Source organism: Salvelinus sp. IW2-2015, linkage group LG26 (assembly GCF_002910315.2).
Source record: "Salvelinus sp. IW2-2015 linkage group LG26, ASM291031v2, whole genome shotgun sequence".
NCBI classification, from domain to species: Eukaryota; Metazoa; Chordata; class Actinopteri; order Salmoniformes; family Salmonidae; genus Salvelinus; species Salvelinus sp. IW2-2015.
The window spans coordinates 18274006-18346094 of NC_036866.1; the positions used below are offsets into that span (position 1 = coordinate 18274006).

Sequence of the window (72089 nt, forward strand, 5' to 3'; positions counted from 1 at the left end):
TGCTATGCAATCCTGCGATTTCATTGAGGCAGTTCCCCCTCATAGCAAATAGCTGGCAAAACTTTCCAAGCAATGTTCGCACGGCCTATGCCCCCACAGAGGCGGAGCTGCTGCTGCTGGCAGTCAGCGACAGTCACTGAGGGGGCGCAGACACTGACCACTTCCTTCTGGTTCGGCTCACACGAAGACTCGAATCCAGGACCTCTGCCTTGCTAGCATACGTGACCGCCCTTCTGACACATCTTACCAGTCTGTGCCACGCGACAAGCTAGTGCAAGTGGTGACACTTCAGGTTGAGGAATAAGTTTCACACATCCACATGTGCTAAAGGAGCATACAGACAATGGTGGATTGTCTTGCTTCCCCACCTACTGTGTTGTTTATTTTGGTTTTTAAGATTACATCTGTTCTTACATAACACAAAGCCATGGTGTGTTAACATATTCTCAGATTTTAGTCTACACTATGCATCACTGTAAGATTCTATGATGATATTTTCCCTTACAAAAAAAGATTGCAGTTTTGAAACTGCAGTAAAAGTGCAGTAACTGCAGTCGACTGTGGTATTTTGGACGTAGTCTTTTTTTGTCATTTTGGTGTATTGTGTGTAAATGAATTAGCACTCTGTCTTTGGGTCACATATACAGTATGCACACAGGGGATGTTGTTGGGTTGTGTGTGCGCCTGTTGCTGGTAACCTCAGGTGCTCAGCTCTTGGGGACCATGGTAACAGCTGCCATTTCCTGAATCTGTATTAGGATTTTGACTCAAACACATGTAAGAGCATCAGGATAGGTAGTCAACACTGACTTTCATCATTTGAGATAACATTCATGCACATTCAAATACAAACTGTGTAAACTCGGTTATCCAGTTTTCATTCTAACTGTAACGCGTACGCTGGGCGTCGGGAAGCAAGTTCAGGGAGTGACTTTTAATAATAAATAACACAAGGAACAAAGCAAGAAACACAAAGCAAGAGTAGCGTACAGACATGAAACAACGGAACAGAAACAATAATGCCTAGGGAAAGAACCAAAGGGAGTGACATATATATATATATATATATATATATAGGGAAGGTAATCAGGCAGGTGATTGAGTCCAGGTGAGTCTGATGATATGCGTAACAATAGTGACAGGTGTGCGTAATAATGAGCAGCCTGATGACCTCGAGCACAGGAGATATATACGTGACAGCACCCTTCCCTGACGCACGGCTCTAGCTGCAGGACGCCGACCAGAGGACCAAAATCTCTGGCAAGTCTGGCAAATGGCTGTCTAGCAATGATCAACAACTAACATGAGCTTGAATCGTTTTTAAAATAATAATGTGCAAACATTGTACAATCCAGGTGTGCATAGCTCTTAGAGACTTACCCAGAAAGACTCACACCCTGTTATTGCTGCCAAAGGGGATTTTAACATGTATTGATTCACGGATATTGAATACTCATGTAAATGAGATATTTCTGTATTTAATTTTCAGTTTAGCAAATCCATTTTGAATTCAGGCTGCATATTCATTAAAACATTTGATGAATTACGTTCATAAATTATTTTTAAAAATCCACATTTGTATTCATAAAACATTCATGTGGTCCATATACTCAGGGGCGTCATGCACCCATTACTTTAGAGGGGAAACAAAGTACGTGAGGATGTACACTACCAGTCAAAAGTTTTATAACACCTACTCATTCAAGGGTTTTTCTTTATTTTGACTATTTCCTACATTGTAGAATAATAGTGAAGACATCAACACTATGAAATAACACATATGGAATCATGTAGTAACCAAAACATTGTTAAACAAATCAAAAGATATTTTATATTGGAGAATCTTCAAACAGCCCCACCCTTTGCCTTGATGACAGCTTTGCACACTCTTGGTATTCTCTCAGCAAGCATTAATGAGGTAGTCACCTGAAATGCATTTAAATTAACAGGTGTGCTTTCTTAAAAGCTAATTTGTGGAATTCCTTTCCTTCTTAATGTGTTTGAGCCAATCAGTTGTGTTGTGACAAGTTAGGGATGGTATAAAGAAGATAGCCCTATTTGGTAAAAGACCAAGTCCATATTATGGCAAGAACAGCTCTAATAATCAAAGAGAAACGACAGTCCCTCATTACTTTAACTTCTTATGGCTTGGGGGCAGTTTTTTACCCCTTTTTCTCCCCAATTTCRTGGTATCCAATTGTTAGTAGTTACTATCTTGTCTCATCGCTACAACTCCCGTACGGGCTCAGGAGAGACGAAGGTCGAAAGCGCATGCGTCCTCCAAAACACAACCCAACCAAGCAGCACTGCTTCTTAACACAGCGCGCATCCAACCCGGAAGCCAGCCGCACAATGTGTCGGAGGAAACACCGTGCACCTGGCGACCTTGGTTAGCGTGCACTGCGCCCGGCCCGCCACAGAAGCCGCTGGTGCGCGATGAGACAAGGATATCCCTACCGGCCAAACCCTCCCTAACCCGGACGACGCTAGGCCAATTGTGCGTCGCCCCACGGACCTCCCGGTCGCGGCCGGCTGCGACAGAGCCTGGGCGCGAACCCAGAATCTCTGGTGGCACAGCTAGCGCTGCGATGCAGCGGTATCTCCGGTATTGGAAACAGTGCCCTAGGCCACTGCACCACCCGGGAGGCCCTGGAGACAGGCCAGTACATCAGGAGACGTGGAGGAGGCCGTAGGAGGGCAACAACCCAGCAGCAGGACCGCTACCTCCGCCTTTGTGCAAGGAGGAGCAGGAGGAGCACTGCCAGAGCCCTGCAAAATGACCTCCAGCAGGCCACAAATGTGCATGTGTCTGCTTCCAAATGGTCAGAAACAGACTCCATGAGGGTGGTATGAGGGCCGACGTCCACAGGTGGGGTTGTGCTTACAGCCCAACACCGTGCAGGACGTTTGGCATTTGCCAGAGAACACCAAGATTGGCAAATTCGCCACTGGCGCCCTGTGCTCTTCACAGATGAAAGCAGGTTCACACTGAGCACATGTGACAGACGTGACAGAGTCTGGAGACGCCGTGAGAACGTTCTGCTGCCTGCAACATCCTCCAGCATGACCGGTTTGGCGGTGGGTCAGTCATGGTGTGGGGTGGCATTTCTTTGGGGCCGCACAGCCCTCCATGTTGCTCGCCAGAGGTAGCCTGACTGCCATTAGGTACCGAGATGAGATCCTCAGACCCCTTGTGAGACCATATGCTGGTGCGGTTGGCCCTGGGTTCCTCCTAATGCAAAACAATGCTAGACCTCATGTGCTGGAGTGTGTCAGCAGTTCCTGCAAGAGAAGGCATTGATGCTATGGACTGGCCCGCGCCGTTCCCCAGACCTGAATCCAATTGAGCACATCTGGGACATCATGTCTCGCTCCATTCACCAACGCCACGTTGCACCACAGACTTTCCAGGAGTTGGCGATGCTTTAGTCCAGGTCTGGGAGGAGATCCCTCAGGAGACCATCCGCCACCTCATCAAGGAGCATGCCCAGGCGTTGTAGGGAGGTCATACAGGCACGCTGAGGCCACACCACACTACTGAGCTTCATTTTGACTTGTTTTAAGGACATTACATCAAAGTTGGATCAGCCTGTAGTGTGGTTTTCCACTTTAATTTTGAGTGTGACTCCAAATCCAGACCTCCATGGGTTGATAAATTTGTTTCCATTTGATAATTTTTGTGTGATTTTGTTGTCAGCACATTCAACTATGTAAAGAAAAAAGTATTAATAAGAATATTTCATTCATTCAGATCTAGGATGTGTTATTTTAGTGTTCCCTTTATTTTTTTGAGCAGTGTATTTTATTTGTTAACACTTTTTCGTTACAACATGATTCCAGTATGTATTTCATATTTTGATGTCTTGACTATTACTACAATGTAGAAAATATAAAAAATAAAGAAAAAACCCTGGAATGAGTAGGTGGTCCAAAACTTTTGACTGTTCTGTATCCTCTGTAGTAATTTTGCTTACACTGTACATATTCTGTGTATATTATACTCTCCCTTCTCCCTTCCTGGTGGTGCTGTGTTTTCTATTATTATTAATCTTATAAGTATAGACAGATCTGGACAGAGATACCATTTAAATCATCATTATTCTGCCCTCTAAAATCCTTGACAGGTGGCACCATTGACTGATTACATCAATATGTGTTGTATAATAAATAAATATTATTTTGAAAGAATACCTGTGAAATAGTTGGCATTAAAGAAGGCCCAAGAAATCTGATCACAATGGAGACACAATTTAATACCATGTGCAGACACATTTCTGGAAATGTGGCACAATCAGAATATAGACAAGATCAGGACAAAGACCCATGTTAGCACCAGGTATAAACGGGGCTATAAGGATACATCATAAACAAGCTTCTTGTCATTATAGTGCACACAATTACATTCAAATCCAATTACATTTCAATTAGATTTAATTACAGTTTAGGTACAAGTATTGTATTTACTCATTCTAAACCTCTACGGACCCCCCATCCCGGATCCGGGATCATCTCAGATCCAAAAAAGGCTGACTAGCACCTAGCCTAGCGCCACAGGGATATCATATAATATAATTTCATGAAATCACAAGTCCAATACAGCAAATGAAAGATAAACATCTTGTGAATCCAGCCATCATTTCCGATTTTTAAAATGTTTTACAGCGAAAACACAATATATATTTATGTTAGCTCACCACAATAGCCAAACACACAACGCCATGTTTCCACCGCAAAGGTAGCTTTCACAAAACCCACAAATAGAGATAAAAATAATCACTAACCTTTGAACAACTTCATCAGATGACAGTCTTATAACATCATGTTATACAATAYATTTATGTTTTGTTCGAAAATGTGCATATTTATAGCTACAAATCCTGGTTTTACATTGTGAATATGTCGCCATAATGCACCAAATTGTCCGGAGAAATTTTGGACAGTCACGTAATCTAACCAAAAAACTCATCATAAACTTTACTAAAAAATACATGATGTACAGCAAATGAAAGATACACTGGTTCTTAATGCAACCGCTGTGTTAGATTAAATAAAATAACTTTAGTACAAAGTACAGCATGCAATATTGTGAGACAGCGCCCACCAATTCTCCGCCTTGTTGGAGCCAACATATACCACAAAAATACGAAATAACATCATAAATATTCTCTCACCTTTGATGATCTTCCATCAGAATGTAGTGCAAGGAGTCCTAGTTCCACAATAAATCGTTGTTTTGTTTTAGAATGTCCATTTCTTCTGTCGAATTAGCAACTTTGGCTAGCATAATGGTGCTCACGTGTCCATCATCTCTTGGCGCATGGAACGAAAAATTTCAAAAGTCACAATAAACGTTGAATAAACTAGTCAAACTCGGTTGAAAATCCAACTTTATGATGTTGTTCTCATATGTATCCAATAAACTCCGAGACGGAGCATTTCGTCGTGTATACCTAACGCATTTCAGAAGACAATGTGGGGTTCCCTGGTGCGCAGTTGAATACTGCCAATAGGGCAGACCTGTCACTCCAAAAGCTCTCATTCGGTCTCACATCAAGCTAGACACCCCATTCAACATTCTACTGCCTGTTGACATCTAGTGGAAGGCGTATGAAGTGCATACAGATCCATAAATATAAGGCAATTGAATAGGCAAGCCCTGACACAGAGCCCCACTTTCAGAATTTTCACTTCCTGTTTGGAAGTTTGCTGCCAAATGAGTTCTGTTTTACTCACAGATATAATTCAAACAGTTTTAGAAACTTCAGAGTGTTTTCTATCCAATAGCAATAATAATATGCATATTGTATGATCTAGAACAGAGTACGAGGCCGTTTAATTTGGGCATGATTTTTTCCCAAGGTGAAAACAGCGCCCCCTATTTCCAAGAGGTTTTAAGGGCTAGGGGTTATGGTTAGAGTTAAGGTTGAACAAGGATGTGACTATGAAGCTACGGTTAGGGTTAGGTTTAAACCAGGATGTGGATATAAAATTAGGTTTAGGGTTAGGGTTAAAGTTTAATTCCAGGCTACCTTTTAAAATATCCCTGTTGAGTGGAGTTATTGAGTTTACCTAACTCAAAATAACAATTTAATGTAACTCAAATTAATAATTAGATCCAACTCAAAAAAATAAGTTTACCCAACTCACAAATAGTAAAATCAAATAAAATCAACTTTTATTTGTCACATACATATGGTTAGCAGATGTTAATGCGAGTGTAGCGAAATGCTTGTGCTTCTAATTCCGACCCTGCAGTAATATCTAACAAGTAATCTAACCTAACAATTTCACAACAACTACCTTATACACACAAGTGTAAAGGAATGAATAAGAATATGTACAAATAATATATGAATGAGCGATGGCCGAACGGCATAGGCAAGATGCAGTAGCTGGTATAGAGTACAGTATATACATATGAGATGAGTAATGTAGGGTATGTAAACATTAAATAAAGTGGCATTGTTTAAAGTGGCTAGTGATACATTTATTACGTCAATCTTTCATTATTAAAGTGGCTAGAGATGAGTCAGTATGTTGGCAGCAGCCACTCAATGTTAGTGATGGCTGTTAAACAGTCTGATGGCCTTGAGATAGAAGCTGTTTTTCAGTCTCTCGGTCCCCACTTTGATGCACCTGTACTGACCTCGCCTTCTGGATGATAGCGAGCAATGGCTCGGGTGGTTGTTGTCCTTGATGATCTTTTTGGCCTTCCTGTGACATCGGGTGGTGTAGGTGTCCTGGAGGGCAGGTAGTTTGCCCCCGGTGATGCGTTGTGCAGACCTCACTACCCTCTGGAGAGCCTTATGGTTGTGGGCAGAGCAGTTGCCATACCAGGCGGTGATACAGCCCAACATCTGTGTTGGGCTGCATCTGTGTTTTTGGTGTTTTTGGTGACAAGCCGAATTTCTTCAGCCTCCTGAGGTTGAAGAGGCGCTGCTGTGCCTTCTTCACCACGCTGTATGTGTGGGTGGACCATTTCAGTTTGTCTGTGATGTGTAGGCCGAGGAACTTAAAACTTTCCACCTTCTCCACTACTGTGGATAGGGGGCTGCTCCCTCTGCTGCTTCCTGAAGTCCACGATCATCTCCTTTGTTTTGTTGACRTTGAGTGTGAGGTTATTTTCCTGACACCACACTCTGAGGGCCCTCACCTCCTCCCTGTAGGCCGCCTTGTCGTTGTTGGTAATCAAGCCTACCACTGTAGTGTCGTCTGCAAACTTGCATGGCCACGCAGTCATGGGTGAACAGGGAGTACAGGAGAGGGCTGAGAACGCACCCTTGTGGGGCCCCAGTGGTGAGGATCAGTGGGGTGGAGATGTTGTTACCTACGCTCACCACCTGGGGGCGGCCCGTCAGGAAGTCCAGGACCCAGTTGCACAGGGCGGGGTTGAGACCGAGGGTCTCGAGCTTAATGACGAGTTTGGAGGGTAGTATGGTGTTAAATGCTGAGCTGTAATCGATGAACAGCATTCTTACATAGGTATTCCACTTGTCCAGATAGGTTAGGGCAGTGTGCAGTGTGATTGCGATTGCGTCGTCTGTGGACCTGTTGGGGCGGTAAGCAAATTGGAGTGGGTCTAGGGTGTCAGGTAGGGTGGAGGTGATTTGGTCCTTGACTAGTCTCTCAAAGCACTTCATGATGATGGAAGTGAGTGCTACGGGGCGATAGTCATTTAGCTCAGTTACCTTCGCTTTCTTGGGAACAGGAACAATGGTGGCCCCCTTGAAGCATGTGGGAACAGCAGACTGGGATAAGGATTGATTGAATATGTCCGTAAACACACCAGTGAAAATGAAGTTAAGTCTTGCCTTTGTCTGACCATGGAAGCCTCCTAAACTTACATGACAATGACTTGACACTGGCACTACTCAGTCACTCAATCACAGATATTCTCAAAAGTATTAACACGATCATCTATGTGAGCATTCATGCTTTCAAAATGAGCTCAACTCCAAATAATAATTGTATATAACTCAAAACAATATTAATAATAACAATATTACCAATAAGCAATACTCAAGATGTAGCCTCACAAAGCCTTTATTTTAAGTCAATTGAAATAAATTCATGAGGCCCAAATCTATGGATTTCACATGACTGTGAACTGGGAATGTTGGTCACTGATACCAAAAGTATGGGTGTGGATCAGAAAACCAGTCAGTATCTGCTGTGACCACCATTTGCCTCATGCAGCGCGACACATAGAGTTGATCAGGCTGTTGATTGTGGCCTGTGGAATGTTGTATCCTCTTCAATGGCTGTGCGATGATGCTGGATATTTGCAGGAATTGGAAAACGCTGCAATACACGCCGATCCAGAATATCCCAACCATGCTCAATGGGTGACATGTCTGGTGAGTATGCAGGCCCTGGAAGAACTGGGACATTTTCAGCTTCCAGAAATTGTGCACAGATCCTTGCAACATGGGGCCATGCTTAATCATGCTGAAAGATGAGGTGATGGCAGATCAATGGCACAAATAACTACAATAGGCCTCAACATCTCGTTACGGTATCTCTGTGAATTCAATTTCAATTTGCCATCAATAAAAATTGTGTTTGTTGTCCATAGCTTACAGTATGCCTGCCCATACCATAACCCCACTGCCACCATGGGGCACTCTGTTCACAACGTTGACATCAGCTAACCGCTCGCCCACACGACACAATACACACTTTCTGCCATCTGCCTGGTACAGTTGAAACCAGGATTCATCTATGATGAGCACACTTCTCCAGTGGCCATCAAAGGTGAGCATTTGCCAACTGAAGTTGGTTATGATGCCAAACTAAGGTCAGTTCAAGACCTTGGTGAGGACGACGGGCATGCAGATGAGCTTCCCTGAGAAGGTTTCTGACAGTTTGTGCAGAAATTCTTTGTTTGTGCAAACCCCCAGTTTCATCAGTTGTCTGGGTGGCTGGTCTCAGACGATCCCGCAGGTGAAAAAAAACGGATGTGGAGGTCCTGGGCTGGCGTGGTTATATGTGGTCTGCGGTTGTGAGGCCGGTTGGACGGATTGCTAAATTCTCTAAAATTCTCTAATTGTAAAGAAATTAAAATGAAATTATCTGGCAACAGCTCTGGTGGACATTCCTGCAGTCAGCATGCCAATTGCACTCTCACTCAAAACTTGAGACATCTGTGGCATTGTGTTGTGTGACAAAACTGCACATTTTAGTAGGGCTGTCCCCGAATAAAAAACATCTTCTTTGTTCTTTCGACCAATTGACTGGTTGAAATGTTAAAATGTGTATTTTCCATATACAGTGCATTCGGAAAGTATTCAGACACCTTTTATTTTTCCACATTTTGTTACATGTCCAGCCTTATTCTAAAATGGATTCTCATTACCCCCATATCGCAAAGCGAAAATAGTTTTTTTGTGCAAATTTATATATTTTTTTATACAGAAATACCTTATTTACATAAGTATTCAGACCCTTGCTATGAGACTCAAAACTGAACTCAGGTGCATCCTGTTTCCATTGATCATCCTTGAGATGTTTCTACAACTTGATTGGAGTCCACCTGTGGTAAATTCAATTGATTGGACATGAGATGGAAAGGCACACATCTGTTTAAAAAAGATCCCACAGTTGATAGTGGAAGACAGAGAAAAAAAACAAGCTCCAAGATAGGATTGTGTAGAGCAGGGGTGTCAAACATACGGCCCGCGGGCCGGAACCGGCCCCCAAGGAGGTTCGATCAGGCCCGCAGGATAATTTGAAAGTGGAAAAAATGCATAAAAGACATGGAATTAATATTTTTAATTCGCTGCAATTCATGGATTATCCGCTAAGGGGCGCACTCTTTCCATCAGAGTAGAAGACAAGCCGCATCACTGAGACAGACTGAAAACAGCAGACGGTATCAATGCGCCATCTGCTGCTTGTTACGACGTTGTTAATACCTTGGTCTCTACCTCTCCGCTACACCCTCATTAGCCAAAATGTCGTNTCATTAGCCAAAATGTCGTTATCCAAACGGAGAAAAGTAGATAAGGAGTGTAGAATTTTCAAAGAAAAATGGACCACGTCCTATTTATTTACAGAGATGCACGGAAAACCTTCGTGCTTGGTGTGTTTGCAACAAGTTTCGGTATTGAAGGAATATAATATTCGACGCCACTACGAGACTCATCACAGCGAAAAATATGACGGCTTGCAAGGACAACTGAGAAGAGATAAGATTAACGAATTGCTGGCGGGTCTGAGGAAACAGCAGTCAACTTTCATCCAGAGCCGAGAAGTCAGTGAAGCAGCGGTAAAATCACTCTCCTTAGTTTGTAAGGTGTACGCAGGGATTACATTTAGATTTTATATGCGTATGTGTAAGTGGTTTAAAAATTCCTTTCTTTAAAAGTCTCATTTAATCTTAAAGTGCATTACTATATTTTTCAGTACCAATTAAAGTTTTGTGCCTTTGTACAATCAGTGGGATCAGTTGCAATGCATATTTGTGAATGATAAAAGTAAATTGCACATTTGTCTAAGGAAATATGAGGTGTTTCATGAAATGTTTTGTAAAAGGATAGTTCATTAAATTTCAATATTTTCCTAATGTTCTTGTGCTTCTTTACACCAAAACAAAGGAAAGACATGATATTTTGGTTATTTATAGCAGAGTATGGTATAATTTTAATGGTCCGGCCCACTTGACATCTCCCTAGGCCGTATGTGGCCCACGATGCGAAATGAGTTTGACACCCCTGGTGTAGAGGCACAGATCTGGGGAAGGGTACCAAAAAATTCTTGCAGCATTGAAGTTCCCCAAGAACACAGTGGCCTCCATCATTCTTAAATGGAAGAAGTTTGCAACCACGAAGACTCTTCCTGTAGCTGGCCGCCCGGCCTTACTGAGCAATCGGGGGAGAAGGACCTGGGTCAGGGAGGTGACCGAGAACCCAATGGTTACTCTGCCAGAGTTCCAGAGTTCCTCTGTGGAGATGGGAGAACCTTCTAGAAGGACAACCATCTCTGCAGCACTCCAGCACCCCACCCATCAGGCCTTTATGGTAGAGTGGCGGACAGAAACCACTCCTCAGTAAAAGGCACATGATAGCCCGCTTGGAGTTTGCCAAACGGCACCTAAAGGACTCTCAGACCATGAGAAACAAGATTCTCTGGTCTGATGAAACCAATACTGAACTCTTTAGCCTGAATGCCAAGCATCAAGTCTAGAGGAAATGTTACCATCCCTACGGTGAAGTATGGTGGTGGCAGCATCATGCTGTGGGGATGTTTTTCAGTGGCAAGGACAGAGAGACTAGTCAGGATTGAGGGAAAGATGAATGGAGCAAAGTACAGAGAGATCCTTGATGAAAATCTGCTCCAGAGCAGGACCTCAGACTGGGGCGAAGGGTCACCTTCCAACAGGACAACAACCCTAAGCACACAGCCAAGACAACACATGTCCTTGAGTGGCCCAGCCAGATCCCGGACTTGAACCCTATCGAACATCTCTGGAGAGACCTGAAAATAGCTGTGCAGCGACGCTTCCCATCCAACCTGACAGAGCTTTTTTTATTTTGCTTTTGTTATTTCACCTTTATTTAACCAGGTAGGCCAGTTGAGAACAAGTTCTCATTTACAACAGCTTGAGAGGATCAGCAGAGAAGAATGGGAGAAACTCTCAAATAGAGTTGAACCAAGCTTGCAGCATCATACAGTGCCTTGCAAAAGTATTCACCCCCCTTGGCGTTTTTCCTATTTTGTTACAACCTGTCATTTCAATGGATTTGTATTTTGATTTCATGTAATGGATATACACAAAATAGTCAAATTCTTGAGGTGAAATGAAAAAAATAACTTGTTTCAAAAAGTATATATTTTTTTAAATGGAAAAGTGGTGCATGCATATGTATTCACCCCCTTTGCTATGAAGCCCCTAAATAAGATCTGGTGCAACCAATTGCCTTCAGAAGTAACAGAATTAGTTAACCTCTCTGGGATATGTGGGACGGTGCAACCCACCTGGCCAACATCAAACTCAAATAAATTACTATAAAAATTTAACTTTCATGAAATCACAAATTCAATATACCAAATTAAAGCTACACTTGTTGTGAATCCAGCCAACGTCTCAGATTTCAAAAATGCTTTACGGCGAAAGCAAACAATGCTATTATCTGAGGATAGCACCATAGTAAACAAAGAGAGAAAAGCATATTTCAACCCTGCAGGCGCGACACAAACCGCTGAAATAAAAATATAATTCATGCCTTACCTTTGACGAGCTTCTTCTGTTGGCACTCCAATATGTCCCATAAACATCACAAATGGTCCTTTTGTTTGATTAATTCCGTCGATATATATCAACAAAATGTCAATTTATTTGGCGCGTTTGTCCAGAAAACACCGGTTCCAACTTGCACAACGTGACTACAAAATATCTCAAAAGTTACCTGTAAGCATTGTCCAAACATTTCAAAATACTTTTGTAATACAACTTTAGGTATTTTTTAACGTAAATAATCAATAAAATTGAAGACGGGATGATCTGTGTTCAATACTGGAGGAAAACAATGTGTTAGCATGCTTTCCGGTCACGCGCCTCTAACAAACAGTACACTTCACTGGAGCCTCATTCTGAACATGGCTACTTCTTCATTTCTCAAAGGAAAAACCTCAACCAATTTTGAAAGACTGTTGACATCCAGTGGAAGCGATAGGAACTGCAGGAGGTCCCTTAGAAATCTGGATTCCCAATGAAACCCCATTGAAAAGAGTAACCAAAAAAAAATAATCTGAATGGTTTGTCCTCGGGGTTTTGCCTGCAAATAAGTTTAATGTTAAAGTCACAGACATGATTCAAACAGTTTTAGAAACTTCAGAGTGTTTTCTATCCAATACCAATAATAATATGCATATATTAGCATCTGGACTAAGTAGGAGGCAGTTTACTCTGGGCACGCTTTTCATCCAAACGTGAAAATGCTGCCCCTATCCTAGAGAAGTTAAATAAAGTCCACCTGTGTGCAATCTAAGTGTCACATGATCTGTCACATGATCTCAGTATATACAGTGGGGAGAACAAGTATTTGATACACTGCCGATTTTGCAGGTTTTCCTACTTACAAAGCATGTAGAGGTCTGTCATTTTTATCATAGGTACACTTCAACTGTGAGAGACGGAATCTAAAACAAAAATCCAGAAAATCACATTGTATGATTTTTAAGTAATTAATTTGCATTTTATTGCATGACATAAGTATTTGATCACCTACCAACCAGTAAGAATTCGGCTCTCACAGACCTGTTAGTTTTTCTTTAAGAAGCCCTCTGTTTCCACTCATTACTGTATTAACTGCACCTGTTTGAACTCGTTACCTGTATAAAAGACACCTGTCACCACACTCAATCAAACAGACTCCAACCTCTCCACAATGGCCAGACCAGAGAGCTGTATAAGGACATCAGGGATAAAATTGTAGACATGCAACAGGCTGGGATGGGCTACAGGACAATAGGCAAGAGCAGCTTGATGAGAAGGCAACAACTGTTGCCGGCCCAAACCTCCCTTAACCGGACGCTCTGCCAATTGTGTGCCGTCCTATTTGAATAAGGCTGTAATGTAACAACATTTGGTAAAAGTCAAGGGCTCTGAATACTTTCCGAATGCACTGTATAGAAAACACTCTAGTGTTTTAATAAAATCAAATATATGTAGGCTATTGAGTTTGTCTGATGCTTTAAGCACAATGTGATTAAATAAAGAAAACAAATTACTTAAGAGGGCGCCAGATATCAGATAGCCTAACCAGAAGAAAAAAACCTGTTCCCGAACCACCTCCTCCTGCTGCTGCTGGCCTTCGCAGATTCTGCCATTATGCTCCCGAAGTTGCCGGTAATAGGTTACACAGGGGTCGGCAAGCTTTTCATTTGGAGTGTCAATTTATCTTACCACTTCCACCGATCTGCGTGCCAGTTATGATTTTCATATGCACATTTTCGTGGAACCGTTTAATTTATTTTATAAAGTCTTCGTATCTGAAAATCATTGTCATGTCTAAAAAATTTGATATGAATCTAAATGAAAATGATACAAATCTTTAAGTAACTTATATTATCATTGCCACCTATGTAAAAAATAACCTACCTAAAGACAACATATAAAAATATTGCAGCCTTCAAGTGGAAAATGTCAAAAATAAAATAAATCACATTGGCTACGCATGGCCTGTCTGACAAGGAACTTGAAACATTGTATCAACTATCACCTTGGACCAGCCTGAAACTTGCACAAACAACTTGAAACATTGTATAAAATATTCTGGAACTCAGAGTTTCCTGTGCTAGTGAGCTCCGGAGAGACACAGCTGTATTTGCGCAAGGGATAAGAAGCAATCAGGTCGGCTTATTTTATGAAGTTTACACTTGATCAGATAATTATTTTCATTTTTTTCAAGGAGAGTGGTTATCGAAAGGGAGCGAGCTGGAAAGATTGTTCAAATAGGCTACAATGAGGAACTATTGTCAATCTCAATGGATGTAAAAACTGAGTTTGTTTACTTGCTGTTTGAGGTGAAGAAAAAATTACCTTGAGAAGCTCCACAGCTCATTATTGTTGGTAAGTTAAGACAATCAGAAACACTATCAGATCCCCAAATGGGCACATTTATAAGCCTACATTTGCGTGCAGGCCAGGTGGTCTAGGCCTACTTTTATGCATAATCAGTTGGGTATCCTTACTCAACACGAGCGCTCCAAACAAAACACAATGAATACATTGACAACTCGGAAATGGAATGAAATAAAACAAAACTTGTTTCTCACAAGTGTAGCCTAGGTTGTGCGCTCTGCAAACAACATGTCCACTCTGACAATGAGAACTGTAAAAGACTGGAATAATAATATTTTGAATGCATTAACAGAAACACGGTAACCAAACAAACATTAGATTAGAAATAATTGGAATTAACGGTAAAGGTACTACTGGTGATACTGGTGTGCCATCCCTGTGGCTTCCGCAATGGATTAGTCCACTGAGACAGGCGTCAATCAAGATGTGCCATAAACATTTATTTTTTGTATCTCATTCGACCAGCAGCCTATTGACCAAACAATCGACCGGTCGACTAAATGGGGTCAGCCCTACATTTTAGAGTGCCATTTTATTGTCCCCAGCACAAGGTGCACCTGTGTAATGATGCTGTTTAATGCTGTTTAATCAGYTTCTTGATATGCCACACCTGTCAGTTTGATGGATTATCTTGGAAAAGGAGAAATGCTCATTAACAGTGATGTAAACAAATTTGTGCACTCTGAACATTTCTGGAATCTTTTATTTCAGCTCATGAAACATGGGACCAACACTTTACATGTTACGTTTAGATTTTAGTTCAGTATAGATGCAAAAGCCTTTTCAAATTTCTAACAGCAACCTCTCCTATCACTTCTTCCCTCATTTCATTGGTGTTGTTAAAAGGTAGGCAGGATATGAAAACTAAGACCATTGATTTCACATTGTTTGTACCAAATACTGTAGTTTCTCTCTAATGTGCAATGAAAACATTACAGATCTCCACTCCCTATCCATTCACAGGTTATGGAGCTGTTCTTCCCCCACATGGCCACAGCCATGGTAACAAGTTTAGGCTGCTGTCAATAATTCATAGGTACTCATTGAAAAAGTGAGTCTGCAAAACCATTAAACATTGGTCTAAGTTAGAGTGCTGAATCGTAGAGAAAAGGTTTGATCGGAGTCATGATGCTGGTGAAAGCGTTCTTCTTTTAGCTTTCAAGTTTTTTGTCTTCGTCAGAGTTTTTAATGTCACAGTGTTACCAGAGTTGCTCTTGCTGGAGGGCAGAGGACACAGAAAGCAAATACCCACTGGGCACAGACGTCAATTAAACGTCTATTACACGTTGGTTCAATGTAATTTCATTGAAATTACGTGGAAACAATGTTGATTCAACCAGTGTGTACCCAGTGGGCAGCTGTCTTGGTTCTGTCTTAAAGTTCAACACCTTGCTCCATCACCACACCACACTATGTTGTTCCTGTCATTGTGATGGATGACAGGCAAACTGCTACACTGACTGTGCTACCAACATGACAGAGCAAGAAGAAACAGGGAAAGATGTTTATCAGCACGTGCCGCAGACGTGTGTGTGTGTGTGTGTTGCTTTTACAACACAGCACTCATTTGATCACAGTCTGAATTTTCAGATATGAGCTTCCTGTCTGGTGTGTGGATGCTGGAGGTTCTGTCTGCTTTGCCTCCTGCTGAGTCTCCATTCAAAGGCCCGTCTGACTGATATCATACCACACTACATGTTCACTCAACAACCATCTACTACTGTCAATGGACAGGTAGGCTCCTGTAGGAAATAGACACAGTCAGACAGACCCACGAACACACACCAGTGGTGGTCGGTGGAGTTTAAGATGAGGGAGGACACTTTTTTTTACGAGCATGGCCTTATTTCTATTACAGCATACTGAATGACTGTCATTCATATTCCATTCACCCAGTTCAATGTAACATCGATATGTTTAGGCTACTGCATGATACCCAAATGTTCCCTATACCCATTATGAGGTTGATACAACCTAGCCTACAAATGAAAGTTTGCAACTTAATCAAGGTGACAGAGAGTGACACATTCAATACCGCCTTGCACACTATTGCCTACATCTAGCTGATCTAGGGTGTAATCATTAGTCCAACAATTGCAAACAAGAGTTTCTTTTGGACAAAATCAGGTATGTTTATCCCTGTTTCGTTCCGTTTGCTTCCGTTTAAGAAACATTTTTCAACAGATTAGGCAGAATGAATACACCCCTGATCACCCACAAACACAGTTCACTTTCATAGCAGCAACATACAAACAGCATGATCACTTTGCTCATTGTATAATTCCTTCTCACATCTACTCATTCTCCTCCTCTCACCTTTTCCATTCACTTTCCAAGCCAAAACTTTCCAAGCCAAACCTTCATACCATAAGCGCTAACCGCTACACACAGCCTACATCGTTGTCACCATATTAGCTAACGTCATAGTCACCATAAGCTACAGAACTAACGGGTTAGTAAACCCGCTACAATCATGTAGTACAGTGTACAGCAAGCAGTTTAACAGATACACTCTCTCTCTCCCTCTCTTTGTTCAAAACTGTTCAACTATTGTCTTTCTCTCTCTTTGAGTCAACTACTTAACACATTTTGTGCACTGCAGTGCTAGCTAGCTGTAGCGTATGCTGTCAGTACTAAGATTTTATCTGATTCTTTGTTTGGGTGGACAACATGTCAGTTCATGCTGCAAGAGCTCTGATAGGTTGGAGGACGTCCTCCGGAAGTTGTCATAATTACTGTGTACGTCTATGGAAGTGGGTGAGAACCATGAGCCTGCTAGGTTTTGTATTGAAGTCATTGTACCCAGAGGAGGATGGAAATTAGCTGTCCGGCTACACCATAGTGCTACCCAGAGAGTGTTGTTGAGGTTACTGTAGACCTCATTACAAAACAATGTTTTTAAATTAATTATTTGGTGACGTGAATATGTTTAGTATAGTTTTATCTAAAAATATAAATTTTTAATGTTTAACTATTTTTATTTTTCTGAGTTCACTGAGGAGGATCTTCCTACACTGACCACACACACACACACACACACACACACACACACACACACCACACACACACACACACACACACACACACACACACACACACTGAAGCATGAAGAGTCACGATCTGTTAGGGGGGGAAAAAACAAAAAACTTTACATTAATTTTTAATGGGCCGGTAGTGCCACTTGGCAGCTGTGACCTGCTCAGACCTCGTCCAAAATCCTAAGTGGTGCAGAGTGAATGAGAGGGTTGATCAGGAGTCATCCCAATGAGATCATCATGAGTACTCAGCTAGTGTACCTGCTCCTGTATGTGTCTTCAACTGTATTTACCTCAAATCTTGACCAAAACTTGTCAACCTTTGTTTAACTAAGTATATACTATAGGCTAAGCACAGTTTTTTTGGTAACACTTTACTTGATACCCAGCGTCATAACACGTTATGATACGGTCATAACCATGTCATAATGTGTCATAACAGCTAGCATAACTTGTCAAACCTGCTATAATATGGTCATAACACTGTAATGACACATATACAGTACAGTCAAAAATTTGGACACAGCTACTCATTCACAGCACAACTGGTTAGCTCAAACGCATTAAGAAGGAAATAAATTCAACAAATGAACAAGGCGCACCTGTGAATTGAAATGCATTCCAGGTGACTACCTCATGAAGCTGGTTGAGAGAATGCCAAGAGAGTGAAAAGCTGTCATCAAGGCAAAGGGTGGCTACTTTAAAGAATGTAAAATATAATTGTATTTGTTTAACACTTTTTTGGTTACTACATGATTCCATATGTGTTATTTCATAGTTTTGATGTCTTCACTATTATTCTACAATGTAGAAAATAGTACAAATAAAGAAAAACCCTTGAATGAGTAGGTGTGTCCAAACTTTTGACTGGTACTGTATTTAGACCTGTTGTGACATATAATGCGTTATTTTATGGCTGGTTATGACACCTACATAAGAGTGCTAAAATACCTACATAAGAGTGCTTAAGCCATTTTGCCACAACTTTGGAAGTATGCTTCGGGTCATTGTCCACTTGGAAGACCCATTTGTGACCAATCTTTAACTTCCTGACTGATGTCTTGAGATGTTGCTTCAATATATCACCATAATTTTCCCTCCTCATGATGCCATATATTTTGTGAAGTGCACCAGTCCCTCCTGCAGCAAAGCACCCCCACAACATGATGCTGCCACCCCCGTGCTTCACGATTAGAAGGGTGTTCTTCGGCTTGCAAGCCTCCCTCTTTTAACGATAGTGATTACGGCCAAACAGTTATATATTTTTTTTTACATCAGACCAGAGGACATTTCTCCAAAAAGTATGATCTTTGTCCCCATGTGCAGTTGCAAACCGTAGTCTGGCTTTTTTATGACGGTTTTGGAGCAGTGGCTTCTTCCTTGCTGAGCAGCCTTTCAGGTTATGTCAATATAGGACTCGTTTTACTGTGGATATGGATAATTTTGTACTTGTTTCCTCCAGCATCTTCACAAGGTCCTTTGCTGTTCCTCTGTGATTGATTTGCACTTTTCACACCAAAGTATGTTCATCTCTAGGAGACAGAACTCGTCTCCTTCATGAGCGGTATGATGGCTGCGTGGTCCCATGGTGTTTATACTTGCGTACTATTGGTTGTACATATGAACGTGGTACCTTCAGGCGTTTGGAAATTGCTCCCAAGGATGAACCAGACTTGCGGAGGTCTACAATTTTTCTTCTGAGGTCTTGGCTGATTTCTTTTCATTTTCCCATGATGTCAAGCAAAGAGGCACTGAGTTTGAAGGTAGGCCATGAAATACATCCACAAGTACACCTCCAATTGACTGAAATGATGTCAATTAGCCGATCTGAAGCTTCCAAAGCCATGACATCATTTTCTTGAATTTTCCTAGCTGTTTAAAGGCACAGTCAACTTAGTGTATGTAAACTTCTGACCCACTGGAATTGTGATACTGTGAATTATAAGTGAAATAATCTGTCTGTAAACAATTGTTGGAAAAATTACTTGTGTCATGCACAAAGTAGATGTCCTAACCGACTTGCCAAAACTATAGTTTGTTAACAAGATATTTGTGGATTGGTGAAAAAACAAGTTTTAATTACTCCAACCTAAGTGTATGTAAACATCCGACTTCAACTGTATGTGCATGTACGTGATAGGCATATCTGGCATATCTTCTTCTTGACAGTCATAAAGTGTATTTTCTTAGTCCAAGTAAAGTGACACAGACGGTCATGAAGCATCATGACAGTGCCATAAAGTGTATTTTCTAAAAGAGATTTAAAATATGATGAAAAAAACATGACTGTAAAGAATTAATAAAAAAAAAACTAAGGATTTAAGAGACAAACTTTCAATTGAAAAGGAAACTTCTTGGCAGGGAAAAAACTAATTTAAATAAATGTGGGTTTTGACCTACTCTTATGTAGGTGTCATAACCAGCCAGAAAATAACTAAATACTGTATGTAACAACAGGTGTACATATATGACAGTGTTATGAAAATATTATGACATGTTATGACAAGTTGTGTCGGCTGTTATGACATATTATGACATGGTTATGACCGTTCTTTTTAATTGCAATCTCAAATAGGTTTTTAATGGTTGATTTGGATGCATTTGATGCATTTCCCCAAGAAGATCAGACAAACCTTTTAACTTACTTACCTTGTCAGATGTCAGGAGTCTATTGTCAACTTCTCCTCATAATAACAACCCAAGCTGGTCTAAACGTGATATGGCATGTGGACAAGTCACTTGGCTTTTATATAGCACTCAGTCTAGCCTTCTCTACAGTAACATTATTTCTGTTCGGTATAAAACATACACATTGATCTGTCACTTATATCACCTCAGTCATTGGCTTCATCAATATGTGCATCGACGACGTCATTCCCTCAGTGACCGTACGTACATATCCGAACCAGAAGCCATGGATTACATGGAACATCTGCATCAAGCTAAAGGCTAGAGCTGCCGCTTCCAAGGAGCGGGACACTAATCAGGATGCTTATAAGATATCCTTCTACGCCCTGAGATGAACCATCAAACAGACAATACAGGATTTAGATTGAATCTTACTACACCAGCTCTGACGCTCGTCAGATGTGGCAGGGCTTTAAAACTATTAGGGACTACAAAGAGAAACCCAGCCGTGAGCTACCGAGTGACGCGAGCCTACCAGACAAGCTAAATGCCTTTTATGCTTGCTAACGAGGCAAGCAACACTGAAGCATGCATGAGAGCACCAGCTGTTCCAGACGACTGTGTGATAACGCTCTCGGTAATTGATGTGAGCATGACCTTTAAACAGGTCAACATTCACAAAGCCACTGGGCCAGATGGGTTACCAGGACGTGTACTCAAAGCATGCGCTTACCAACTGGCAAGTGTCCTCATTGACATTTTCAACCTCTCCTTGACCAAGTCTGTAATACCTACATGTTTCAATTAGAGCACCATAGTCCCTGTGCCCAAGGAAAAGAAGGTAACCTGCCTAAATTATTTCCAMCTCATAGCASTCACGTTAGTAGCCATGAAGTGCTTTGAAAGCCTGATAACGGCTCACATCAACAGTATCATCCCAGATACCCTCGACCCACTCCAATTCACATACCGCCTCAAAAGATCCACAGATGACGCAATCTCAATTGCACTCCAACTGCCCTTTCCCACCTGGACAAAAGGAACAGCTATGTGAGAATGCTGTTCATTGACTACAGCTCAGTGTTCAACACCATAGTGCTCACAAAGCTCATCACCAAGCAAAGGACCTTGGGACTAAACACCTCCCTCTGCAACTGGATCCTGACTTCCGTCCCCAGGTGGTAAGGGTAGACAACAACACGTCTGCCACGCTGATCCTCAACACTGGGGCCTCTCAGGGGTGCATGCTTAGTCCCCTCCTGTACTCTCTGTTCACCCACAACTCCATGGCCAAACACGACTCCAACACCATCATTAWGTTTGGTTGATGACACAACAGTGGTAGGCCTGAACATCGACATTTATGAAACAGCATATAAGGAATAGGTCAGAGACTTGGCAGTGTGGTGCCAGAACAATAACCTCTCCTTCAACGTGAGCAAGACAAAGGAGCTGATCGTAGACTACAGGAAAAGGAGGGCCAAACAAGCCCCCATTAACATTGACGGGGCTGTAGTGGAGCGGGTTGAGAGTTTCAAGTTCTTTGGTGTACACAGCCCCAACGAACTGTCGAGGGCATGACAACACCTTTTCCCCCTCAGGAGACTGAAAAGGTTTGGCATGGGTCCCTAGATCCTCAAAAAGTTCTACAGCTGCACCATCGAGAGCATCCTGACCGGTTGCATCACCGCCTGGTACGGCAACTGCTCGTCACTACGGAGGGTATTGTGTATGGCCCAGTACATCACTGGGGCCAAGCTTCCTGCCATCCAGGACCTATATACTAGGTGGTGTCAGAGGAAAGCCCCAAAAAACGTCAAAGACTCTAGTCACCCAAGTCATAGACTGTTCTCTCTGCTACCRCACGGCAAGCGGTACCGGAGGGCCAAGTCTAGAATCAAAAGGCTCCTTAACAGATTCTACCCCAAACCTTACGACTGCTGAACAATTAATCAAATGGCCACCAGGACTATTTACATTTACACTGCTGCTACTCACTGTTAATTATCTATTCATAGTCACTTTACCCCTACCTTCATGTACAAATTACCTCAAATTGTCACGATCGTGTGGAGGAGAGACGGACCAAAACGCAGCATGAGGAAAATAAGCCATCTTCTTTTAATTAAACGAACGAAGATGAACATGAAACGAAAACACTATTACAAACAAACAAAACAACAAATGATCGTGAAGCTAAATAACGCAAGTGCCCAGACAAGCAACAAACGTTAAACAAGACAACTACCCACAAAAGCCTACTGCCTATGGCTACCTTAAATATGGCTCCCAATCAGAGACAAATGAATGACAGCTGTCTCTGATTGAGACCCAATCTAGGCAGCCATAGACATAACTAGACAACCTAACAATACTCTATCCCATACACATACAACACCCATAGACTAACCAAAACACACACAACATACAATGCCCACCCCAAYTCACGCCCTGACCAACTAAACATAATCAAAATAACATAAAAATAGGTCAGGAACGTGACACAAATAACCTGTACCCCCTGCACATTGACTTGGTACCGGTACCCCTTGTATACAGCCTCGTTATTGTTATTTTATTGTGTTACTTTTTATTATTTTTGACTTCCGTTTATTTGGTAAATATTCTATTAACTATTTTTTGAACTACATTGTTGGTTAAGGGCTCGTAAGTAAGCATTTCATGGTAAGGTCTACTACATTGTTGTATTCGGCTTATGTGGCAACCAAGTTTTATTTGATTCGATCCTATTGCGTCGTCAGACTGTAGAGTGCCTTCAGAAAGTATTCACACTCCTTGACCTTTTCCAATTTTTTTTGTGTTACAGCCTGAATTTAAAATTGGTTAAATTTAGATTTTGTCTCACTGGCTTACATACAATACCCCATTATGTCAAAGTGGAATAATGTTTTTAGATTTTTTTACAAATTAATAAAAAATGAAAAGCTGAAATGCCTTGAGTCAAGGCAAGCCTAAATAAGTTCAGGAAGAAACGTGTGCTTAACATGTCACAAAATAAGTTGCGTGGACTCAATTTGCGTGTAATAATAGTGTTTATCATGGTCTTTGAATTACTACCTCATCTCTGTACCCTACACATACAAATGTCTGTAAGATCCCTCAGTCGAGCAGTGAATTTCAAAGACAGATTTAACCAATGCCTCGCAACGAAGGGTACCTATTGATAGATGGGTAAAAAAAAAAGCAGACATTGAATTTTCCTTTGAGCATGGTGAAGTTATTAATTACACTTTGGATGGTTAATCAAAACACCCAGGCACTGCAAAGATACAGGTGTCCTTCCTAACTCATTTGCCAGAGAGGAAGGAAACCACTCATGGATTTCACCATGAGGCCAATGGTGACTTTAAAACAATTACAGTTTAATGGCTGTGATTAGAGAAAAGTGAAGATGGATCAACAATATTGTAGTTATTTCACAATACTAACCTAAATGCCAGAGTGGAAAGAAGGTCACCTGTACATAATACAAATATTCGAAGACATGCATCCTGTTTTCAAAAAGGCACTAAAGTAAAACAGCAAAATAATGTGGCAAATACATTTATTTTATGTCCTGAATACAAAGCCTTATGTTTTCATCAAATCCAGCACAACACATCACTGAGTACCACTCTCCATATTTTGAAGCATGGTGGTGGCTGCATCATGTTATGGGTATGCTTTTCATTGGCAAGGAGGACTAGGGAGTTTTTTGGGATTCTAACATGTATTGACTCAGGGGTGTGAATACTTACGTAGATTCGATATTTCTGTATTTCATTTTAAATAAATGTGCAAAAATGCTTAAAAACATGATTTCACTTTGTCATTATGGGGTATTGTGTGCACATGGGTGAGACAATTCCTATGATTTTTTCATATACATCTGGTGTTATATACCTTATGGTTTGGATCAATGCCAGCCACCAAATGAGACGGCACAACTGGACAGTTAATGCAGTCATTAAAAGAAGCAGAACTCCCATCGATTAATACCCAAGTAGCTTGACTTTTCACTTAAGATCCACGTTGAAATTGGACGTCTGTCCAGGTACCCAGGACGTCGGGAGATGATTTCCAAACCTGCCACTAGGGACAACAGTGAGCGCTATTACCATTAAGTAGGCTTGGGTTTTGCTAGGGCATTGTGGACAGGGATCGCGATGGCTGTAAGCCGCGAACTCCGGTTTCCTTGGTCGTGTGATAGGCACTCATTAAATATTTTCCCATATTCCAAACCTTAACCCTTAACTTGGACAAACATCAGAATCTGAAGTCAAATTGGTCATGAGATTTTGTTGCATTTACAATCCAACATCATATTTATTTTAGTGGGTTCTCCCACCACAAAACTTTAAGTTGCTATAGAAGTACTTTCCAGCTTTTCAATCGGTCTTTATACATCGAGTCCAATTAAAGATTGTTCACTGACATGCACCAACCTGACTACCCTCTACATGATCCTACCACAGAGAAGGGGATACAGCACTGGCAGAGTTCTCCGCAACCAGAATCAACTGTCCAGTATCAATGCAAGAACTTAATAGACTTAAAAATTTGACTTTTTAATAACCAAATAGACTTTTAAACTGTAATTGGTTAGGACCTTTTTAATTGAACGTAGTATCCTGTGTTTTTTAAGCATTTATCTAAATGTAACTGCATTCTGCATAATTCCGTTTCGTCGATTGCGAGCATGAATGAAATAAATCAAAATAAAATGGTTAGAAGTGATAAATTAAAATAACCTTCCAAGAGATCTGGTTGAGTGGCTGCTGACATACCCAAATTGTTCCAAGAGTCCAGAGAGTGAGGAACAATAGTATCAATGACTGGGGCTTTAGACATGAATGATGACTTTTGATAGACCAATTCATCTGAAGAAATTATATGTCAATATCCTTATAGAGCAATACTTAATGAGCTGTATTGCTAAAAGCATCTTTATAGCTAGGTTTTGTGCATGCTAAGAGGCATCCATCCACCAGTGCAGTTAAAAGACACAGCTAGTGCCTCCTGAGTGGCGCAGCGTTCTAAGGCACTGCATTGCAGTGTTGCGGTGTCACTACAGCCTGGGATTGAACCCATGCTGTGTCACAACCGGCCGTGACCGGGAGTCCCATAGGGTGCAATTGGCCCAGCATCGTCTGAGTTAGGGGAGGGTTTGGCCGGGGGGGCTTTACTTGGCTCATCGCACTCTAGCGACTCCTTGTGGCGGGTCAGTTGAACAGTGTTTCCTCTGGCACATTGTTTCAGCTGGCTTCCGGGTTAAGCGGGCAGGTGATAAGAAGCGCGGCATGGCGGGTCATGTTTCGGAGGACGCATGACTCGACCTTCACCTCTCCCGAGCCCGTTGTGGAGTTGCAACGATGAGACAAGATTGTAATCAAGAAGTTGGAGAGAAAAAGGGGGTACATTTTTTTTTTTACACAGCTAATATGTCCAAAATGAACCATTATGATTACAATGACTCACTACTCAAATTACAATCTCAATGCCCAGCTATACAGATGGATTTACAGTGTAAGGGTAATATGCCAACTGTGCAAGTATGTTACATTCTATAACGTCTTACATATTTGTAAATAATAGGCTGGCCATATTCAAATAATTATAAGTTTACAAGAGTCTTGTGTGATTGGAGAGGATTGGATCATAAAGCAAATTCAAAACAATATTAGAGGGTTTTCAAGCTTCTGATTCTGGCAGGTCACATTGAGATTGACTTTAATTTAAAGGTAGACTCAGAGAGATGACGTTGCCATGAGAAGCACAACAGATATTGTTCGTGTTCCACTTCTTAGACGTTGACAGATTTACAACGCCTGGATAGGTATTTTACCTATCAGCTAACCACATCATATGTTGTAGCAATCTGTCAGTCGTTGACACAATCGATGACGTGGCACACAACCATTGGTTGATGCATGCAACTTCTAAGCAGTGGAAAGCGCCCACGTTCCCCTGCTCAGACGTCGCATGCTTTAACAAATGGTTGTATACCACGTCATCAACTGTGCTGTCGGGTACCAGACTGCTATAACATGTAGGTCGTGTTACTCTGCTCAGACGTTGCTGATGCATGACAGATCTTACAACGCCTAGAAAATGATTATTTGTATCAGCTACCACATCATATGGCATAGCAGTCTGGTGCCCGACTGCACAGTCAATGACCGGGCATGCAACCATTGGTTGATGCATATAAAGTCTGAGTAGGGGAACATGACCATGATGGGGTTAGCTGTTACGTAAAATACCTATCCAGGTGTTGTAAGAACTGGCAGGTGTCAGCAACGTCTGAGCAGAGGAACACGCCCATTGAGATGAGCGTGATGTAAGACTTTGCTCTCACACAGAGTACTCTGCTACAATGTGGTAGCTACGGGACCAAAACAGAGGAGAGGTTTAGCCTTGCGCTTCAACACTCCTGGTTGTTGAGGAAATTGACCCACTACTACTGTTTACTTGGTGCGTCTACGTCATCTCAATGAGTCTACATTTAAACATAACGTAACCTACAACCTGACCCATCACCTTAAGCATTACTGCCCCACAGTGGCAAGAAGTGACATCACCAAAACTATACAACACATATGGCTTCTAGCCTCCCACACATACACTAAAACTTAAACTAAATAATATAAAAATGAAATATAAATGTTTTTATAAAACAAACTAAATAAAAATTAGTAAATCAGATCTGAAAACTGATTACTAAACTGAATTTCAAATAAAAATCTTAAAACAAATAGAAATAAAATGTCAAATATAAAAACACAACCACAATAACCTTGGCAGTGACACTTCTTAAAAATACATGAAGATTTACCAACTTGATCAATAATTTTCTCCAAAATGTTTGCAGACAAACATGTTGTAGAGGGGTGCAATCCCATCACCTGGTGATATTYGTAGGGGTGTGGCTTAAGACACATTCATTCTTTTAATGTGTGTCTTTCGGTAGTGACATCAAAAGGTGGGACAGGATTTTTTGGAGATAGATGTTTAAAAATAAACAAGATGACTAGTTAGATAACTATGTTTCAGCGTAATAATAACAACTGAAGATGTTCTAATGAAATAATATTGTTAAAACAATCACAAAATCATTAATTGCTTTATATTCAAACATGAAGTATATGAGTTAGGGTTTGGGAGGGCCACAACTCAATAGAAATTGGTGTATAAATTAACAATATGTTTCTTATTGCCTTGGATTTAATTAGAAAATTTCTAATATAAGTAAATGGCCTATGTTTGGATACTTAATTATTATGTTTTATAGTTTTTTGGGGGTGGAACTGCAATTTTTACCACTTCTGTAGAATCACCCATATATCTTCCCAGAAAGACAAAAAACAACGACAACTGCGTAGTTGAGATCACTTGTGTTTTTATTTAGAGCCTTACAAAGTTAATTCTACACACATGGYTCTCTTTCTCAAGCAGATTATAAAAGCTCTATGATCACTGCTTGTCGAAGCGTGTGGTGGCAAATAACTCCATCTCCGTGACTCCAAACACTCAAGCAGCCAAATCCAGGGTAGTCTGTGTGTATCTTTGCATTTGTTGCAGCTAAAGAGAGAGGATTTATCCAGCACGGGAGAGTCAGAACCATCCAGTATGATATCTGAGGTCTTTTAAGTACAGCTTTTAAAGCCTCTCAAAAATAAAATCACTTGAGCTCAGTACAGATGTCTAGGGTAGACAGGTGGCTACGGCTTCCATTTGTCCTTCTGGACCTTCTGATCTCAGACAGAGATTGAAACTAAAATGAAAAGAAGTATGTGGTGAGTGAACTACGCAATATTTTTGGAGAGAGAAAGACAGCAATGGAGAGAAAAAAATTACTTTGGATTGGATATTTTACTGCATCATCTATTAAGTCTATGATGAGTGAGCCTGCTGAGGCCTCCCTGTCCCCAGTGTGTGGGCCGGGACAGGTGAGGCCTGTTTGACCGTCTAAAAGGCTCCTGCTGGCAACCTGGGGCTGTGGCTACGCTGGTTAGCCTCAACACCATTCTCCAGCAAGGGCAGGGACTCCAGAGAGCAAGTGCTCTCTGTGTCTGGACACATGTGGCGCAGCCCTGGGGGCGGGAAGTCCTCGCTCCCCTCCTGGCCCTCCCCGCTGGCTGCCGCTAAAGCTGCTGCCGCCGCACACTCCTCCTTAAACAGGCGGTCATGCTCCCGCTTGAGATCCTGGTAGCTCTTAGAGAACATGTGGAAGATGGAGGTGGCAGGGAAGGCCATGATGAGGATGCCACTCAGAATGCTGCTCAGCGCCACCACCTGGCCCGGGATGCTACGTGGCACCATGTCGCCGTAGCCCACCGTCGTCATGGAGATGATAGCCCACCAATAGGAGGCAGGGATACTGCTGAAGTCCTCGACTCCGGTCAGCTCACTCTCAGCCAGGTGGACCAGCGGGGAGAAGAGGGTGACGGCCACACACAGGAAGAGCAGCAGCAGGCCAAACTCTCTGGTGCTCCTCCTCACCGTTAGGCCCAGGGTCTGCAGGCCCAGAGAGTGACGGGCCAGCCTCATCACATACAGGATTCTTAGAGCCCTAAGGATCCGCAGCACCAGGCCTAGCTTGTCCAGGTAGCTGGTCCCTCCGGCCTTCTCATGGTCCATGGCCGGGTCATCCTCATCCACCACCAGGGACACGTAGTAGGGCAAGATGGCCATGGCGTCAATGACGTTGAGGGGCCCACGGATGAATTCCAGCTTGCTGCGAGCCTGGATGAAGCGCAGGATCCACTCCAGGGAGAACCAGGCCACACACACTGTCTCCACAATGAACATATTGCGACACTTCTGAGAACACTCACCCTGTGACACAGAGAGAGAGAGAGAGAGAAAGAGAGAATTTGGGAGGTGGTGGGGGGGAGGGGGGGGGGGGAGGGGGGGAGGAAAGGGGACGGAGAGGGAGAATCGGAAAAACAGAGAGAGGAGTAGGTAGACAGTGGTCAAGTGGAAGAAAGAGAGAAGGACACACAAGGGGAGGGACAGATATCAGTGGGTTAGATAACCATCTAGTAATTAATATATCAGCTTACACCTACTCTACATGCTACACTGATATATAAGTGGGAAGCAATCAATTCATTAGGCAGGATCAAAGATTATTTCGACACACTCTGAACACGAACACAAAAGACAAACAGGCCAGAATTCCCTTTAACTGCCTTGAGAGGGGCAGGTAATTAAACACTCATAGGCCAGTAAAAATACTATCCCCAGCCAGCTACGCAGATCATAGACGCAGACGCAGACGCAGGCGCACGCACACACACATACACACGCACGCACGCACGCACGCACGCACACACACATACACATACGCACACACACACACACACTCCTCTGTTCCTCTCACCCATCAGCCCCTGCTCTCATCCCTTACTCCATCCCTGGCTGGCTTCCATTCCTCTTCCTCTCTCCCTACTCCTCTTTCTCCCACCATCCCACACACACACACACACACACACACACACACACACACACACACACACACACACACACACACACACACACACACACACACACACACACACACACACACACACCACACACACACACACACACACACACACACACACACACACACACACACTTCACACTTTCCCTGTCTCATCCCTCACACAAACACCCTCTCATTTATCACCTCCCTCCCCCACTTTCTCTCCTTCTCACACATCTCTCGCCCTAATTTCTCTCTCTCTCTCCAATCAATTTCAATTTAAGGGGGTTTGTTGGAGTGGGAAACATATGTTCACATTGCCAAAGCAAGTTTAATAGATAATAAACAAAAGTGAAATAAACAAAAACAATTACAGTAAACATTACACTCACAAAAGTTCCAAAAGAATAAAGAAATTTCAAATGTCATATTATGTGCAAATAGTTAAAGTACATTAGGGAAAATAAATAAACATAAATATGGGTTGTATTTACAATGGTGTTTGTTCTTCACTGGTTGCGATTTTCTTGTGGCAACAGTTCACAAATCTTGCTGCTGTGATGGCACACTTTGGTATTTCACCCAATAGATATGGGAGTTTATCAAAATTGGGTTTGTTTTCGAATTCTTTGTGGGTCTGTGTAATCTGAGGGAAATATGTGTATCTAATCAAGTATTCTGCCTCTGTGTACTCTCTGTTTAGGGCCAAATTAGTATTCTAGTTTGCTCTGTTTTTTTGTTGTTTTTTTTACAATGTGTGAAGTAATTATCCTTTTTTTTCTCATAAATTGGTTGTGTCTAATTGTGTTGCTGTCCTGGGGCTCTGTGGGGTCTGTTTGTGTTTGTGAACAGAGCCCCAGGATCAGCTTGCTTAGGGGACTCTTCTACAGGTTCATCTCTCTCTAGGTAATGGCTTTGTTATGGAAGGTTTGGGAATCACTTCCTTTTAGGTGGTTGTAGAATTTAACGGCTCTGGATTTGATCATTAGCGGGTTTCGGCCTAATTCTGCTCTGCATGCATTATTTGGTGTTTTACATTGTACACAAATTTTGCTGAATTCTTCCTGCAGAGTCTCAATTTGGTGTTTGTCCAATTTTGTAAATTCTTGGTAGGTGAGCGGACCCCAGACCTCACAACCATTAAGGGAAATGGGTTCTATAACTGATTCAAGTATTCTTTGCCAGATCCTAATTGGTATGTTGAATTTTATGTTCCTTTTGATGGCATAGGCCTTTCTTGCCTTGTCTCTCAGATCGTTCACAGCTTTGTTTGAAGTTACCTGTGGCGCTGATGTTTAGGGCGAGGTATGTATAGTTTCTCTCTCTCTCTGTCTCAGAGCGGGGGTCTAGGGGCTCTATTCAATGTTTTTATTTATTTATTTTTAATTTAACCTTTATTTAACTAGGCAAGTCAGTTAAGAACAAATTCTTATTTACAATGACGGCCTAGGAACAGTGGGTTAACTGCCTTGTTCAGGGGCAGAATGACAGATTTTTACCTTGTCAGCTCGGGGATTCAATCTAGCAACCTTTCGGTTACTGGCCCAACTCTCTAACCACTAGGCTACCTGCCGCCCACGCTGAAGCGTTACAGATTGTGCAATATAAATTTAAAGGTAATTTCCGATTGAGCTGACATATGCAGCGTTTGCAGTAAATGCAGTCTCYGCTAACACGGGAACATTGCCTTTAAATTTCAATCACGTTGTGATACGGAGCTAAATAGGTCATATTGTATATTTGCATGTTTCCAATTCATGATGCGTTTCTGTTGTATGTGTGTTTGCCATTAATCCCCTGTCAAGTGTGTGTTCCCCCTCTACGGGCCAATGGAGAATACAATTAAAAGGCATGCATGCTCCAAGGTCTACTGGGAGTGACTGGAATGGTGTAAAGTCAAGTGTAAAGTCAGTGTTATCTTCCTGTGTGTGTCTCCTGCCTTCCTTTTCAGGGCAGTGGTGGTAGAGTCAGGGCTGCTCTAACCCATGGCCTGCTGTAGGGTTATTGGCCTCTGTGTAGAGAGGTTAGTCACTGTCCCTCCAGCTCTCACAGGCTATCATGCATCTGGCCACTGGAGGGGAGATTTGTCCTTCTCTCTGTAGGACTTTACCTTTCCTCCACTACAGAGATATGGGAATATTTCATACACTACAGGGACCTAGGAATCTTTCCTCCACTACAGGGACCTGGGAATCTTTCCTCCACTACAGGGACCTGGGAATCTTTCCTCCACTACAGGGATCTGGGAATATTTCCTCCACTACAGGGACCTGGGAATCTTTCCTCCAGTACAGGGATCTGGGGAATCTTTCCTCCAGTACAGGGATSTGGGAATATTTCCTACACTACAGAGATCTGGGAATATTTCCTCTAGTACAGGGATCTGGGAATATTTCCTACACTACAGGGATCTGGGAATATTTTCTTCACTACAGAGATCTGGGAATATTTCCTCTAGTACAGGGATCTGGGAATATTTCCTCTAGTACAGGGATCTGGGAATATTTCCTCTAGTACAGGGATTGGGGAAATATTTCCTCTAGTACAGGGATCTGGGAATATTTCCTCTAAGTACAGGATTCTGGTAATATTTCCTCCAGTAACAGGGATCTGGGGAATATTTCCTCCAGTACAGGGATGCTGGGAATATTTCCTACACTACAGGGATCTGGGAATATTTATCTACACTCACAAGAGATCTGGGAATATTTCCTCTAGTACAGGGATCTGGGAATTTTCCTCTAGTGCAGAGATCTGGGAATATTTCCTCTAGTAACAGGGAATCTGGGAATATTTCCTCTAGTACAGGGATCTGGGAATATTTCCTCCAGTACAGGGATCTGGGAATATTTCCTCTTAGTACAGGGATCTGGGGAATATTTCCTCCAGTACAGGGATCTGGGAATATTTCCTACACTACAGGGATCTGGAATAATTTCTACACTACAGAGATCTGGCTGTGAAATTTCCTCTAGTACAGGGATCTGGGAATATTTCCTCCAGTACAGGGATCTGGGAATATTTCCTCTAGTACAGGGATCTGGGAATATTTCTTCACTAATGGAACTTTAACCTTTACTCTTCCTTTCCCTTATTCAGTCCATCTTTTGCCCATTTCTTAACCCTCTGGAACTTGTCTACCTTATAATGTCAAATCAAATCACATTTTATTTGTCACGTTTTGCTAACAACAGGTGAAGACTAACAGTGAAATGCTTACTTATGGTCTCTTCCATAAGTAAGAATAAATACACAATGAGTAACGATAACTTGGCTATATACAGTACACAGGGTACCAGTAGCAAGACGATTTGCAGGGGTATGAGGTAATTGAGGTAGATATGTACATATAGGTAGGGGTAAAGTGATAAGGTATAGGTAGGGGTAAAGTGAGGCAACAGCGTTTGTGATGAGTCAAAAGAGTTAGTGCAACGGGGGGTCAATGCAGATAGTCTCTGTAGCTATTTGGTGAACAATTTAGCAGTCTTATGGCTTGGGGGGTACTTTTGGTACCAGACATGGTGCATCGGTACCACTTGCCATGCGGTAGAAAAGAGAACAGTCCATGACCTGGGTGGCTGGAGTCTTTGACAATTTCTAGGGCCTTCCTCTGACCCACTGGTATAGAAGTCCTGGGTGGCAGGTACAGTAGCTCGGCCCCAGTGATGTACCGGGCCGTATACATTACCCTCTGTAGCAGTTGCCATACCAAACAGTGATGCASCCAGTCAAGATGCTCTCAATGGTGCAGCTGTAGAACTGAGGATCTGATGACCTCTACTTCTATCCATTTAGAGAGCTGACCTGAGCTGAGAGTGCCACTCTCCCACTCATCTGCATAATGGTTCATTTCTCACAGCTAATGCACTCCCTCTGACCTTATCTTACTGACTTGTTCTGTACCAAATGTCAATGACATTTCATTTCAACAGCATCAGTCAATTCAACCCGGCTGCTGCCAAAGTCTGACTGGAAAACACATCATCATGATCAATATTGAAAAATTCCAAAGTCAGAATGTGACAAGTAGCGTGACGGAATAGAATAATTGAAAATAGTAAATGAGAGTAACATACTGTACAACCAACAGCTGCAACTGAATAATATGCCTGCCATGTACAACAGCTTACTTACCCACCCTCAGAAAGGGTTAGCAACATTCTCAGAGATGCTTCTAACAGAATAGCAGTGGAGTTATCACTCAATTGAACCCCATTTACTAGAGTGAAATTTGTCTACTCATTTGCAAGGCTTTGGTTCAAAACCTAAACAATTATTAAGCTGAATAATTCCAATCAGCTGCCATTCAGGAACCACTTTTGAAACATCTGACGGTAAGAGAGAGGGAGAGAATTCTGACCATGTACAATGCATGTTTTTAAGCCATTAATGAAGGGATACTTCGGGATATTGGTAATGAAGCCCTTTATCTACTTCCCCAAAGTCAGATGAACTCATGGATACAATTTGTATGTCTCTGCATCAAGTATGAAGGAAGTTAGAGGTCGTTTTGAGTGCCAATGATAAATTGCGTTAGCGCAATGACTGGAAGTCTATGGAATCAACTAGCATGAGCAAAATTTTGTTTAGTCTGCTATTATAACTGTATGTGTCTATGGCTGCGTACATATGTAACCGATGTGAAATGGCTAGCTAGTTTACGGGGTGTGCGCTAATAGCGTTTCAATCGGTGACGTCACACGCTCTGAGACCTTGAAGTAGTTGTGTTCCCCTTGCTTTGCAAGGGCCGTGGCTTTTGTGGCGCGATGGGTAACGATGCTTCGTGGGTATCAGTTCTTGACGTGTGCAGAGGGTCCCTGGTTTGAGCCCAGGTAGGGGCGAGGAGAGGGACGGAAGCTGTAATGTTAGATTGATGCTGTTGACCCGGATCACTGGTTGCTGCGGAAAAGGAGGAGGTCAAAAGGGGGGTGAGTGTAACCGATGTGAAATGGCTAGCTAATTTGCGGGGTGCGCGCTGTGTGCAGAGGGTCCCTGGTTCGAGCCCAGGTAGGGGCGAGGAGAGGGACGGAAGCAATACTGTTACACATACAGTATGTGATTGTGAGTTCATTATGTGGATAGATTGTCAAAGAGCTGTGTGTGTGCGGGTGCGTTCGTGCATATATTTCTGTGTGCGTTTCTATGCAGAGAGACACTGATGAACAAGAGAAAGCTCCTCTTATTGAATTTAGACTGCAATATAAATAAGTGAAGCCAGTAAAAAGGGCCGGCAGCACAGAGGATAGATCACAAACCAGGGGCTGCTGATCCGTCTTAGAAGAAGGTCTATAACTTGGCTTTTGCCTCTACTGTCTTTCACTAGCCTCCATCTTCCTGCCTCTTTATCTCTTCCTTTCCTGCCTAACTATATCTCTCTCTCATTCTTTCTCCCTGTCTCTCTTTACATTCCTTCTCATATCAGCAGTGAGCTGCCAGGCTGCCAGGCTCATCATCATGCTGGATCATCCCTATAACTACCCCACTCTCCAGCTGCCTCTGGGCCTCCGGCACAGCAAAGGACACATTTTTGAGAGGAGCTGGAAAAAACAGAAATATTCAGTTCAAAACTATATTCAGTTCATCCATCATGTTTACCTTCAACAGGACCTTCATCATACTGTGCACCAATGGACACATATTTCACTGTGACCTTGTGCTCACTTTTCAAGCTCTGAAGCACAAAGGGGAGCGGAGGTTTGGATGCCCTAATGTCTCATCATGTCCCCACTCGTCTGTTCACTTCCTGGGGTAGCATAACACACAGGGCAAACTACAGCCAGATGCCAAACTGTTACATGACCACTAACTCACTTGTGCTTAGACTCAGATTCAAACATAACTCACACACTGAGAGATAGGCACACACACACACACACACACACACACACACACACACACACAACACACACCACACACACACACACACACACACACACACACACACACACACACACACACACACACACACACACACACACGCAGATACACAAACAGTCCCAAATCTTTAATCTTTATAATCCAGTCTTGACGCAGGGTACACTAGATGAGGCAGACAAACACACTATGCCTCTACTTTCCTGACACTGTAGTGTAGACTTTGAGGTGCCAGCTACATATGGGTGGTGTTAACCTGGAGCGGAGCTTATAGTAACCCAGCCTAACAGGCATTTATCTAAATATCTCTGGTTCGGCAGGCTGGGTCCCACAGGAGAGAACAGCTTTCCCACTAACAGCCCTTTGTGTCTTAATGGAGGAGAAAAATGGTGCGCTCAGGGTGAGAAGTGGGATGAGTGGATGGATAAAGATGAGGTGACATGGAAAGCATGTGGTCCCGTCACACATCATAACTCTCTATTTCTGCCATGGCATGCAGCAGTAGCAACAGCAGTAGCAACAGCAGTAGCAACAGCAGGAGCAGGCGCCTTATCTGACTGAACCATCTGTTCTCTTTTTTATGTACCTTAAATAGAAACACACTTCTAGAAGAGAGTTATGTCTTTTAACACAAAAAACACTCAGGCTCAACAGGCACCTAGATTTTATTCTTCAACACACACACACAGACACTTACACATACTCGCGCATACTCTCTGTCCCCACCGGGGCATTTGGGCGCCCTGCTCACAGAGAGATGAGGCACTTGGTTGCGGTCTAGCTCCTGGCAGAATGGGATTCTGATGTGCTGCTCTGCTTAGCTGGGGACAGCAGCACTGCAGGGGGCTACCTGAGTGCTGTTGACTATGGTCCGGGGGAGAGATGGAGACACATGGGGAACAACTCTCTCACAGTCTCCCCTACAGGTCTCACTGAACACAGAGGAACAACACCTGGCTGGGCCGGTCTTGGGCGTCCACATGACCAGGGAAGCCTTCAAACCACAGTACATCCACTATTAATTCTACTGTAGTATCCATCTGTGTATGACAGCTTGTCTGCAGAAATATGTTATGTGCTGTATATTAACAGATTAAAGTAAACTCATACTGCTTTTATGCTTTATCTAAACTCAACTTGACAACCATACAGCACATTAACACACTGAGTGTATGACCAGATAGGCAGTAATATCCATAATAGTCCTTCCTTATAGAAATAAGTCATCCCACAATTTCAGCTCTGTCTCTCTCCACGGTACCTCATTCCTCCACGCCTCTATGACACTTCACAGCTCTATAGAGAGCTAAATCCCCTGTTCCATCTCCATCTCAGCTCTTAAGCCCAGACATGCAGACACTGAGCAGGCCTGAGTGCCTCAGTGTGTGTGTGTGTGTGTTGTGTGTGTGTGTGTGTGTGTGTGTGTGTGTGTGTGTGTGTGTGTGTGCGTGCGTGCGTGCGTGCGTGCGTGCGTGCGTGCGTGCGTGCGTGCGTGCGTGTGACTCATAAGAGAGACTCATAAACACCTCTTGTAGAAGCGAGGTATATTGGGTCAGCCACAGATATGTTTACTTATCCTGTCTCAGCAGCCCCATCCACCAGTCTAGTCTGCTTGACTTCCACATCCCAGCCCGGCACAGAAAGTTAAGATGGAGACTTGTTTATACACCATTTGATATAGAGGAAAGTACAAAGAGCGATACAAATTTAGAAAACATAAAAAATCTTTAATTCACTGATGTTGTTACATGTGAAATGAGGCTGTTGATTAATGATACTGTTTGTTTCAGTGAGTATGTCTACGTTCAGAGAATGAAAAATGAGAGCATGGGATGTGGACAAAGAAACGAGCATAAGCGCTTCAAAAACACAGGTCGAAACCGGACAGAAATAATGCATAGGGACTGGCGTTCAAAGTTTGCTGACTGTCCTGAAAACCACAGCAAACTCAAGTAAATATGTAGGACACACACATGCGCACACACACACACTCACAAAAGTAATATATGGGCTTGTTATCACCTGTCCATCACCCGCCATGTGTATGGGATCCCTACGTTTAGATGAATCACCAGAAAGGCATGGGGCTGAAGAGTTTTATATGTAGAAATCAAATGACTGAAGCAAAACAGAAACAGAGCTCAGTTTAGGAAAGTTAAGATAAGGGCTACAACATGTAGTCCTAAACCAAAGTCCTACAGTCTCCAACTCTAAAAAATAACCTGACCCTTCTGGTTTCTCTCAATGAGTCTTCTTCACTGGTCAAGTGTGAGTGGCTGCCAGCCAACTGGTATTGGCTAGCTCCATCACTGGGACAGAGCAAAGATGGTGAGGAGGAGGATGGAAAAAACATTTCTATAATTTTCACCACCCCGTCTGATCATGTAAAAAGCCCTAAAGCTTAATAAATGGGTTATAACACCACCCCGTCTGATCAGGTAAAAAGCCCTAACGCTTTATAAAAATGGGTTATAAACACCACCCCGTTCTGATCATGGTAAAAAGCTCCTAACACTTAATAAATGGGTTATAACACCACCCTGTCTGTATCATGTAAAAAGCCCTAACGCTTAATAAATGGGTTATAACACCACCCCGTCTGATCAGGTAAAAAGCCTAATGCTTAATAAATGGGTTATAACACCACCCCGTCTGATCATGTAAAAAGCCCTAACGCTTAATAAATGGGTTATAACACCCACCCCTCTGATCATGTAAAAAGCTCCTAACACTTAATAAATGGGTTATAACACCACCCCGTCTGATCATGTAAAAAGCTCCTAACACTTAATAAAGGGTTTAACACCACTCCGTCTGATCATGTAAAAAGCCCTAACGCTTAATAAATGGGTTATAACACCACCCTTTCTGATCATGTAAAAAGCTCCTAACAGCTTAATAAATGGGTTATAACACCACCCTGTCTGATCATGAAAATAGCTCCTAACACTTAATAAATGGGTTATAACACCACCCTGTCTGATCATGGAAAAAGCTCCTAACACTTAATAAATGGGTTTATACACCCACCCTGTCTGATCATGTAAAAAGCTCCTAACACTTAATAAATGGTTGTCACCCCCCACCCTGTCTGATCATGAAAATAGCTCCTAACACTTAATAAATGGGTTATAACACCATCCCTGTCTCTCACACTCAAGTCTATAACTTAATCAGATGGTGACTGTGAGAGTGCTCTAATGCAGGTGATAGTAGGCTGTTTCTGAGTAGAGACAGTCTTTAACATCAGCTCTGCAGGAAGGGAGAGATGCAGGGCTGGTTTACACTGGCCTCCTGATTAATGCCCTGGGAGCGATGCTTCCCTGAGAGGGAGGCTATTAAACAGCAAATAGAATCCACTCAAATATACTGCAAAAAAATCTAATAAGAACATAAAACCACCATTCAATTACTCCCCCAGTCTGAGTCTCTGAATTAAACGAGGAGCATATTTGAAAAACTTTTCTTGGCGCCACAGGGCAGCACAGTTAGAAGACATGAATCAGAGAGAAATATTGTAGTGTACACACGCTGTGTTGCAAAAATAAATGTTTTCCTCTGCAATGTCTGAAAACCCCATCTTCTGACAGAATAAACAACATGGTTGAGAAAAGGCCAAAAGCTGTCTGACATAGGAAAGAAGATGTAAATAGCTTGTTATGATAATTCAAAAAATTCCAACATAATCTGACAGTGTGGGAGTGAATCAACATTTATGTTGTGGAGGTCAGAGTATGGTAAAGCATTCTTGCCCTGTGGGTGTTGTTGGGGTTTAGCTTTTTTATTTATCTGCTGTGGCCTCGCTCAGGGTTTACACAGCCATACTCTTACTCTCTTTACTCTCGCTAAGTTTATACACTACACATTTGTATTTCATAACTACATCAGGGATTGCTCGCCTTTTCCTTAGTCTTACTATATTGCCTGAGGTGCCAACAGAGCAAAATGAAATGATATGTTGGAACATACCCTCTAAGAGAAACTGTAAGGATTTACTAACAGCAAAAAGCTATTCTGAATTGTATGCCTCCCAACCATTTACTGTACATGTAGTTACTGTATATATAGTTACTGCACATATAGTTACTGTACATATAGTTACTGTATAAATAGTTACTGCACATATAGTTAATGTACATATAGTTACTGTACATGTAGTTACTGTGCATATAGTTCATGTACATATAGTTACTGTACATGTAGTTACTGTACATATAGTTACTGTACATGCAGTTACTGTATATATAGTTACGGCACATATAGTTAATGTACATATAGTTACTGTACATATAGTTCCTGCACATATAGTTAATGTACATATAGTTACTGTACATGTAGTTACTGCGCATATAGTTCCTGTACATATACAGTGCCTTCAGAAAGTATTCACACGCCTTTACTTTTTTCACATTTTGTTGTGTTACAGCCTGAATTAAACATTTATTAAATTGAGATTGTGTGTCACTGATCTACACACAATACCCCATAATGTCAAAGTGGATTTTTGTTTTTAGAATTGTAAAAGCTGAAATGTCTTGAGTCAATAAGTATTCAACCCCTTTGACATGGCAAGCCTAAACAAGTTCAGGAGTAAAAATGTGCAGTTAGAGGTCGTTTTGAGCGGCAATGATAAATTGCGTTAGCGCAATGAGTTATTAGCTAACACAACGTGCCATTGGAACACAGGAGTGATGGTTGCTGATAATGGGCCTCTGTACGCCTATGTAGATATTCCATAAAAAAATCTTCCATTTACAGCTACAATAGTAATTTGCAACATTAACAATGTCTACACAGTATTTCTGATCAATTTGATGTTATTTTAACTGACAAAAAATGTGCTTTTCTTTAAAAAACAAGGAGTTATTTAGTGTGACCCCAAACTTTTGAACGGTGGTGTATATAAAATTACAGTGGTTTTTGATTCATCCTGAAAGTTGCATCTTCAAGTTTGATTAATTAAATATTGGAAGGTGGAAAAAAGTGTACAATATTCCTGTAAATCTACCCTAATTCTCACTAACCCTTGAACTGTATGACAACAACAGTCCAGTTGTCATGAACCACACGCCAGGCTCCAGGTTTAACCTGCTAAGTGTGGTCTGAGTTCCATAACGATTCAAATAGGGTACGTGTCCTTAATTATTGCACAATGTTAGCCTAATAAGATCCACTAATGCTAACGACCCTCAGGAACAACTTACATGGCGTGACAGAGGAAAGAAAGGTAAACGGAATGGAATGGAATGATGCAAAATGTAAGCTACAAATTTAAGAACACTAACACTAAAGTGACAGTTATAAATGTATGTGGGTATTACTCACGAAGGCTCCCGATAGAGGATAATATTTAACATGACACAAATTGTAAAACAAAACAGAGAAAAGCTCGGGCATTGGCTATAATTAAAACATTCTAAAGCGCATACATCAACTCGGCAGGTTCAGTCCTCGGCAGGTTCAGTCCTATAGCTACGGTGTCCAAATTTCATCCACGCAAAAGATGAGGGCACACAATTAAAATCCGGAATAATGGCACAGCTATATGTATCCTATTTCCCTATGGAAAAGTGCCGCAATACATGTCATGTTGATATGATATTTTCAGTTTGCTTCCATATGGCTCGTTTCACATTCTTCTCCAGGGATCATAAGGAAAAAATAATCTAAAACAATTGCTATGTGTATTTACAATCCCAATCTCCAAAAGGATTACTAATTTACCTAGCTCTTATCAATAGCTCTCATCCATTTATTAATTACACTGCATGGAGAATGCTGTTATTTCTATCGGGAAAAAGAAAAATGCTTTTTCCACTTGGAACCGGCAGACTTGCTTAATCTTGTCAATAGGGGGGTGCTGTTTTCACTTTGGAAAAAATCGTGCCCAAATGAATTGGCCTCGTACTCTTTTCTAGATCATACAATATGCATATTATTATTACCGATAGAAAACACTCAGAAGTTTCTAAAACTGTTTGAATTATGTCTGTGAGTAAAACAGAACTCATTTTGCAGCAAACTTCCATGCAGGAAGTGAAAAATCTGAAAACGAGGCTCTGTTTCAGGGCCTGCCTATTCAATTGCCTTATATTTATCGATATGCATGTACTTCATACGCCTTCCACTAGATGTCAACAGGCAGTGGAAGGTGGAATGGGGTGTCTAGCTTGATCTGAGGTCGAACAAGAGCTTTTGGAGTGGCAGGTCAGGAATWTCCTTTGTCTACCAAGGCGCGCGAAGCACCTCGATATTGTCTTCTGAAAAGCGTTCGGTTTACACGGCGAATATCTCCGGCTCTGATTTTATTTGATACATGTGATAATAACATCGTAGAGTAGGTTTTTTCAACCGAGTTTTATCAGATTATTCAACGTTTATTGGGACTTTTGGAGTTTTCCGTTCTTTGCGTCGAGAGAAAATGGGAACGTTATCAACATTGGCAAGCATTGTGGCGCGAATTCGACAGAAGAAAAGGACATTCTAAAACCAAACAACGATTTATTCTGGACCAAGGACTCCTTGTACAAGATTCTGATGGAAGCTCAGCAAAAGTAAGAACAATTTATGATGTTATTTCGTATTTCTGTGGAAAATGTTGATTCCTATTCTCTGCCGTTTTGGCGAGCGCTGTCTCGCAATAACGCAAGCTGTTTGTTATGGTAAAGTTATTTTTAAAATCTAACACGGCGGTTGCATTAAGAACCAGTGTATCTTTCATTTGCCATACAACAAGTATTTTTATGTAAAGTTTATGATGAGTTCTTTGGTCAGATTAGGTGAGTGTCCAAAATATCTCTGGAGATTCTGGTGAATCGATGCTACGTATTCACAATGTATAAGCAGGATTTGTAGCTCTAAATCTGCACATTTTCGAACAAAACATAAGTGTATTGTATAACCTGATGTTATAAGACTGTCATCTGATGAAGTTGTTCAAGGTTAGTGATTAATTTTATATCTTTTGCTGGTTTTTGCGATAGCTACCTTTTGCGGTGAATAAATGCATTTGTGTGTTTGGCTATTGTGGTAAGCTAATATAATTGTATATTGTGTTTTCGCTGTAAAACACTTAAAAAATCGGAAATATTGGCTGGATTCACAAGATGTTTGTCTTTCATTTGCTGTACACCATGTATTTTTCATAAATGTTTTATGATGAGTATTTATGTATTTCACGTTGCTCTCTGTAATTATTCTGGCTGCTTCGGTGCTATTTGTGATGGTAGCTGCAATGTAAAACTATGATTTATACCTCAAATATGCACATTTTTCGAACAAAACATACATGTATTGTATAACATGTTATAAGACTGTCATCTGATGAAGTTGTTTCTTGGTTAGTGACTAATTATATCTCTATTTGGTCGGTTTTGTGATAGCTACCTATGCGGTAGAAACATGGTGAAAATATGCGGTTGAGTCTTTAGCTATTGTGGTTAGCTAATAGAAATACATATTGTGTTTTCGCTGTAAAACATTAAAAAAATCGGAAATGATGGCTGGATTCACAAGATGTTTATCTTTCATTTGCTGTATTGGACTTGTGATTTCATGAAAATTATATTATATGATATCCCTGTCCCGTTAGGCTAAGCTATGCTAGTCAGCTTTTTTGATGAGGAGGATCCCGTATCCGGGAGAGAGAAGTGGTAGAGGTTTAACCTTATTCATGGTTTCCTTGAATTTCCTTCATGGTTTCCACGTAAAGGTGGGGGAATTATGAGGGAATTAACTCGTTAAAACTTCACTAGGGTAGGGGGCACTATTTTCACTTCCGGATGAAAAGCGTGCACAAAGTAAACTGCCTGCTACTCAGGCCCAGAAGCTAGGATATGCATATGATTTGTAGATTTGGATAGAAAACACTCTAAAGTTTTCAAAATTGTTAAGATAATGTCTGTGAGTATAACAGAACTGATTTGGCAGGTGAAAACCTGAGAAAAATCCATCCAGGAAGTGGGATTTTTTTATGTTTGTAGTTTTCTATTGAATGCCATTACAGTATCCATTGACTTAGGACTCAAATTGCACTTCCTTCCACTAGATGTCAACAGTCTTTAGAAATTGTTTCAGGCTTGTATTCTGAAAAATGAGGGAGTAAGACCTCTCTGAATGAGTGGACACTACAGTGTCCCAGAGCTTTTTTATGCGCTCGACCGAGAGCGCGCCTTTCTTGTTTACCTTTTATATTGACGATGTTATTGTTCGGTTGAAATATTATTGATTATTATGACTAAAAACAACCTTAGGATTGATTATAAACATCGTTTGACATGTTTCCACAAACTTTACGGATACTATTTGGATTTTTCGTCTGCCTGTTGCGACTGCGTTTGAGCCTGTGGATTACTGAACAAAACGCGCAAACAAAACGGTTTTTGGATATAAACATGGACTTTATCGAACAAAACATACATTTATTGAGTAAATGGGAATCTTGTGAGTGCAACCATATGAAGATCATCAAAGGTAAGTGATTAATTTTATCACTCTTTCTGACTGTGTAACTCCTCTACTTGGCTGGTTACTGTTTGTAATGATTTGTCTGCTGGGCGCTGCTCTCAGATAATCGCATGGTATGCTTTYRCCGTAAAGCCTTTTTGAAATCTGACACCGTGGTTGGATTAACAAGAAGTTAATCTTTAAACCGATGTATAACACTTGTATGTTTTATGAATTTTTATAATGAGTATTTCTGTTTTTTAATTTGGCGCTCTGCAATTTCACTGGATGTTGGCCAGGTGGGACGCTAGCGTACCCTAGTRAGGTTTTAAGTCAAGGTCAGAATACAGCTTATCTGTAGACACACCTCCGCCACACCTTCAACTCTTAGATCTCCACCTCGAACGAATAGCGGGTGAATAGCATGCTATTCTCAAGCTTAAAAGTTCAAGGTCAGAATACGCATAGAGAGAAAAGAGAAAGGTGTATAAAAATGGAATTTATGCTCGATTAACTCGGGTCGGAATCAGTCCCTTAAGCAATACTGCAAATGGTGACTTTAAAACAGTTACAGAGAATAATGGCTGTGATAAGAGAAAACTGAGGATGGATCAACAACATTGTAGTTACTCCACAATACTAACCTAAATGACAGAGTGAAAAGAAGGAAGCCTGTACAGAATAAAAATGTTTATTTACACATATCCTGTTTGCAATAAGTCAGTAAAGAAAAACTGTAAAAATGTGGCAAAGAAATTAACTTTATGTCCTGAATAGAAAGCTTTATGTTTGGGGCAAACACAACACATCACTTAGTACCAGTCTTCATATTTTCAAGCATGGTGGTGGCTGCATCATGTTATGGGTATGCTTGCCATCGGCAGGGACTAGGGAGTGTTTTAGGATAAAAATAAATGGAATACAGCTATAAGCACAGGCAAAAACCTAGAGGAAAACCTGGTTCAGTCTGCTTTCCAACAGACAATAACCTAAAACACAAGGCCAAATATACACTGGAGTTGCTTACCAAGGTGACATTGAATGCTCTTGAGTGGCTTAGTTACAGTTTTGACTTAAATCTGCTTGAAAATCTATGGCGAGTCTTGAAAATAGCTGTTTAGCAATGATCAAAAATCATCTTGACAGAGCTTAAAGGGATTTTTTTAAAGAATAAGGGGTAACTACTATACTGAAAAAATCCAAGATGGCGTAGCAGTGGGATGTCTGTTTTGATTGTCTTGTCCCGTCCCGTGAAAATATATCGCTATTTCTTYGTATATATTTCGTATATATTTTTTATCTCAATTTCCATCTACGGACTGAACATACTCGCCCCACCCAATGTGGTACGGATCTGCAATTTTTTATACGTTAGAACCGGAACCCCCTTCAGAAGCTAGCCAGCTAACTATCTACTAGCTAGTAGTCAGTTAGCCACTGCTAGCGGTCATCATCGTTAACTCGGACATCTGACAGGCTCAGCCCGGTCAATTCCTGCCAGTCTGCACAGCGCGATATCAACTCAGAGCATATCGGACTGCTTTTCTCTACCACATCTCAGGATTCCTACCGCAAGCTCTGAACCTTTACTCCGGATCATCGCAGCTAGCTAGCTGCTATCCGAGTGGCTACTACTGGCTAACATCCCTGTCCCGAAGCAAGAACCAGTTAGCCTGGAGCAGCCTCGAGCTAGGCCCATYTCCCGGCTAGCTGAAGAGATCCATCAGACAACGCCTGGGCTTCAATGACCTCTTTTGCCAATTGGCCTGGACMCTTTGCTGCCGACACGGAGCCCCGCTGATCCAGCCCGACTGGTCTGCCGAAGTAACCGTCCGAGGGGGTTTCTGTCCCGAAGCTAGCACCAGTTAGCCATGAGCTAGCCTCGAGCTAGGCCCATCTGCCGGCTAGCCGAAGAGATCCATCAGACAATTCCTGGGCTTCAAAACCTATTTTGCCAATTGGCCTGGACCCTTTGCTGCTGACACGGAGCCCCGCCAATCCATCACGACTGGTCTGCCGACGTAACCGTCCGAGGGAGTTTCAACAGGCTCTCCCGTTGCGACATCCCCCTGAGACCCATCTGCTAGCCTGCTAGCACCGGCCTGCTAGCCGTCTGAATCGGCGTGCCTCCAGCTCGCCTAGCTATGCACTGGACCCTATGATCACATGGCTACACACGCCTCTCCAAAATGTACATTTGCCTTGTCTATTGTTGTTTGGTTAGTGATTTTTGTCTTATTTCACTGTAGAGCCTCTAGCCCTGCTCAATATGCCTTAGCCCAGAAATCTGCTCCGTTTACTTTCTGTTTCCGAACGCACCAAACAACCAGATCTTTTAGCCTTTAGCTGTACTCTTATCCTAGTCCTCCTCTGTTCCTCTGGTGATATAGAGGTTTACCCCTGCAGACCCCAGCATCACTCCCAATCCCCAGGCGCTCTCATTTGTTGACTTCTGTAACCRTAAAAGCACTGGTTTCATGCATGTTAACATTAGAAGCCTCCTCCCTAAGTCTGTTTTATTCACTGCTTTAGCACACGCTGCCAACCCGGATGTCCTAGCCGTTTCTGAATCCTGGCTTAGGAAGGCCACCAAAAATCCTGAAATTTCCATCCCTAACTATAACATTTTCCAGCAAGATAGAACTGCCAAARGAGGCGGAGTTGCAATCTACTATGGCCTGCAGAGTTCTGTCATACTATCCAGGTCTGAGCCCAAACAATTCGAGCTTCTACTTTTAAAATCCACTTTTCCAGAAACAAGTCTCTCACCGTTGCCACTTGTTATAGACCCCCTTCAGCCCCCAGCTGTGCCCTGGACACCATATGTGAATTGATCGCCCCCCATCTATCTTCAGAGTTCGTACTGTTAGGTGACCTAAACTGGGACATGCTTAACACCCCAGCCATCCTACAATCTAAGATAGATGCGCTCAATCTCACACAAATTATCAAGGAACCTACCAGGTACAACCCTAAATCCGTAACCATGGGCACACTCTTAGAAATYATCCTGACCAACTTGCCCTCTAAATACACCTCTGCTGTCTTCAACCAGGATCTTATTTGAAATATAACTGAGACTGTGGATCTTTTACCAGATAGACAAACAAACAAAACACCACACTCACACATAAGGTACGTCAGGCATGAACGGACACACACCACACACGCACGCACACAAGTTAGCACACACACACAAAAAATAAAACCACACACAAAGTTGACACACTCTCCCTCTCTCTTTCCAATACCGGGGCCCCTGCCAGAAAATACTATGATATGAATGTGAGCGTGATTCCTGCCGTGAGAATGTGATTGTTTTTCCCATAGAGCTCCAGTGTCTATGGAAATGGGCCTCTGTGCACCCACTGCAACGCTGTGGTTGCGGTGCTGTTAGCTGTGTGTGTTTTCTGACATTGGAGAAGTCTGGCTGGGCCCAGTTCATTATCTCCCAGTGTTTACTGACATTGGAGAGGTCTGTTTGGGCCCAGTTCATTATCCCCCAGTGTTTACTGACATTGGAGAAGTCTGGCTGGGCCCAGTTCATTATCCCCCAGTGTTTACTGACATTGGAGAAGTATGGCTGGGCCCAGTTCATTATCCCTCAATGTGTACTGACATTAGGGAGGTCTGGCTGGGCTCTGTTCATTATCCCCCAGTGTTTACTGACATTGGAGAGGACTGGCTGGGCCCAGTTCATTATCCCCCAGTGTTTACTGATATTGGAGAGTCTGGCTGGCCCAGTTCATTATCCCTAGTGTTTACTGACATTGGGAAAGGTCTGGTTGGGCCCTGTTCATTATCCCCTAGTGTTTACTGACATTGCAAAGGTCTGGTTGGGCCCTGTTCATTATCCCCAGTGTTTACTGACATTGGAAAGGTCTGTTGGGCCCTGTTCATTATCCCCTAGTGTTTACTGACATTGGAAAGGTCTGGTTGGGCCCTGTTCATTATCCCCTAGTGTTACTGACATTGGAAAGGTCTGGTTGGGCCCTGTTCATTATCCCCTATTGTTTACTGACATTGGAAAGGTCTGGTTGGGCCCTGTTCATTATCCCCTAGTGTTTACTGACATTGGAAAGGTCTGGTGGGCCCTGTTCATTATCCCCTAGTGTTTACTGACATTGGAAAGGTCTGGTTGGGCCCTGTACATTATCCCCTAGTGTTTACTGACACTGGGGAGGTCTGGCTGGGCTGCCTTCAATATTCCCTGCTGCTATGAGCAGACACAGATGGAGAGAGCACACTAAGTTAGGGAACACCTCCACAGGCACAGACAATACCTGAGGCAACAGAGCGTATGTTAATGTATGTGTGTGAAAGAGAGCTTGTCATGCATTCAACTTTTGGTGGTCAGTGTCTGAAAGACCAATTTAGCTGTATTATACTGTATACACCCAACTGAGAAGTGCAGAAAGTTAATCAGTTAGAACACACACAAACACAACAACAAGTATACAAATACTGCACACACGCATGCACACAAGTACACCTACACATACACACACACACGTGTGCATGCACGCTGACATTGGGTGCAGGATAATAAAGTGAGAAGTAATTTCTGAGCTTGTTTATGCCCTGTTTGTGCTGTGGCCAGCATATTGATCATCGTGGTTCATGATCACTCACTCAGTCGCTAAAGAATATATCTGCTGTGAGGATAAATCACTGTGGCTTTAAGCATCCTTAATCACTAAACATTAGGAAAATGACACACACATGCATGCATGCATACAACACACACACACACACACACACACACACACCACACACACACACACACACACACACACACACACACACACACACACACACACACACACACACACACACACACACACACACACACACACACACACACACTCCAGGAAGGGTGACAAATGTGAGTTATCTTGGTGGATATTTATAAAGCTACAGCCTTGATGGCACTGCAGTGGTCATTGTTTATGTGTTGGGGGACATTATGTATATAAACCCTAATGCTATGTACCCATTGCTGATGCTATGTATTGGCCAATGAGAGGCTTTGAAGCCACCGGTTGGCCATATTGGCACTCCCCAGGAAAAGCAGTCCTCCACAGGAATTCATGTAATTCTACAGTATTTCAATTAAACAGTAACATTATAACTTTTTTTTTTTATTACCTCAGGGGAATTTATATTTTTTCATAATATATATTTTTTTATAATATAATGTTTTACAATGGTGGGGGACTGCCAAGATGGAGGTGCGGTGGCTTCAAATCAGTGCTTCCTGTCAGAAATCTAGTGTATATATATCATTGGCTGGGGGTAGCAGGGGTTGGCCTCACTCACCCTGTCTTCCTCCTCCCTGAGGTCCGGCATGGTGCTGATGCACAGGCTTATTACGGTCACAGCCACCATCACCACCGACAGGCAGGCAAAGATCTTCCCTGGCAATCCAGACTGGGGGTTCTCCACCATATCCCTCAACTGGTTCATGAACTTGCGGTAGCGTGTCTCCTCAACTGGTGGGCGCAGCAGGGCGTGTCTCTGCCTCTGCTCCTCCTCCTGCCTCTCGTGCTCATTCATTTCCTCGATGCGCGTGTACATCTTCCTCTTACAGCAACGCTCCATGTAGGTCATCTCCACGCCCCAGTAGAGCAGCTCGTCGTGGAGCGACAGCACGCACATCTCCCTCAGCATGCGCAGTTTCCCTGCCGCCAGGAAGTTGAGGATGACGCGGAAGGCCGAGGGGCTGCGGTCAAAGAAGAACTCCCGCCGCGTCTCATCATAGTCATCACACACGCCGGCAATCTCCTCTGGGCTGCTGAGACCACAGAGCCGTCCCAGCCGGGTAAGGGGGAACTGCTCCAGCGTGCTCCAGGGGAAGGTGTATCGGTTGCCCCCCACGTTGATGACCGCTAGCAGGCCGTGGTCAACTGACAGCAGGTCCTCTGGTCGTCGAATGAACTGGGCCCTCTGATAGTAGACCCCCTTGACCGACTCCGTCTCTGGGATCTGGGTGAAGATGGCGTCGAGGCTGCTGTCATCGCTGGCCGAGAGGTTGCTGAAGTCGTGGTTTGCGTTGCTGATGATGGGCATGGCGGCACCGGGTGGGTGGCCGGCTGGGCTGGTCACATTGGGAGCTCAGTGGCTAGTCTGGGAGTTGGGCATCGGGGGGCTGGGGGACAGGTGTGTCCCTTCAGGCTCTGCAGCAGGATCAAGGGAGTCCCAGGCAGGTGGCGTCATGCAGACACTGATAGGAGAGGGGAAGAAGAACATCAAACCTCAGTTAGACTGCAGTGGTATAGGCTTCTCCTTCTCTGCTGTACATTTCTAGTCCAGAGACTGACAGACACATCAGACAACAGACTGCAAGGCAGATGTGAAGCTGAGGATTAAGCTTGAGATATGTGTGGCGCTCTCTGGTCATGTCTGTTTCAACTAGGGGCTGGAACAAAAATTATTTTCCAATTGTTTTTCGTTCTGAACAGAACCATTCTTTTTTTCGTTCCATTCCACTGTTCCAACCAGCAAAATAAAGTTCTGAACCGGTTCGAACCCAAAAAAAGTACTGGTTTATATTGTTCCTTTCTGTTCCTTTCTAAACCTTTGAAATATATATGTATACATTTTACATTTAGCTCAACATTAAATTACTTCACCAGTTAGCTAGCTAACAAGCTTGTACAGCAGCACTAGAATTAAAAACACGTCTTACCATTTTGTAGTTAAAACCTTTTCTCAATAGGGGGGCGCTGTTTTCACTTTGTAAAAAATCGTTCCCAAATTAAACTGGCTCGTACTCAATTCTTGCTCGTACAATATGCATATTATTATTACTATTGGATAGAAAACACTCTCTAGTTTCTAGAACCGTTTGAATTATATCTGTGAGTAAAACAGAACTCATTTGCAGCAAACTTCCTGTCAGGAACTGAAAAATCTGAAATCGGGGCTCTGTTCAGGGCCATCCTATTAATTTGCATGAAAATCTATGGGTCTACATGCACTGCATACGCCTTCCACTAGATGTCAATGACAGTGAGAAGTGGAATGGGGTGTATAGCTTTATCTGAGTCCGAATAAGACCCTTGGAATGACGAGACTAGTCTTTTCACCGTTCAGCTTGGCGCGAGAAGGACCTCTGGATTGCGTCTGAAAAGCTTCGTTATAGACGTTAGATATCCTCGGCTCTGATTTGATTTGATATATGTGTTAAAAACACATAAACTAGTTATTTTAAACCGACTTATATCAGTTTATATCAGTTTATTGCGATTTTCGGTATTTCCTTTGTCTTGCGTTATGGTACGTTGGACACTCCTGCGCACAAGGCAGCTTTTGTTGCTAATTCGAGAGATGAAGACGACATTCTACAACCGAAACAACGATTATTCTGGACAAAGGACACCTTGTACAAGATTCTGATGGAAGTCATCAAATAGTAGGAACCATTTATGATGTTATTTCGTATTTCTGTCGAAAATGTTTAGACGTATTTTCCGCCCTTATTTTGGGCGCTGTCTCGCTATAACGTAAAGCTGTATGTCGTACTAAAGTTATTTTTAAAAATCTAACACAGCGGTTGCATTAAGAACTAGTGTATCTTTCATTTGCTGTCCAACCTGTATTTTTTAGTAAAGTTTATGATTAGTTATTTGATTAGATTAGGTGCCTCTCCAAGATTTCTCCGGACAATATTTCTTGCATTTTGCACACGTAATCACATTGTAAAACACGAATTTGTGCCGCTAAAATTGCACATTCTCGAACAAACCATATATGTATTGTGTAATATGATGTTATAGGACTGTCATCTGATGAAGAGAATGTGAAGGTTAGTGAAAAAATGTATATCTTTGGCTGGTTTATTCGCTATCGCTAACGTTGCGTTGAATGAATGCGGTTGTGTGGTAGGCTATTGTAGTACGCTAATATAATGCTATATTGTGTTTTTCGCTGTAAAACACTTAGAAAATCTGAAATATTGGCTGGATTCACAAGATGTTTGTCTTTCATTTGCTGTACACCATGTATTCTTCATAAATGTTTTATGATGAGTATTTAGGTATTTCACGTTGGTCTCTGTAGTTATTCTAGCTGCTTTGGTGAGATTTGTGATGGTGGCTGCAATGTAAAACTATGATTTATACCTGAAATATGCACATTTTAGAACAAAACATATCCTATACCAATAAATATGTTTCAGACTGTCATCTGATGAAGTTGTTTCTTGGTTAGTGACTATTTATATCTTTATTTGGTCGAATTTGTGATAGCTACCTATGCGGTAAAAAAATAGTGAAAATATGCGGTTGAGTCTTTTGCTATCGTGGTTAGCTAATAGAAATACATATTGTGTTTTCGCTGTAAAACATTTTAAAAATCGGAAATGATGGCTGGATTCACAAGATGTGTATCTTTCATCTGGTGTCTTGGACTTGTGATTTCATGATATTTAGATGCTAGTATTTACTTGTGGCGCTATGCTAGACTATGCTAGTCAGCTTTTTTACTGATGAGGGTGCTCCCGGATCCGGGATTGTGACCAAGTAGAAGTTAACAGGTTCTCATGCTTTAAAATAACGGTTCTGTTCCGGAACTGTCACGGATCCCTCTGGAACTGTCATTACGCACACCTGGTCCCTATTCCCATTTGATTAGTAATTGTATAAGCGTGTCCTTTGTTACCATTGTCCTGTCGATTATTGTTCCAATGTCCGTTGGTCGTGCGAGTACCTGTCCTGTGTTGTTTTGGCTTTTGTGCCACGTGTATTGTGCAGATGATTACAGGTCTCGTCCTGTGTGATAATCATTGTGCGATTGTGTATTTATTCGAGGTACTCCTCGCTTTTTTTTTTCAACTCTGTGTTTGGTGTACGTATTTGTTTGGTCTTCGTCCCGTGCCTTTACACGGCACGCTGTAATTTGGGAAATAAAAACCCCTATTACGCATTCCTGTGCCTGTCTCCCGATTCCTTTATACCAACGTGACAGGAACAGTATAGATCACTTTACAGTTTTTGTTCGGTTGTTCAAATCATTTCTTTACTTTCTGGTTTTAGGTTCTGATCTCTGAACCAGTTCCAACCCTGGACAGGGATTCTCTTTTCTCAAGATATTTTTGACACTGATCTGACTACTTTTTATATTTTCTGAACAGTGGGGTGCTTTTCACGCCGCAACCACTGCAAATATTAATTGGGGTATAAAATTACACAATCAATTTAACAACAGGATCAGTGGGCCCCCCATGGAACAGTTTAGCTTACTTAGGCTAATGTGATTAGCATGAGGTTGTAAGTAACAAGAACATTTCTCAGGACATAGGCATATCTGATATTGGCAGAAAGCTTAAATTTTTGTTACTCTAACTGTACTGTCCAATTTACAGTAGCTATTACAGTGAAATAATTTCATGCTATTGCTTGAGGAGAGTGCACAGTTATGAACTTGAAAATGTATTAATAAACCAAGTAGGCACATTTGGGCAGTCTTGATACAACATTTTGAACAGAAACATGATGGTTCATTGGATCAGTCTAAAACTTTGCACATACACTGTGCTGGAATAATACATTATGGCCTTTCTCTTGCATTTCAAAGATATTTTTTTCCCCTTTGTATTTTCTTTTACCAGATCTAATGTATTATATTCTCCTACATTAATAACACATTTCCACAAACTTCAAAGTGTTTCCATTCAAATGGAATCAAGAATCTGAATTTTCTTGCTTCAGGTCCTGAGCTACAGGCAATTAGATATGGGTATGTCATTTTAGGCAAAAATTGAAAGAAAATGGGCCGATCCTTACCATGCGGGGTAAGGCTATTAGCCAATTCCTTAGAGAACGCTAGGAACGTGAATAATAGCCTGTGGATAATAGTCCATATCAGGGGTGGGCTACTTAATGTACATCCTCTAGCTTTACATAAGGGATTCAGTGCTCGATTCAATGCACATCGCAAAAAGGTATGTTCCGATTGAGCTGATATATGCAGCGTTTACCATGAATGCAGTCTCCACTAACGCTAGAACAAATATGAATCGTGCTATAGTGCTGAACTTCTGCGTTACGGATTGAATTGAGCCCTTAATAAATCACTGCTGTCAATGTGTTTCATTTAGATCGTGGTGGGGGAAGAGAGAATTATAAACTGTTTATTAATAGAATCACTGGTAATACAGTATTCCTGTCGGAGTGTTGGTTGCTTTGCCTAGTGGAAAGTTAATTGAAGGAAGTGTTTTAGCGGCGCAGTGACATCAGCAGGAACATTCCCTCCACTGCTCTCACTAGTGACAGACAGGAGGTACAGATATAGGATCTTAATTTGAGCTTGTTTGCTACAGCATGAAAATAATCCTGCAGCAGGGTGACCAAATTAGGATCCTACATCTGTAAACGCAATGAAGTTGCCATCCGCTGTTGGTCCACTACAAACCCTTTGCCTGGCATTTAATGAAACAGCTTCATGTAGAAGAATCATGTAGTCTTCGTGACAGTTTATGTCAAAACTAATCACAGGAAGGCAATACTAGGCTAATATAGACTACAGTTAAGAGTATTTTATGGAACACATAATAACCTTTAATGTTTTATTATAAAGCATACCGGTAGGCTATGTGCTTAATCATTCCTTGTCTTGTTGTCTTCAACGTCCCACTAAAGCATTGGCCATCACTGTACAATATGGTACACAATTTTAAACAGTGGAGGCTGCTCTAACTACTCATTCAGATACATGGTTGCTGCTAGGAACAGCTCTAATAGCTGTTTTGGTTATTCCAATTGATCAAATCTAGGCTTTATATCAAATCTAGGCTACTTGCTATTCTATCACAATAATATCAATATTTTCTAAATATTATGATCAGATTGGTACTTGACATTAAACTTCAATAGAAGCGCAATGATCATGACGAATATAGGCCTACATTATTCGATAGTGAACGTTGAATAATAAGAATGAAGACTACAGAAACTTGTCACGTACCATATTAGTGAAGAGAGCAGCTGATCACCTCTCTAGTTGTCAGTCCGTCTGATCATTCAATATCAGTCACACAAGTCTCACCGAAATATATCAGCTGCCACATGTTGTACAGTGTCCCAACCTGTAAACTCGATTAAAAACTCTTCAAAATACGAAGAGAGAAAATGATTCGAGCTGAGTGTCCCGTTACAGATCCGTACTGCAGAGGCTGTGCGATGCGCGCGCACTGCACAGATGTGTTACGTTACGGGTAGGGTACCTCAAGTTTGCGAAGAGTAGGCTAGGTGAGCATCGTGAGTAACGTAAGTGACTTTCCCTTACCAAGTCACCTAMCAAAGCCTAACTTTGAGTAATAAATATTGCCTTCCCCTTTACTGCGAATTGCTACGGTAATACCACGGGAAAGATTCGATGCCCTCTTGTGCCACACAGCCCCAGCAAAAAATAAAGTATGTAAGCTATCCCAACGTATTGTTGCGTTATCAGATACAGTAGTTTTGTTCGACTGACAAACTATGGAGCCGAGTTAACCTTTAACATCCCGTAACCAGCAAGCTGCTCTGCTGCTTTTACACTCTTCAAACCTCCCAGCGGCGGGCGCGGATCATTTCGATCCCAATTATGTTTTTAKGCAGCGGTGGATTACGGTCGCAGTGGGGAATCAGCTACACAGTCTGATACTACTAGGCATGAGTTTAATATACACCTATAGGTATGCTCTTGTAAAATATAAGATAAGTGTTATTATGATATTTTTAAACCATTGTAAAGGCTAAGGTCAATGTGATGAATTCTGCTAAAGGGTTTCATCGTGTYTTACCGCAACATTGGTGGTACTGAACATGGTCAATGTTGTGAATTTGGTAAAGGATTTGATCATGTCTGACCACTGAAGTTTTAAGACATGTCTTTATTACAAACATCATGACTAGTACAGTTGGTGTAGTCACTAGTCAGTGTATCAGCACTGCTCCCTTACAGGGCCAACCTGAAAACTATTACCTATTGTACAGGAAACACTGCATGATCATCACAAAACAGCAAGAAGTCAAAAGTCTACCAAAGATTTATTCACAGAAACATACACTGAGTGTACAAAACATTAGGAACACCTACTCTTTCATGATATAGACTGACCAGATGAATCCAGGTGAAAGCTATAATCCCTTATTAATAGGGTAGGGGGCAGCATTCGGAATTTTGGATGAAATGCATGCCCAAATTAAACTGCCTGCTTCTCGGGCCCAGAAGATATGATATGCATATAACTGGTAGATGTGGATAGAAAACACTCTAAAGTTCCCAAAACTGTTAAAATAGTGTCTGTGAGTATAACAGAACTGATTTGGCAGGCGAAAACCTGAGAAAAATCCATTCAGGAAGTTTTTTTTGTTATGTTTTTGTAGTTTTCTATTCAATGCCATTACAGTATCCATTGACTTAGGACTCAAATTGCAGTTGCTATGCCTTCCACTATATGTCAACAGTCTTTAGAAATTGTTTCAGGCTTGTATTCTGAAAAATGAAGAAGTAAGAGCAGTCTGAATGAGTGGACCCTAAAGTGTCACAGAGCTCTTTCATGCGCGAGACCGAGAGAGTGCGTTTCTTGTTTACCTTTTAAATTGACGACTTTATTGTCCGGTTTAAATATTATCGATTATTTAGGCTAAAAACAACCTGAGGATTGAATATAAACATCATTTGACATGTTTCTATGAACTTTACGGATACAATTTTGGATTTTTTTGTCTTCCTGTTTTGACTGCGTTTGAGCCTGTAGATTACTGAAGAAAACGCGCGAACAAAACTGAGGTTTTTGGATATAAAGAGACTTTATCTAACAAAAGGAACATTTATTGAGTAAATGAATGTCTGCTGAGTGCAACCATATGAAGATCATCAAAGGTAAGGGATGAATTTTATCTCTATTTCTGACTTGTGTAACTGTTCTACTTGGATGGTTACTGTTTGTAATGATTTGTCTAGTGGGCTATGTTCTCAAATAATCGTAAGGTATGCTTTCGCCGTTAAGCATTTTTTAAATCTGACACCGTGGTTGGATTCACAAGAAGTTAATCTTTAAACTTGTGTAAAATATGTTWTGTTTTCTGAATTTTTATAATGAGTATTTCTGTATTTGAATTTGGCGCCCAGCAGTTTCACTGGCTGTTGAAGAGGTGGGACGCTAACGTCTCACGTACCCAAGAGAGGTTAATGTCACCTGTTAAATCCACTTCAATCAGTGTAGATGAAGGGTAGGTATTTGTATTGTTGTATTTGTATTTATTATGGATCCCCATTAGCTGCTGCCATGGCAGCTGCTGTGTCACACCCTGACCTTAGAGATCCTTATTATTCTCTATGTTTGGTTAGGTCAGGGTGTGACTCGGGTGGGAAAGTTCTCTGTTTTCTATTTCTTTGTTTTTGGCCGTGTGTGTTTCCCAATCAGAGGCAGCTCTCTATCATTGTCTCTGATTGGGGATCATATATGAGTTGTCATTTTCCTTTTGGATTTTGTGGGATCTTGTTTTCTGTTTAGTATCTGAGCCTGACAGAACTGTGCGCTTTCGTTTTTTTGTCTTTGTTATTTTGTTTGGTGTCGTCAATAAAAATACGATGTACGCCTACCACGCTGCGCCTTGGTCAGCTTCTACAAACGAGAGCCGTTACATGCTGCCTGTGTAGCGTGGTTCGTTCTGCGTTGTGTACTTTTAATTAGGACACTGCCACAACTGGAGGTCTGCTGGTTGAATTCTTTTTATTTGCCCTGCACACGAAGAGACAACACACAATATTTTAGCCCTTGGCGCAGTCATAGCTCYCAGGCACCTTGCTAGCCGAATGTCAGGCAAAAGAGAGCGTTAAAAATAAATAACAGGTGCTACGTGGACACATTCAGTGCACAACAGCACACCATACAATACAAGTAAAATGATATAGAACATAATTCGGACAAAATATAAGAGATACCTGCACACGAAGAGACAACACACAATATTTTAGCCCTTGGCGCAGTCATAGCTCTCAGGCACCTGCGCAAGCACATGGACACTCACTCAAACACTGTCCCAAGTACTCATTGTCCACATTGTAACAAACTTATGGTTGCATAACAATCAGCACATTGTGTAACATTACCACGGTTTTATATTGAACAGTTTCGGAGCCAAGGACAACATACCTTGCTATGCCAAAGGTCAGGCAAAAGAGAACAATAAGTGGGTACGGAAATACAGATAACCYGCGATGGGCCAAACCAAAATATACAAAACTTTTACAATCTTTTACAAACTTTTACAAACTTTTGTATGTACAATATTGATAGGAAAAAGTGGTTGTACACCAAATAATAACATTAGCTATGCAGCTGTAATTAAAATKTAAAAATACACAGAATTATTATTATTATTATCAAATTATTAACATCCCCTCTTGACCTGGCCTATTTGAATTGGTCCTGTGTGCAACTTGGTGCATAATCTAGGGGAACAACATCACACTGCTACACCTGCTCTTCCTGGGGTCCGGCAAAATTAAGGCAGCTATACAATTTTAAAACGTTACAATACATTAATTAAAGAATTCACAACACACTAAGTGCCTCAGGCCCCTACTCCACTACCACATATCTACAACACGAAATCCATGTGTACGTGTGTGTATAGTGCATATGTGTGCATGTGTCTGTGCCTATGTTTGTGTTGCTTCACAGTACCTGCTGTTCAATAAGGTGTATTTTGATCTGTTTTTTAAATCTGATTCTACTGCTTGAATCAGTTACCTGATGTGGAATAGAGTTCTATGTAGTCATGGCTCTATGTAGTACTGTTCGCCTCCCATAGTCTGTTCTGAACTTGGGGACTGTAAAGAGACTTCTGGTGGCATGTCTTGTGAGGTATGCATGAATGTCTGAGCTGTGTGCTAGTCATTTAAACRGASAGCTTGGTGCTTTCAACATGTCAATAGCTCTCACAAATACAAGTAGAGAAAGGGGGATACCTAGTCAGTTGTACAACTGGATGCATTCAACTGAAATGTGTCTTCTGCATTTAATCCAACCCTTCCGAATCAGAGAGGTGCGGGGGGCTGCCATAATCAACATCCACGCCTTCGTCACCTGGGGAAGGGTGGGTTAACTGCCATGCTCGGGGGCAGAGCGACAGATTTTTACCTTGTCAGCTGTGGGATTTGTTCCAGCAACCTTTCGGTTACTGGCCCAATGCTCTAACCACTAGGCTACCTAGTGATGAAGTCAATCTATCCTCTACTTTGAGCCAGGAGAGATTGACATGCATACAGTATTATTAATGTTTGCTCTTTGTGTACATCCAAGGGCCAGCCGTGCTTCCCTGTTCTGAGCAAATTGGAATTTTCCTCTTTGTGGCACCTGACCACACGACTGAACAGTAGTCCAGGTGCGACAAAACTAGAGCCTGTAGGACCTGCTTTGTTGATAGTGTTGCTAAGAAGGTAGAGCAACGCTTTATTATGCACAGATTTCTCCCCATCTTAGCTACTGTTGTATCAATATGTTTGACCATGACAGGTTACAATCCAGGGTTACTCCAAGCTGGTCTGACCAATCGGGAATCCGCCGTTCAAGATTGTTTTGATCACGCGGACTGGGACATGTTCCGGGTAGCCTCAGAGAATAATATCGATTTATATGCTTATTCGGTGAGTGAGTTTATAAGGAAGAGCATAGGAGATGTTGTACCCACTGTGACTATTAAAACCTACCCGAACCAGAAACCGTCGATAGATGGCGGCATTCGCGCACAACTGAAAGCGCRAACCACCGCATTTGACTGGGAATATGGCCGAATACAAACAGTGTGGTTTTTCCCTCCGCAAGGCAATCAAACATGCAAAATGTCAGTATAGAGACAAAGTAGAGTCGTAATTCAGCGGCTCAGACACGAGACGTATATGRCAGGGTCTACAGACAATCACGACTACAAAAAGAAAACCAGCCATGTCACGGACACCGACGTCTTGCTTCCAGACAAACTAAACACCTTCTTTGCCCGCTTTGAGAATAATGCATTGCCATTGACGCGGCCCACTAGCAAGGATGGTGGGCTCTCCTGCTCCGCGGCCRTCGTGAGTAAGACAAAAAACGTGTTAACCCAGCAAGGCTGCCGGCCCAGACGGCATTCCTAGCCGCGTCCTCAGMGCATGCGCAGACCAGCTGGCTGGTGTGTTTACGGACATATTCAATCTCTCCCTATCCCAGTCTGCTGTCCCCACATGCTTCAAGATGGCCACCATTGTTCCTGTTTCCAAGAAGGCAAAGGTACCTGAACTAAATGACTATTGCCCCATAGTACTCACTTCTGTCATCATGAAGTGCTTTGAGAGCCTAGTCAAGGATCATATCACCTCCACTCTAGACCCACTTCAATTTGCCTACCGCCCCAATAGGTCCACAGACGACGCAATCGCCATCACACTGCACACTGCCCTATCCCACCTGGACAAGAGGAATACCTATGTAAGAATGTTGTTCATTGATTACAGCTCAGCATTCAACACCATAGTACATTCCAAGTTCCTCATTAAGCTTGAGACCCTGGGTCTCAACCCCGCCCTGTGCAATTGGGTCCTGGACTTCCTGATGGGCCGCCCCCAGGTGGTGAAGGTAGGGAACAACATCTCCACTTCGCTGATCCTCAACACTGGAGCCCCACAAGGGTGTATGCTCAGCCCCTTCCTGTACTCCCTGTTCACCCATGACTGTGTGGCCATGCACAGCTCCAACTCAATCATGAAGYTTGCAGACGACATAACAGTAGCAGGCTTGATTACCAACARCGATGAGACAGCCTACAGGGAGGAGGTGTGGGCACTCGGTGTGTGGTGTCAGGAAAATAACCTCTCACTCAACGTCAACAAAACAAAGGAGATGATCGTGGACTTCAGGAAACAGCAGAGGGAGCACCCCCCTATCCACATCGATGGAACAGCAGTGGAGAAGGTGGAAAGTCTTAAGTTCCTCGGCGTACACATCATGCACAAACTGAAATGGTCCACCCACACAGACAGTGTGGTGAAGAAGGCGCAACAGCGCCTCTTCAACCTCAGGAGGCTGAAGAAATTTGKCTTGTCACCTAAAACCCTCACAGATGCACAATTGAGAGCACCCTGTCGAGCTGACACACCGCCATGGAATGGAAACTGCACCGCCCATAACCGCAGGGCTTTCTAGAGGCTGGTGCGGTCTGCACAACGCATCACCCGGGGCAAACTACCTGCCCTCCAGGACACCTACAGCACCCAATGTCACAGGAAGACCAAAAAGATAATCAAGGACAACAACCACCCGAGCCACTGCATGTTCACCCCGCTACCATCCAGGAGGCGAGGTCAGTACAGGTGTATCAAAGCTGGGACCGAGAGACTGAAAAATAGCATCTCTATGCCATCAGACTGTTAAACAGCCATCACTAAAACAGTGAGGATGCTGCCTATATACAGACTTGAACTCATTGGCCACTTTAATAAATGGATCACTAGTCACTTTAATAATGACACTTTAATAATGTTTACATGTACATGTCCATTCCATTACTCATCTCATATGTATATACTGTATTTTATACCATCTATTGCAACTTGCTATGCTGCTCGGTCATTGCTCATCTATATATTTATGTGAATATATTCTTATTCCATTCCTTTACTTAAATTTGTTTGTATTAGGTAGTTGTTGTGGAATTGCTAGATTACTTGTTAGATATTGCTGCACTGTCAGAACTAGAAGCACAAGCGGTTTGCTACACTCGCAATAATATCTGCTAACCATGTGTATGTGACTAACAAAATTTGATTCGATTTGAAAGTCTGTTGTCAATTTGTTTACAGTAAAATAGCATTGTATCTGGTCAAACACATTATTTTCCAAAACTTTACTAAGGGTTGATAACAGGCTGCTTTGTCGGCTATTTGAGCCAGTAAAGAKGGCTTTACTATTTTTAGGTACCGTAATATCTTTTGCTTCCCTCCAGGCCTGAGKGCACACACTTTCTAGTAGGCTTAAATTGAAGATATGGCAAATAGGAGTGGCAATATCGCCCRCTATTATTCCCAGTAATTTTCCATCCAAGTTTTCAGACCCCGGTGGCTTGTCATTGTTGATTTACGGAATTCAAAATTACATTTCTTGTCTTTCAAAATTTGGTCACATATACTTGGATGTGTAGTGTCAGCATTTGTTGCTGACATGTCATGCCTAAGTTTGCTAATCTTGCCAATAAAAAAAATCATTAAAGTAGTTGGCAATATCAGTCGGTTTTGTAATGAATGAGCCATCTGATTCAATGAATGATGGAGCTGAGTTTGCCTTTTTTCCCAAAATTTCATTTAAGGTGTTCCAAAGCTTTTTACTATCATTCTTTATGTCATTTATCTTTGTTTCATAGTGTAGTTTCTTCTTCTTTTTATTCAGTTTAGTCACATGATTTCTCAATTTGCAGTAGCTACACTTATTTGCCATTCCTTTTGCCTCATTCTTCTCAACCATACAGTTTTTAAATTTCACATCAATCCATGAGTTTTGAATTTTTTTACAGTAATTTTCTTAGTGGGTGCATGCTTATTAGTAACTAGGATAAGCAATTTCATAAATGTGTCAAGTGCAACGTCTGTTTACTCCTTATTACACACCATGGACCAACAAATATTCTTTACATCAACAACATAGGAATCACTATGAAACTTATTGTATGACCTCTTATACACTATATTAGGCCCAGACTTTGGAACTTTGGTTTTCCTAGATATGGCTACTATATTGTGATCACTACATCCGATGGATCTGGATACGGCTTTCAAGCACATTTCTRCAGCATTAGTAAAGATGTGATCAATACATGATGATGATTTCATTCCTGTCCTATTTGTAACTACCCTGGTAGGTTGACTGATAACCTGAACCAGGTTGGAGGCACTGGTTACAGTTTGAAGATTTTTCTTGAGTGGGCAGCTTGATGAAAGCCAATGACTATTTTAATCACACCAGAAAAAATACCTCTCTGTTAATATCACATACATTATCAAGCATTTAACACGTTATCCAGATACTGAATTTTAGCCCTTGGTGGTCTATAGCAGCTTCCCACACGATTGGGCTTTAGGGGAAGCAGATGAACCTGTAGCCATATTACTTCAACACTATTTAATATGAGATCCTCTCTAATCTTTACAGGAATGTGGTTCTGAATCTAAACAGCAACACCTCCACCACTGGCATTTCTGTCGTTTCTGTTATAACCTTGTATTGGTACCATCGTATCATCAAAGGTATTGTCTTAATTCGTTTCAGAGTCAGAATATGAATGTCATCTGTTATTAGCAGTTTATTAATATGTATGAACCTTAAACTACACATGTTAACATGAGCTATTTTGAGCACTTTTCTGGGATGCTTTCTTGTTTTCATTGCTTTACTGGGAAGCTTAGCAGAAGTAGATATTCTCATGTTATTTATGTTAGTGCAGAGTGAGCTGCACACAGTGGACTTCCTACTAGGGCACACCGCCTCAGTGCTAACAGCATACATTTGGTTCATAGACACATGATTGCTGCATACAATAGCTGTAGGATCAGCAGAGGCATTCAGGGCAGTTTGAGGGACATACATTAGGTTACATACATTGTGTCTACCAATGCCCCTGGTACAATGTACATTTGCTAAAGCATTATGATGACTCAGCAACACAATGGTAGGGATTAACTGAGCTGGGTTTGGGTCATTGATAAGTCATTGTTTCAACAGAACTTTATAATGATGTGAAAGGATCCAGGAACCCAAATTATTTGGTTGGACCCCATCCTCCTTATAAAAAGTGTTTTGTTTCCAAAAGGTATCGAAATTGTCAACAAAAGTTATACCGATTGAGCTGCAATAATCACATAGCCAGTTGTGAAGAGAAAGAATCCTGCTAAAGCGTTTAATGCCACGATTCAGAGAGGACCCAGGGCCAGATATGATGGGTCTTTTATTAGTGTCTWGCAGAGAGGCAATCAGCTCTTTGAAATCCAGTTTCAACTGATTAAAGCTGCCCTTCATAATGTCATTAAAACCCACGTGGACTACGATATAATCGATGTCCATGTCCTGGCGTAGTACATTCGGGAGCAGCTTAGTAATGTAATTTACTCAAGCTCCGGGATAGGACATTGTTTTTGCACCAGGAACAGTCACATTTCTTACCATGGAGTCACATTTCTTCCCCCCCAAAAAAGGACGAGGAAATCTGCCCACTCCCATGCTTCCCAGGATGGTGCAGGCCTCCGACTGATGAAGAAGCCCCCCTCGATCCAGAGCAGGGACGGATGGTTGCCGATTTTGACTTCGAAATCGTAGGGGACGGAGTAGGCACAGCGACCGCAGGACAGGTACCCCCAGCGACGAAGGTGCAGGAAGATCAGGCTCCAGGGCGGCAAAACTATTCATTGTTTGTATCTGCTCCATGCCTCTCGTTGGGAGGGTAGGCTGCTTTGCGGCAGGCCACTGTCATTCGGCTTCCACGGCTCGTGACATGCGACCATCGTTGATTGCCATGATCCTCTTGCTGTGCTCCTTTGACTCYGCTATCAGATGGGGGAGGAGAGGCAAGAGATAGCTCCCCTGGCGAATGAATTCTGGGCAACAACGGCCAGTCGAATAACGAGAAACGACAAGACAGAAAAGCATCATACATGCGCGAACGCCGTCCAGCCACTGGCATAGAAAAGGTAAACATTCCACTGTGCTTTTTATTATATTTTTTATTGAACCTTTATTTATTATATTTAACCTTTGTTTTACCCAGTTTCTTACGTAGACTGACTATCTGCGTGATCAAAGAAGCCACCTCAAGCCTATAATCCTCGGTAAGCAAACAATTGCCGCATTTGAACTCTGTGTGATCCAGTTTGTCCCGAAACAAAGCGTAGTAGATACAGCTTCTACATCGCTGGAAACGTTAATTTACCTCTACAGACAAAGAGGGCTCCATTGGAAATCTCATCTGGGACTAACTCCGTTAGCTTGATGAGAGTGAATGGACAAGACTAAATATTTAAGGGACTTTGAACGGTAGTGGTAGTAGGTGCCAGCCACACTGGTTTGAGTGTTTCAAGAACTGCAACGCTGCTGGGTTTCCCRAATGGTCCACCACCCAAAGGACATCCAGCCAACTTGACATAGTGAGAAGCCTTGGAGTCAACATGGGCTAGCATTCTTGTTGAACACCTTCAAMAMCTTGTAGTCCATGCCCCAACTGAGTCTGTTCTGAGGGGGGAAAAGGGTGAAACTCAATATTAGGAAGGTCTTGTACACTCAGTGTATATTATGGATTGCTTAGCCTACTTACATCTAATACAGTGATCTCGCCAACCAAACACACCTCATCATGTTTGCTATCATACACCTCAGAGTAATAACATCCAGACACTCATTGTGATGTACAGTACGCATCTTTAGATCAGATCACCTAATCAACAGTACATCGGCATCATGCAAACACTCACATGATCCTCAATCACCAGACTCATGTAATATTCTATGCATGCACTAAGTGCAGTTTTACAAACAAAGTGTGGCACAAATTATACCCACACCCACTTTATCCTTGAGAAAGTTCATTATCATCATTCTAAAACAAGCAAGCACTTATGTATCAATCCTTATGGTTGACAGGCTGAGTTGAGGAGTGGATACATTAGTGGGAGAGATGAGAAGTAAGAGTGGGCAAGACAGACAGTGACCCAGGCACAGCTTATTGTACCCTCCGTCACTGTATGCCTAGGGTTGTTCGTATAGGAAACATGAGATTAATCATGCATACACTGTACATTTCATGTCAGCATTTTGTGACAAAGGGAAAGAGCAACGCAAACAACATGATTGAATAGATTATATGCATCACAATACCTCTCATTTTCATTCTGTCTGACCATTATGCAATCTCCACCACTCTGCCCATCCACCAAACACAAACAAACAGACTCATACGTGCTCAGCCACTCCTCTGGGTATGGCTCATAGAACTGGATGGTAGCTCCATACACCTGCAGAGAAAGAGATATGGGCAAACACACACACACATTTTTTTTATTAGATTTGTGGGGACCAAACAATTGATTCCCATTCAAAATCCTATTTTCCCTAACCCCTAACCCTAACCCTAAACATAACATTAACTTTAACCTAAACCTAACCCCAAACCTAATTCTAACCCTAACCCTAATTGTAACCCTTACCCTAAGCCTTAAAAAGGCCTTTTTCCTTGTTGGGACCAGAGAAATGTCCCTACTTGTCCGAAWTTTCCTTGATTTACTATCCTAATGAAGACTTCTGGTCCCAACAAGGATAGTAAAACCAAACACACACCTAAATGATTATGTTCCACGGTGGCCCTCTGCTCTCTCAGCCGTGCACTGTGGGTGTCCTCATTAGAGGGACTGTAGCCGGTGACGTCGGCAGAACAGCGATCCTAGTTTTGATATAAAAAAAAAACAGTCCAGGGATTAGGCCATAATCCCCAGCATTGGGGAGATGAGATCGGAACAGCGAGCATGCTGGGACAGCAGGGGTCTGATGAGCCATGAGGCGCTGTGTACGAGTGCAGTCATCTCTGAAAAGCCCTTGGCAGCCCAAAGATCCACACTCTGACTGACATACGTTTGATCCATCTCCAGGTTATATCAGGCTAATTGCCCTCAAAGCAGATTTGTGTGAATAGACAGATTAAGAGGATGGAGTCAGGCGGGCTACTGCAGGAGCCCTGCTAGCTGGAGGCACTGTAATTGCCTTCTTCTATTAGCTCAGCTTGACTCAGAGAACAGATGATACAGTTCAAAGGGCCTCAGACAAATGTTACACAACATTGCGTGATAATCTGACAAATGGGACATGGCACTTGATCTAACTAATGCTATAGAAACAATGCTAATTAACAAAGGGTAATTATAAATTAACTACAGTATTATGTTATTACCATCCGGACATTTAATTAGCTCCCAGGTAAATAGCAGACCACGCCAACCATTATTTGATAATCACGTGTATTATTCATAAAGACTCATTCAGATCAGTGCTCCCAGGGGATATACAGTTGAAGTCGGAAGTTTACATACACCTTAGCCAAMTACATTTAAACTCAGTTTTCTCAATTCCTGACATTTAATCCTAGTAAAAATACCCTGTTTTAGGTCAGTTAGGATCACCACTTCATTTTAAGAATGTGAAATGTCAGAATAATAGTAGAGAGAATGATATATTTCAGCTTTTATTTCTTTCATCACATTCCCAGTGGGTCAGAAGTTTACATACACTCAATTAGTATTTGGTAGCATTTCCTTTAAATGGTTTAACTTGGTTCAAACGTTTCAGGTAGCCTTCCACAAGGTTCCAACAATAAGTTGGGTGGATTTTGACCCATTCCTCCTGACAGAGCTGGTGTAACTGAGTCAGGTTTGTAGGCCTCCTTGCTCGCACACGCTTTTTCAGTTCTGCCCTCAACATTTATACAGGATTGAGGTCAGGGCTTTGTGATGGCCACTCCAATACCTTGACTGTGTTGTCCTTAAGCCATTTTGCCACAACTTCGGAAGTGTGCTTGGGGTCATTGTCCATTTGGAAGAACCATTTGCGACCAAGCTTTAACTTCCTGACTGATGTCTTGWGATGTTGCTTCAATATATCCCCATAATTTTCCATCCTCATGATGCCATCTATTTTGTGAAGTGCATCAGTCCCTCCTGCAACAAAGCACCCCCACAACATGATGCTGCCACCGCCGTGCTTCACGTTTGGGATGGTGTTCTTCGGCTTGCAAGCCTCCCCCTTTTTCCTCCAAACATACTGATGGTCATTATGGCCAAACAGTTCTATTTTTCTTTCATCAGACCAGAGGACATTTCTCCAAATAGTACAATCTTTGTCCCCATGTGCAGTTGCAAACCGTAGTCTGTCTTTTTTATGCTGGTTTTCGAGCAGTGGCTTCTTCCTTGCTGAGCAGCCTTTCAGGTTATGTCGATATAGGACTCGTTTTACTGTGGATATATATACTTTTGTACCTGTTTCCTTCAGAATATTYACAAGGTCCATTGCTGTTGTTCTGGGATTGATTTTCACTTATCACACCAAAGTACGTTCATCTCTAGGAGACAGAACGCGTCTCCTTCCTGAGCGGTATGACGGCTGTGTGGTCCCATGGCGTTTAAACTTGCGTACTATTGTTTGTACAGATGAACGTGGTACCATCAGGCATTTGGAAATTTCTCCCAAGAATGAACCAGACTTGTGGAGGTCTACAATTTTTTTTCTGAGGTCTTGGCTGATTTCTTTTGATTTTCCCATGATGTCAAGCTAAGAGGCACTGAGTTTATAGGTAGGCCTTGAAATACATCCACAGATACACCTCCAATTGAGTCAAATTATGTCAATCAGTAGCTTCTAAAGCCATGACATCATTTTCTGGAATTTTCCAAGCTGTTTAAAGGCACAGTCAACTTAGTGTATATAAACTTCTGACCCACTGGAATTGTGATACAGTGAATTATCAGTGAAATAATCTGTCTGTAAACAATTGTTGGAAAAATGACTTGTGTCATGCACAAAGTAGATGTCCTAACCGACTTGCCAAAACTATAGTTTGTTAACAAGAAATTTGTGGAGTGGTTGAAAAACGAGTTTTAATGACTCCAACCTAAGTATATGGAAACTTCCGACTTCAACTGTAGTTGCCAGTCACCTGAGACCTGAACCTGTAGTCAAAACCTGTCATCAAAACGTAAATCAGAAAAGCTTTTTGTTGGGGTGAAACAGGCGAATAGAAAAAGTCTGACACTGCTCAGTGTGAAATATTGATATTGGAGGCTGAAGAGGCTCTATCAACAAGGTTCCCTGCCGACATCAAAATCTCTTTGAGCGTAAAAGGGAATACAATACGGGCCATGGCCTCGCTTGCTAGACTGCAGCCTTAGCCTCAGTCTCAGCCCAGACAGTCCTTCCTGCCTCCCCACTCTCCTCTCCCTGTGTGCCTCTCAAGCGACTGGACCGGAAAGCCCTCCAACAAGATGGCTACAAATACCACCCGTTTCTGATGCTAAATATACAGTCAGGCATCTGAGTCAGCTCCTCACAAATAGACTATCTTACACTCATCACATAATATTCAAGATGCACATCCTCATCATACTCACTAATCCTTCAATTACAGTGCCTTCAGAAATYATTCATACACCTTGACTTTTTCCACATGATGTTATAGCCTGAATTCAAAATGGATGAAATATTTTTTTCTCACCATCTACAGACACTACACCATTATAACAAAGTGAAAACATGTTTTTMGAAATTTTTGCAAATGTATTGAAAATGGAATACAGAAATATCTAATTTACATAACTTTTCACAGCTATGAGTTAGAATCAACTTTGGCAGTGATTACAGCTATGAGTCTTTATGGGTAAGTCTCTAAGAGTATTGCACACTTGGATTGTCCAATATTTGCATGTTATCATGTTTTAAGTGGGTCAGCTGTCTAAGGCACTGCATCTCAGTATTAAGAAACGATATCAAGAATATGTATATCATTGCTTCAAGTCCTGAGCTACAGGCAGTCAGATTTGGGTATGTCATTTTAGGCGAAAATTGAAAAAAAGATGCGGATCCTTAATAACTGACGTGCCGAGATAATGAAAGGTTAAATAAAATATTAACATTTTTAATTAATTCTTCAAGCTCTGTCAACTTGGTTGTTGATCATTGCTAGATAGCCATTTTCAAGTCTTGCCTTAGATTTTCAAGCCAACTTAAGTAAAAACTGTAAGGTTATTGTACTGCTGAAAGGCGAATTTATCTCCCAGTGTCTGTTGGAAAGCAGACTGAAACAAGTTTTCCTCAAGGATTTAGCCTGTGCTTAACTCTATTCCTTTTCTTTTTATCCAAAAAACACCCTAGTCGTTGTCGATGACAAGCATACCCATAACATTATGCAGCCACCACCATGCTTGGAAATATGGAGAGTGGTACTCAGTGATGTGTTGCGTTGGATTTGCCCCAAATATAACGCTTTGTATTCAAAACATAAAGATAATTTCTTTCCCACATTTTTCACAGTTTTACTTTAGTTCCATATTGTAAACAGGAGGAATATTTTGGAATATTTGTATTCTGTACAGGCTTCGTTCTTTTCACTCTGCCATTTAGGTTTGTATTGTGGAGTAACTACAATTTTGTTGATCCATCCTCGGTTTTCTCCTATCACGGCCATTAAACTCTGTAACTGTTTTAAAATCCCCATTGGCCTCATGGTGAAATCAAAGAGCCTTTTCCTTCCTTTCCGGCAACTGAGTTAGGAAGGACGCCTGTATCTTTGTAGTGACTGGGTGTTTTGATAGATCATCAAATTGTAATTCATAACTTCACCATGCTCAAAGCAATATTCAAGGTCTGATTTTTTTTGTTTTGTTATGGCAAGCCTCCCTGGCTTGCCATAACAAAGGGGTTGAATACTTATTGACTCAAATTTATTAATTTGTGAAMATTTCTAAAAACATAACTCCACTTTGACATTATGGGGTATTGTGTGTAGGTCAGTGGACGACAAATCGTCAAATTTTAATACATTTAAATTCAGGGCTGTAACACACACACAATTGAACAAAAGTTGAAGGTTTTGTGAGATACTTCTGAAGGCACCTGCATAGTAATAGGATTCTATACTGACATTATAGCTGATGCATTGTTGAACGGCAATAAGGACTCCTCCCGACAGGTTTAGACTAGCAGTCAAATTAACGGGTAAATACTGAGGAACATCTCATGTGGCTCGGCGTCAGTATAAGGTATATGTAACTCAGTGCCTTCGTCTGTATCAAGAGCTATTTTGATGCCCATATCCTACCCTGGTCTAAATTTGCCTGGTATGAGATTAGACACGCCTGAGTGAAACCGCGAGAGCGAAACAATGAACTCTGTGGCTGATGGCTCATCTCTCATCAGCCAGCTAGTGTTTCTGGTCTCGTCTCCTCAGATCAAACACGGGCACTTACAACAGTGCTAGAAAGTGAAAAATGCTGAATTCAACGCTGACAAGGGGTACTGGAGTTTGAGTTGCCACGACTCCCACAATCTGCTTGCACGAAACCATTAACACGTTTTTATTTAAAATGCCACCTTTATTTAACCAGTTGAGGTCGCATCATGGTTGAGAACCAGATTCTCAATTACAATTCCAACCTGGCGGAGAGACTAAGCAAGCAGCTGGCGACATAAAACCAAGACAGCTAAGAGTTACTACATAAACAAAACATACAGTCAATAACAATAAAGAAAACTATGACAGGTGTGTGGCAAATGTAAAGAGTAGTGGAGTAGGTGGATAAATAGCATAAAAGGAGAAATAATACATATTTAGCGAATTAACACTGAGGTAGAACAGTGCAGATGATGATGGTCAAGTAGAGATACTGGGTGCCAAAAGAGCACGGAGATACAGTAACAATATGGGGATGAGGTAGTTGGGTTGCTATTTACAGATTGGCGTGGACAGGTACAGTGATCGGTAAGCTGCTCTGACAGCTGTAGCTTAACTTAGAGAGGGAGATATAAGACTCAAGTCTTCAGTGATTTTTGCAATTCGTTCCTGCATTGGCAGCAAGGAACTGGAAGGAAGGTGGCCAAAGGAAGTGTTGGCTTGGGGGATGAACAGTGAAATATACGCGGAGCGCGGTTGCTAGGGTTGAACATAGGTGACGCAGTGAGCGGAGATTAGGCGGGCGCTTACCACAAGACTTATATGATGACCGGGACCAGTGGTTTGGGCGACAAATAGGTCGTGGAGGGCCAGCCAACGAGAGCAATACAGGTCCGCAGTGGGGGTAGTATATGGGCTTTGTGACAAAACCGGATGGCACGTGGAACTGCATCCAGTTTGCTGAGTAGAGTGTTGGAGGCTATTTTGTAAATGACATCTCCAAAGTCAAGGATCAGTAGGATAGTCAGTTTTACGAGGGTATGTTTGGCAGCATGAGTGAAGGAGGCTTTGTTGCGAAATAGGAAGCCGATTCTAGATTTAATTTTGGATTGGAGATG

At 42.0% G+C, this 72089-nt stretch overlaps 1 protein-coding gene across 1 annotated transcript; it reads right to left on the reverse strand.

Moving 5' to 3' along the window:
• Nucleotides 1-27626: 27626 nt before the first annotated feature.
• On the reverse strand, nt 27627-55479 carry LOC111952270 (voltage-gated potassium channel regulatory subunit KCNG4). Its single transcript, XM_023970822.1, has 3 exons — nt 55001-55479; nt 49355-50258; nt 27627-29085 (listed from the first exon to the last, which is right to left on the reverse strand). The coding sequence occupies exons 2-3, from the start codon at nt 50102-50104 to the stop codon at nt 28216-28218; spliced, it is 1620 nt and encodes a 539-aa protein (XP_023826590.1). The 5' UTR covers nt 50105-50258; nt 55001-55479; the 3' UTR covers nt 27627-28215.
• Nucleotides 55480-72089: the final 16610 nt, after the last annotated feature.

Bases quoted from the DNA above. Each gene is read 5' to 3' on its own strand.
- LOC111952270 (XM_023970822.1), bottom strand. From the start codon at position 50,104: ATGCCCATCATCAGCAACGCAAACCACGACTTCAGCAACCTCTCGGCC. The intron at 29,086-49,354 runs GTGAGTGAGGCC...TCTGTGTCACAG, and splicing joins TCAGGGAGGAGGAAGACAGG to GGTGAGTGTTCTCAGAAGTG.